The sequence below is a fragment of the Vanellus vanellus genome (genome assembly GCF_965231255.1).
Source record: "Vanellus vanellus genome assembly, chromosome: 11".
Classification (NCBI taxonomy): Eukaryota; Metazoa; Chordata; class Aves; order Charadriiformes; family Charadriidae; genus Vanellus; species Vanellus vanellus.
The window spans coordinates 16,109,995-16,178,910 of NC_138916.1; the positions used below are offsets into that span (position 1 = coordinate 16,109,995).

General features: G+C 51.5%; 5 protein-coding genes across 5 annotated transcripts; 3 read left to right on the top strand and 2 right to left on the bottom strand.

The window, feature by feature from the left end:
* Window positions 1-3,203: 3,203 nt before the first annotated feature.
* On the top strand, window positions 3,204-10,130 carry PLIN1 (perilipin 1). Its single transcript, XM_082488848.1, has 9 exons — window positions 3,204-3,286; window positions 4,053-4,111; window positions 5,472-5,670; window positions 5,796-5,878; window positions 6,245-6,497; window positions 6,687-6,895; window positions 7,433-7,585; window positions 8,289-8,522; window positions 9,041-10,130. The coding sequence occupies exons 2-9, from the start codon at window positions 4,067-4,069 to the stop codon at window positions 9,410-9,412; spliced, it is 1,548 nt and encodes a 515-aa protein (XP_082344974.1). The 5' UTR covers window positions 3,204-3,286; window positions 4,053-4,066; the 3' UTR covers window positions 9,413-10,130.
* Window positions 10,131-11,322: 1,192 nt separating this feature from the next.
* On the bottom strand, window positions 11,323-13,513 carry LOC309676490 (ras-related and estrogen-regulated growth inhibitor-like protein; the record flags this gene model as incomplete). Its single annotated transcript, XM_082489041.1, has 4 exons — window positions 11,323-11,748; window positions 12,320-12,396; window positions 12,863-12,916; window positions 13,360-13,513. 4 exons carry the CDS (start codon window positions 13,511-13,513, stop codon window positions 11,323-11,325), a joined length of 711 nt encoding a protein of 236 aa, XP_082345167.1.
* A 1,267-nt stretch (window positions 13,514-14,780) lies between these two features.
* KIF7 (kinesin family member 7) lies at window positions 14,781-25,754 on the top strand (the record flags this gene model as incomplete). The annotated part of the gene is made up of 18 exons (XM_082488962.1): window positions 14,781-15,084; window positions 16,397-16,597; window positions 16,856-17,267; window positions 18,052-18,583; window positions 18,899-19,036; window positions 19,182-19,409; window positions 19,811-20,001; window positions 20,267-20,367; window positions 20,684-20,839; window positions 21,177-21,379; window positions 21,496-21,693; window positions 21,935-22,060; window positions 22,454-22,630; window positions 22,930-23,145; window positions 23,673-23,879; window positions 24,260-24,458; window positions 24,559-24,708; window positions 24,921-25,754. The coding sequence occupies 18 exons, from the start codon at window positions 14,781-14,783 to the stop codon at window positions 25,295-25,297; spliced, it is 4,116 nt and encodes a 1,371-aa protein (XP_082345088.1). The 3' UTR covers window positions 25,298-25,754.
* A 1,666-nt stretch (window positions 25,755-27,420) lies between these two features.
* On the bottom strand, window positions 27,421-45,517 carry TICRR (TOPBP1 interacting checkpoint and replication regulator; the record flags this gene model as incomplete). The annotated part of the gene is made up of 22 exons (XM_082488522.1): window positions 27,421-27,882; window positions 28,232-28,345; window positions 30,012-32,304; window positions 32,522-32,679; window positions 33,437-33,592; window positions 34,391-34,452; window positions 34,925-35,015; window positions 35,501-35,641; window positions 36,340-36,412; window positions 36,668-36,764; window positions 37,364-37,606; window positions 37,927-38,006; window positions 38,174-38,267; window positions 38,629-38,723; window positions 39,478-39,626; window positions 40,186-40,398; window positions 41,147-41,289; window positions 42,037-42,172; window positions 42,695-42,938; window positions 43,186-43,424; window positions 44,019-44,304; window positions 44,861-45,517. The coding sequence occupies 22 exons, from the start codon at window positions 45,515-45,517 to the stop codon at window positions 27,764-27,766; spliced, it is 5,883 nt and encodes a 1,960-aa protein (XP_082344648.1). The 3' UTR covers window positions 27,421-27,763.
* Window positions 45,518-51,781: 6,264 nt separating this feature from the next.
* Window positions 51,782-60,202, top strand: RHCG (Rh family C glycoprotein; the record flags this gene model as incomplete). Its single annotated transcript, XM_082488626.1, has 10 exons — window positions 51,782-51,992; window positions 55,338-55,524; window positions 56,002-56,152; window positions 56,906-57,053; window positions 57,448-57,614; window positions 58,302-58,439; window positions 58,796-58,932; window positions 59,453-59,577; window positions 59,912-59,985; window positions 60,137-60,202. The coding sequence occupies 10 exons, from the start codon at window positions 51,782-51,784 to the stop codon at window positions 60,200-60,202; spliced, it is 1,404 nt and encodes a 467-aa protein (XP_082344752.1).
* Window positions 60,203-68,916: the final 8,714 nt, after the last annotated feature.

Here is a 68,916-nt window from a genome sequence, read left to right on the forward strand (position 1 = left end):
AGTACCAGGTAAAACTGCATATATGAAATGCCCTGAAACAAAATGACGTTTTGAGAATTGGCATCAGTTGCCCTTGAGTGCCAACAGTGAGAGCTGGAACCTTCTGCCGAGCATAGGCACAGCTACGGTGAAAGAAACAGGCACACCTGCATTTTACTATCTTATAAACAGCCTTTCATTTGGATGGGTCTTAGTATCATAGGGCAAATCGCTGCAGCTGTTTAACAGCAAATGCCTGTTCTGTGCAGGGAGCAAAGAGTAACAACTCCAGCTGAGATGGGGAGGGATGGAGCTGGGATTACTATTGAAATCAAGCTTACTGTTAGCTCCTATCCCTTGCAGGAGGAGCTTTGTGAATTTGGAAGCTCCAAAATGTCACTGGCTGAACAATGTATAAAGCATTGCTTTCAGCAGTGATGTAGCAAGAGTTTCCTTCTGAATTGCTGGTCTCATACGCATTTCGTAATGCAAACAGTTAACAGGAGAGCGGTCTGTGTGGGATGTGCAAAGTAATATTCTACTCTTCTTACAGACAAGGCCTTCCTAATGTTAGTACCATGCTTGGCATGATATTTCAAGAAATGCGTGAGTCATTTGGGATTCCCAGGTGAGCAGCAGGAACGATCAAAGGTCTGAAAACCAACATCTCCAGGGAGGGACCAAATGAACCGGTTCTGTAGAAGAAAGGTGACTGGGAGAGGGTGTGAGAAATCTTCCAAGTGTCTAAAAGGTTGACTGCCAAGAGGAAGGCAATAAATAGGTCTCTAAATCCATCCAGGAGGTAATACCTTTATATTGCAGCAAAGGAGAATGAAGTCACATTAAGGTGACTTAAACTGTAAGTAAAATGAAAAACTAAATGGATTGCCCAGGAAGGCAGTCCTTAAAAACAGACTGGACAGACATCTGCCAGCAGTGGTTTAGGGGGTGCTGACCCTGCCACAGGGCTTGGAAATAAGTTAGTTGCCTCTCCAGCCCCCTCCCAGACCGAAGTTAAAGATGTCTTGCAGGTCTTTGGGCTTTTGGCTCATCCCCTCACCGTGGTATATTAATCGCTACAGAGCAGACTGTTGAATCAAGGGTATCAAACTCTGCTTGCCTGCGCCCAGCTGATCTGGCGAGCCCTAAATGCTGCCTGCAGAAACACATAAAGTATTTCTGGTGTGGGGTGGAGTGGCTGGGGGCGGGGGGGGGAGGTGGTGGTACCTTTGCGCTGCAGAGCCAGGGGCTGGCACAGCCTTTGCCCCAGAGGAAGGGGAGGGGATGAGCGAAGGCATTAGTAGGTCAAAGGCTGTGTTTTCTTGTTGATCCCAACTCCAGCCAAGGCAGAGAGAAGGTTGGCGTGCCCCCTGCACTTTCAGCAAGGCCAGCGGGGCTGGAAAATGTCTCGGTGCCAAGAGAGCAAACTTTTGAGCAGGCTGCTGCCCTTTGTCCTGCTGTCTGGAGAGCAGTGATTCACCCCGCCGGCGATCTGGAGACAGCCCAGGACATCCATACGCCTCCGTACCTAGCCAGCAAGGCAGAGCCGCGAGCTCTGCAGAGTCCCACGCTGAAAGCTCTTTGGGTGAAAAGGCGGTATTTTCCTCCCGTGCATGGCTTTCCCACATCCCTGGGAAGTCTCCCGCCCCCACGTACGAGCAGGGAGCCATGGAGCTGTGTTGGGTTCACACCTCTGTGTAGGGCAGCTGTGGGTGTTCGAGCACTTGGCTCTGCTGCTTGGGCCTCCCCTGATGCTGAGCCTCACGCCGAGGGTCTCCCTGCCTCGTGCGGGGTGGTCCAGGACACTCAGCAGCCTTTTGTCAGCAGGCTGCCCGGATCGCCCATCCACACTGATCCCGTTGGTTATTGCTTTGCCCTCTGGCATTTGTCCTCTTTCCACCATGCTGTCCTCATCTCTTCAGTGTGGCTTGTCCTTGATGTCTCTAGTCAATGAACAAAACTTACCGCAGCCTCATACAGGTGGTGTCTTCTTTCTTTTCAGTCAATACCGCAGACGGATTTAATTGCGATGTGAGTTGGCAGGGTGCCTCCCACACGGCAAGGCAGGCTGGCCGCAAAAGGGCAGCAGAAGCGAGAGCGTCACTGGTGGGTCAAGGGGAGCAGTTGTTCTTCTCCATGCAGTACTTGTGAGGCTAAATTTGAGGAACCGTGCCCTGTTTTGGCATCACCAGCCCAGGAGAGACCTCGACAACCTGGAGACAGTCCATCAGAGGATCATTAGGAGGGTAAGATATTTAGGGTCACAGAGCACATGCCATACCAGTGCAGACTGGAGCACAAACTCTGCTCAGAGGTGCGCAGAGCAAGGATAAGAGGTGGCAGGCAGAAATTGCAACAGAGGAAGTTCCAGTTGGACATAAGGAAAAAATGGTTTATCATGAGTGTGGTCAGCACTGGAGCTGGGCCCCAGAGAGATGGGAATCTTATCCCTGTAGATTTTTGAGGCTTGACTGGATGAGACCTTTAGCAGCCTTATCTAGCTTTGAGGATAGCCCTGCTTTGAGTAAGAGTTGGATGGGGTGACTTCCAGAGATCACTTGAACCTGATTTTTTCCTCCATTTCTCTCTACCCTGAATGCCTAGAGCTTTCCTAACACAATGTCTGCCCTGACCCTCAGCTAAAAGCCTCCTTGCCAAAATCCTCGGTGCATTCTTTTAGAAATGGCAGATCTGGCCAAACTGGATGGGTTTGTGCAGGATATGTCCCTCATGTCTGTCTTCTGCTCCTTGTGCTTCGTAAAGTCCCCTGGGGAGAGAAACTATGTTCTTGGTCTGTGCTGCGTTTCCCAACAGGGTAGGATTGGGGTCCACTACAGGGGATAACAGGGGCTACAGAAATGCAGGAAGGTTTTAATCTCTTCCGTGTTTATCCTCCTCCCATTGTCCATAACAAACCCTGCCTGATTCTCCACCTTGTCCCTGGCTGCTCATGATCTGTTGCTTTTGAGGTGGTGAGGTCTAATGGTGACTTCTTTTCATCTTCTCTTGGTGGGGTGGCATTAAACCCTGGTGGATCCCAGCTGTGCTGCAGCTTCTGAGCTCTGCAGGGGAGACAACGAAGGGGATTTTCTGTCGTCATCTGTTCCAAATTACGGTGGCTTCAGGGAGCTGTTTGGCCAGTTTCCACTACAACCCATCAGCTCCCAAACCCGCGCAACTGGGAGGTGGGGCCTCGTGGTGGTGGTAGTGGCCAGGACACTGTGCATCACCCTCAGAGCACTCGGGTGAAGGGACAGTGCAGCCACCACCTTCTGCTCCTGCTCTGCTGGGGACGGGCTGCCCCTTGGTGAGTAGTCTGTCCCCACCAGGTGCTCCGGGGACCAGGGGGATGAGAGCAGGGATCACCCACTCTCCCTCGATCTCCTGAATTTCATCTGCTGCTGAGAAAAGGGGGTCTGTGCCAGGGGGTGGGAGCTGGAGATGTGCTTACGGGTGTCACCCAGCCGGGAGCAGTGGTGATGGGTGTTTTGCGGTGCTTTTGCCCCACAAATCGAGCTGGGGCTGTGCGGGGCCGGGTGCTGGCACGGCGAGCAGCAGAGCTGTGGGGCAGATGTGAGGGAGGGAGATGCTGACCACGGCTCAGCAGCTCACCCCGTCCCTACCCGCAACTCCTCTCTCTGCTCCTGTCCTGCCGTCTTACCCCTTCTTCAGCCCGCATCTCAGCCCGCATCTCTCACCCCGGCCCTCATGCACAGCTATTAGTGTCCTGGTTGCTCTGAGCTTCCTTTACAGCTCTGCCACCAGTGCCCTTTATGCTGCCTTGTACTGTAGCTCCTCCAAACTAGATGCCTCTCAACTAATTTTTCCATCTTTGGGTGTTAAGACACACTAGCAGGGGAGGGCTGTGTGCAGTCACTGTTGTTGCAGCTTAATTGGTAAAGAGTCAAGCGTTGGGCAATGCCGCATCCATGGCACCCATGGGAGGTGTGTGTCTCAGCCCAGCGCCCGGACCCGCCGTGCCCGGGGTGGGGGGGTGCAGGAGCGGGTGGGGGGCGCCTGAGCCCAGCCCTGCCTTTGCAGCGGGGTCTGCGGCTCCCAACTTGGCTTTGCAGGTGGACGTGTCACGATGACGGCGAAGAAGAACCAGTCTCTGCAGAATGGAAGTGCCAAGGTGGGTGTGGGAAGAGGGAGACCGGGAGGGCAGAGGTGTGCCAAGGGATGCCAGGTAGCTCGTATCGGATCTGCTGGATTAATACAAGTCACAACTGATGCTGTCCCATGTGTCCCCCTATTATCTTTATATGGATCTTTTCCTGCAATAATACAGAGCATCAAGAGAAAGCATAAAACCTTTTGCACGATTGAAATTAAATAGTTCAGGATCAAGAAAGTTAACCCTGGGCGATGCGAGCCCTCGGTGATACCTGCCGGCAGCACCTGTCCTTCATCTGTGTCCTCACTGCGGACCCCAAACCTCCAGCAGTCGTGCTGCTGTGGATGCAGCGCTGCTCTGAGCAGATGGAGCCCCGGGATTGCTGAACTGCAGGATTTGTGAGAGGGCTGGCTCCTCATCGAGCCAAAATTGGCACAACGCAGCACAAAACAATATAGTTTTTATGAGACATGCAGATTCACAGTCCAGTTGGGGTCACAAGTGGGACACGAAGCCAAACTCAGCCTCTCACCCACTGGTGATCGGGGAAAGCTCCGCTTTTTCTTCTGCTCTGTCCTGTGCAACCCAAAGAGCACTTGCCTCATGGCTGCTGTGATGAGCCAACGTTTGCCCTGTTCCTCCCTTGGGGCTGCAGCATCTCTCTCGGTTGTCTCACCTCTCCAGGTTGATGCCAGGCGAGGGCAGGAGCAGGGGGTTGGAGCTGCAGGTTTATCCTGCTCACCCAGCTTTGAGGGACCTACCTCCAGCTGTGCTCTGACACTGGCAGCACACGCAGTTGTTGGCTGTGCTGGTTTATACTGGCATCCCACGTCAGCCGTGCTAGCAGGGTGCGGGGGTGCGGTGCCTTGCTGCCTCGGAGAGCTCTGGTGTCCTCTCCTTACAGTGATGGCTCCTACCAAAGCCCTTTGTGCCATCGAGGACAGACCCGCTCCCCTTCCCTTCTCCTTTTCGAGGTCTGTATCCCTTGCTTGTCACAGTGGTGACAGGACAGAGGTTCCACATAGGCAAAATGGACTTTTCTGGCCCGAGGCCAGGAGCAAGGGCTGGGTCAGAGGGAAGCAGCAGAGCAGGGTGGAAAGACAGAGGGAGCACCTGGACAGTCGGGCTTGGGAGATGGGGGGAGTGGGGACTGTCACCTCTCCGACACTGCCTGTGGTGCCCCTGATCCTTCAGCATCGACAACCAGCCTGGTTGTCCACAGCTGTGTTGTACGCAACCTAGCTGGGAGACCCTCAACGAGACTTGAGAAATGCCCTCCTCCTCCAGCGTGAGCCGAGGTCCTCTGTGGTCACTGCAACACACCAAATGCCACCAGGGAAGGGCTGTTGGCTAACTAATGCCCATCTGCCATGCACAGGAGAATGTGCTCCAGAGGGTCCTGCAGCTGCCAGTGGTGAGCTCAACCTGCGAAAGCCTCCAGCGGACCTACGTCAGCACCAAGGAGGCCCACCCGCTCATGGCCTCAGTGTGTGAGGTCTATGAGCGGGGCGTGCAGGGTGCCGGCGCCTTGGCCATGTGGAGCGTGGAGCCTGTGGTGCGCAGGCTGGAGCCTCAGTGTGAGTCCATCCACCGGGGGTGACACAGCACGGGGCAGGCACCAGAGCTTCCCTTGGTGGGACAGCACTGGCACAGCCCGGGAGCTTTTCTCACCAACCCACCTTCATGCTTTTGCCCAAGGCAGTTGCCGTAGCTAACAACCTGGCTTGCCGGGGCTTGGACCACCTGGAGGAGAAGATCCCTGCCCTCCAGTACCCTGTTGACAAGGTAAGTTACAGGTGGGACAGTCTGGGATGCCCTGGCCCCTCTGCAGAACTCACAGCACATCTCCTCTAGGCTTGTTTCTGGACAGCGATGGGCTGCTCAGGGGGAAACAGTGCAACACCTCCAAACAAAAGCTCCTCCAGGTGCTCCTGAAGCCCAAGTGATGGTTGGGGTGCTCCCAAATATAGGTCAACAGCATCCTATGGCCCATCCCTGCCAGCTACCTCCAGCCCAGGCTAGAGAGAGCTCTTCGCCCCTCTTGGGGCTGTCTGCTAGCATGGCCATGGCTGGGGTCCCCATAGGCCCTCCAGCTGTCCCATGCCACCCCAAGCACACTGTCAGGACTATTCTCCATCTGTCCACCTGCAGCTCGCGTCTGAACTGAAGGGCACCATTTCCACCCCCCTCCAAAGTGCCAAAAGCACCATTGGCAACTCCATGGATAAGATCATGGAGCTGGCAGCGGAGGGCTACGAGGCCACCAAGAGCACCGTGGAAACAACAGCAAAGTACACGAGGAAGAACTCAGTGAGCCAGATGGCAGCTGCGGGGGTCGACACGGCCCTGGGAGGGCTGGAGAAGCTGATGGAGTACCTGCTGCCAGAGGAGGATGAAGAAGCAGGTAGTCCTGGTCCCCAACTCCCATCTGAAGGTGTCTGGGGAGGGCTGGCTGTATGTGGGGTGTCACCTCGCTCACAGGGTGCATGTGGCAGGAGGAAGCCCCTGGATTTTGGTGCAGGCTGCCTAGGAGGGTTGTCCCACCAGGACATAACTCCCTACTGCTCTTCTGCCTGTTCTTTTCTGCCTTTAGATCAGAAGCCCAAAGAGAAGCGTGTGTCAGTGGTAAAGGTGTCCCAGCAGCAGCCCAGTGCTCCCAGTACACCCAGTGCTCCCAGCACCCTGGGCCGGATTGGTGCCTTGGTTAGCACTGTCTCACACCGTGCTTACCAGCAAACCACCCAAAGCCTCCAGCGTGCCAAAGCCAAAGGGCAGGAGCTGGCCACCTGGATCCCCATCCTGGTGAGTGCCGGCCAGGTTCCTGCTCCCCCGTACCTTCTTTTGGGCTGATTCTGCTTTCAGATGAGATATTTTGGGCTCCTTGGAACACATCCAAGAGCAGAGCGGTGGGCGCTGTTGGTTTCCCCAGCTCAGCAAGACAAGCCTGGGGCCAGCAGTTCCCGCGGAACATTCACACACAACCTTGTACCGTGTTAATGGGACAAATTATTTTTAGCCAGCTCCCAAAGTATATTGTTGATTTATAGCCTTGCCATAACATCTTCACTAAAGCAAAAAGCCCCTCCAGAGGCCCAGAGAGGATGGGCAGAAGGAGGTGCCCCTCCTCTCCCACCCAGCGCTGTGTGGGAACCCCTTCCTTGGCCTGTGCCGAAATCCCAGAGCTCCCGACTGGCCATGGGATATCTTCCCATATATATAAACGAAACCCCCTTTTCCCGGCACACCCCAGGGCCCCCGTGAAATCCTCAGGCTAAGCAGGATGGGGCAGGTGGGATCTGTCAGCCCCCACCAAGCAGTGGCTTTTTGCTCCCCTTCCAGGGCAACCTGGCCAAGCCAAGCGTGCCCGAGGCGCCACAGGTCCATGGTGATGGGCAGAGCACCACGGGCGGCTGGCTGAGCCGGCGGCAGAGCAAGGTGCCGGAGCAGAAGCAGGAGAAGGCGGGGAAGAAAGAAAACAACCACACCAAGGAGGTATGGAGAAAAGGGGGTTGTGAGTTGGGGGCACCCCAAAGCATCCTCCTGCCCATGCACCACACCAGCATGAGGGATGTTTCCCCCTGCCCCATACCCTTGTGGATGGGGCCCCCATCCCTGCTGAATCATGGCCGGAGCTGTGGCTTGGAGGAGGTGAGGATGGGTTGGCAGGGGGGCAGACACAGCCCCAGCAGCCCCCTTCCCTGACCCTTCAAAGCTGGGGGCTGTGGGCAGCCTCTGTGCTGGGCAGGGTCATCCTGGCTTGTATTTTAAAGACCCTTTTGCTGCTGTGGGTTGTCAGCACTGAGTGCCTCACTAAGCCCCTAAACAACCCCAATAAATCCCCCCTCTCATGGTCCCAGCAGCGAGGGGTGGTGTGAGCCGGCGGGGCTGGGAACGGTCCCCAGCATTGGCTCCGCTGGGATGCGGGGACGGGAAGCGGCAGGTCGGGGTCACTGCCCTTCGCCTCTGCCGGCAGCGGAAGCGCAGCCCAGGGCAGGGGGTCCCTGGGGGCTGGGGACTGGGGGGAGCTGGAGGGAGCGACCCTGCTGCAAAGAGCTGCAGCAGCTTTTACAAAGCAACGAGCCAAAAGCACTCAGGCTTTGAGCTGCGGAGGGGATGGGGAGCCCAGGGCCACCCCTGTCCTGCCTGGAGGGGCTGGTGGGACAGGGCCAGTGGCTGAGCTGGTTTCTCTCGGCAGGCAGGGGACAGCCCCGGGCTGGTGGGCAGCGTGGCTCACAACCTGCAAACCGCCTGCGCCTCCGGCATCTCCAGCGTGAAGAAGGTCCCAGCCGTGGCCTGGGATGCGGCAGAGGGGTTGATCCTCTTCACCCCCCGCAGGCTGTCCAGGGCCATGGAGACAGTGGATGCTCTTGGGGGGACCCTCGTCAGTGCCCCTAAGCATCTGCTGGGCACTCTGTACAGCTACGTGCCGGTGAGTTTGTCCCCAGCCAGGTCCCATCCGTCTCCAGCAAACCATATTTTGCCCAACCTCCTCCCATGAGCACCCCCTAGCGCCGGGCAGTGTCAGGAGGTACCAGAGTGGAGAGATGGGGTGCTGTTAGGACACCTCAGTCCCACCTTCCTCCTAAGCATCCCCTAAGCCATGACAGCAAGTCCCTCCATAGACCCAGAAGGTCGGCCAGTGGTGGCAACCTTCTCACAGTTCATGCCCAAGCCAGGGTGTGACCACAGATTCCTGGGAAGGCGAAAGTCCAGGCTGAGACCATGTCTCCTCTCCTTTCCGCCGCCCCACTGCTCCCCTGGGACCATCTGTCTACTGCAGCTGCCTGGGGGCTGCAGCCACCCACTCCCCTCCTCTGCCCCCCCCCCACCCCGGGGGCAAATTGGCTTGTCCTGAGGTCCCCCTGGTTTTGGGGGGTCTGTGTAGCAGGGGAAGAGCAGGGCTGGCAGGTGGGTACAGCCTGGCCGGGTGCTCACCCCATCTCTCAGCTCCGCAGGCAGTCAGCGAAGGAAGAGGAGTCAGCCGGGGGCAGCAAGCCCAGCCCAGAGACGGAGCAGAAGGAGGAGGATGCCAAGCCTGCCGCCCCCTCTGCCGAGGAGAAATCCCAGCTGAGGGGCGACTGGCGGCTGTACCGTGGCCATCACCCCCTCTCTTTCCTGGGGCTCGAGGACCCCCTTTTCCTGCGGCATAACCTCTACCGCAGCCCTGCCTTTGAGCCCGAGTGCCCCCTCCCGCGGAAATCCGCCTTCGCTCCCTACAACAGGCGGGTGAGCGAAGGTTCCTACCGCTTCAGCCCCGAGGCCATGTACAGCCGAGCTTACTACACCAACCTCTACAGCCCTGCCTTCAAGAAGGACTGAGCTGGTGGGCAGAATGAGCACAACTCAGCCCCCTTCTAATCACCCCCCGCAGCACGCTTCGCCTGGGCCCCCACCAGCCACCTGCACACACCCCTGTACTGGGACAGGAGCTCAAAGCGGTAGACATGCCATGGGATGTCTTCTTCTGGAGTGCTTTAGGGCCAGGATGAGGGGAAAAAACGCAGCCAAAAGCCCTGTTGGTGGAAAAAGAAGGTAGGAGGAGATGGGACCAGAGAGGTGAAGGAGATGCAGAAAGAATGGTGAGACCAAAAAAGAGAAAAAAGGACCAGCCAGGCCTGGCACTGGGCTACCCTGGTCCCTGTTGCTTCAATAGAGTGGACTTAGGTGGGAAAAATGTTGAGAAGAGCAATAAATCAGAGCAGGGAGGAGAGCAAAGCCTTGATGGCTTGATGTTTGATACATCACCATAGCAAGCCTGTTTCCCCATCCTTCCTCCCTTCATCCCCCCTCACAGGGCCCATCCCTGGCCACAGATTGCTCCTCTGTGGAGGAGCTGAGGGTCCCAATGACCAGCAGGACTCATGAGTTGGAAAGCCCTGGGCACCCACCCCCAGCTGATGGTGGGATGGATGGCAGGGCCAGAAAGAAGACTGGTAACAGTGGGTGGAGCTCCTGAAGCCCCTCTCTCCTGCAGGACCGCCTGGCTTCCCGCAACACCATGTTGTATCTGCTGCAATAATAAACCTTCCCAACCTGCCACTCGCCCCGTCTGCTCGGCTGCTTTACAAAGGCAAGCCACCAAAACAAGGCAGCAGAGTGGGGCGAGACACCCAACCCAGGGCCAAGGGAGCGGGTATGGGAAACTCATTCTTGGGTTGCTGCCACAGGGACAGTGGGTGCTCGTGCCCAGCACAGTACGTGTCTCTTCCCATGCCTCGAGTACAAATTCACAGCCCCGAGGAGCCGGGGGCTTCCTGCCAAAGACAATTTATTGCATTTCCAGAAGAACGCAGCAGAGAAATCAGTGTCCGTACTGCACGCACAAACCTTCTTCCAACACACTGCTTTCCCAGGCACACCAGGGGAAGGGTTTGGGGAGAGGCAAGGAAAATCCTCCTGGCAGCAGAAGGGTTCAGTGATGAGACCGGCGTCCCCTTTCCCCACCTCCCTCCCTCCCCAGGGACAGGCAGCTTTACGGAAGGAGCAGCTTGAGAAGGCGCACGGTGCGATTCCCCATGCTGGGAACATGTCCCTTCCCAAGCACAGCCCGTACGGCGCTTGGACAAGGGAAACGGCTGTGATTGCTGGAAGACTGTGGGAGAGGGGACCATGGGCAGGATGGTTCAAAATCAAGGCAGGTGGGGTGAGAGGCGTCAGCCCTCACCGAGGTCTTCTGGGGTCAACAGGTTCTGTGGCCTCTGGGACACTTGGACACGGTGATGCTCCCGGGCAGAGAGACCCCCTACCTTGACAGCTCATGGGTACTCCAGGGTTACCAGAGAGGACCGTGATGAGCATTAAACAGGAATAAGGATCCCAGGATAGGAGCGGGGAGACAGGGAGCTGAGCAGCCGTGCAGAAGTGGCGTGTCCTATCTCCTCACCAACAGCACAGGCAGCTCCCAACTGAAGGAGTTGGGATAATGCTGCCTGGAGCAGTGGCAAAAATCACCTGGTGGTTTCCAGCGTTGGAGGATGGAAGCAGAAAGCAGGAGGCACCTAAAAAGCTGGTGGGGCAAAGAGTAGAGACTGTGCCCCATCACGGAGCCAAGAGAAAGGCACTACAGTCCTCAGCTGCACTGGCTGTGTATGGCAGAACACCCAGACCCCAACATTAGAAGGACAGTAAGGAATCCATCATACCTATGGAAACACACACACCACCTCCATGGGCACCCGAGGCTGGGTCCAGCCGGGCAGCGCAGAGAGAAGCAACACCCGTGCCATAGCTCAGAGGGAGTCCGTTCGCTTACGGGCAAACACAGCTGACATGGTCTTGACAATGCCACGAATCCCAGTACCCTTTTTCAGTGCCAGTTTGGTGTCAGGGATGCGCTCGGCCAGTCCATGGAAGACCATGAGGGCCCCGTGATAAGCCTCGGCTGCAGAAACCTCGTAGAAACCACAGTCTAAAGAGAGGGCCAGGAGCCGACCCTCCTCTCTGGACACCACCCGTTGGTGGTGCAGGTCCCGTTTGTTGCCAACGATGACAATGGGCACCTTCTCTTGATTCTGCGCCTCCTTGGCTGCTTTGATGAACTGGATTTTGAGGGGCAGGATGTTGAAGCTGGCACGGTCGCAGATGCTGTAGACCAGGACAAAGCTGTCTGCCCACTGGATTCGTTTCTCCTCCGAGGAGCCCTCCTCTGCCTGCTCCTAAGGAAAGGGAAAAGGGAGGTTTCTTTACCCAGTTCCTTCCCTCCACACCTCCTAGCATGGGGCATGGCGATCCTGAGCCCATCGAGAGAGGGAAGGATAGTGAGCAGCAGCAGAAGGTCAGAGAGAAAGAGGAGAACTGAGGAAGGCAGAGCAGGACCTGGCAGACCTCACCATGGGGTCATGATTTGGGATTCAGCATCACTGTCCTCACTTCACCACCCAGCTGGGAAACACTGCAGGCTGTAGCTGATAACAGTGTGGCAACCTCAGAGCAGCACTTCCACTTCATTAGCACAGTCCTGTGCTCAATCCGGGCTAATAACGTTAGTGCTTCAGCCCCAACGCCCTTAGAGGACCACGGGCTGCAGTGACTATTGCTACCCTTCCAGCAACGCTGCTGCCCTGTGCTCTGTAGGCAAGAAGGGTTTGGTCACCTACAAACCATCTGACGTGAGAGTTTTGCTCAGCTGGAGCTCCCAGCCTATGGTTCCCTCTACATAACTTTTAGTAAAGGGTTTTTTTTTCTCCCCAGGGTGAAAACGGGTTGATGGGAGCGGAGCCATCTCACCTGGGAATTGGGGACATCCCAGATGTGGAAGAGAATCTCTCGGCCATCCACGGTCAGGTTGTGGCTGTAGATGAATTCTACCAAAAAACGAGAACAAAGATCTTATTGGTCTTCATTGGACCCAAGAGATAGCTCCCTCAACTCAGGTCTTCTCCTCCTGGGGACAAGCCTGTCACATCCACCGTGGGAGATCGTGCTCTACAAGGCAAGGTCAGGGGGCTCTTTTTGTACAGTAACAACCACGCAGAGCATGGTGGCCTCCAGGACTGTGACTGCCCTAGCTTGCCTCCACCCCAGCATGCAGTCCAGGCACACTGGTGCCACCAGCTGCCACACAGGACCTTTTGGACCCAGAGAAGCAGTTCTAGAGCAAAGAGATGGGTGACTGAACAAATACAACCATTGAGCCCTCCGGGAGCAGGCGAAGGCTCTGGAGAAAGGCAGGAGAGGATAGGAAGCAATGAAATCCCACGGGCAGAAGCAGGATCTCCTCCTGACCCCAGTCCCTAAGGGGAACTGGCCTGACCCTGGCGCGCCACTCACCCATGTCTCCGTACTCCCCGATAAAGCGCCGAGTGAGGAAACGCACAGTCAGAGCTGCAGAAGGGAGAATGAGAATCATCAGAATAACCCTAAACATGAGGATTTTCCTCTTTAAATCCAGAGCAGAGTCAGACACCATCCCCCTATAAACTCCCAGTAGCAGGAAAAACCTCTGGTTTTCTCCCAGCCCTGGGCAGGTCTGCAAGCAGAGCAGAGGCACAGCATGAACCAGAGCGTCAGCAAACCACAGCTCAGTGGAAGATACCTTCCCTCTTCACTCGCCCGCTGCCTGCAAGGTTGCACTCAGCTTCCCCACCCAGAATCACCACCACACCTGAAAGCTCAGCCCCATCTCACCAGCTTGCTCTGCGGGGCTGCTCTCTGCCGCTTGTTCTCCAAACGCTGCTGCGGAGAGTTCAGCCCTTTTTTGTGAAGAGAAGCAGGTCTCCCTGCCTGGGGAACCCCCTGCTCCCAGCTCACGGTCAGTCGGTTCTTACCTGATTTCCCCACGTTTTCTGCTCCCATAATGAGGACGTTTGCTTCCATCTTCAGGGCGGTGGGGCCAGGCACCTCCATGAGGGCAGGGTGGTCAGGGGTGAAGCTGGCGCTCCGGCGCAGTGGGAGCCGGAGTCCCATGCTGAGCGCGGCCATGCCTCGTCAGCAGCCCCAGCAGCATCTGTGACTCCTTTCCGTGCAGCCAAGGAGCCAGCGCTTCCCACGGCACTCAGGGGACCCACGAGGTCCATACCCCTCCCCGCAGGGGCGGTGCGGCCAGAGCTGCAGGCGGCCAGATGAAAAACTTTGTTATCGCGCAGATCGTCCTGAACATTTGTCAGTGCCCAGAGCCAGCCCTGCCATCTCCTGGCACGGCAGGTGGCCAGGAAGCACCAGCTGTCTGCACCAGCTGCTCTGCAAACTGCATCCCATGCCTGCACCTCAAGCACGTTATCCCTTGGCAGGGCCACATATACCATTGTCCCTTCCCCACAGTGACTGTTAAGCTGCCCACGAGGAATGGTGGAGTGTCTCACGAGTGGTGGAGCGTCTCACAAGTGATGGAGCATCTCACAGTTGATGGAGCGTTGTTTCTCAAGTGGTGCAGTATCTCACAAGTGGTAGTGCATTGTCCGATGAGTGATGGAGCGCGTCACAACTGATGAAGCATTGTCTCACAAGTGGAGCATCTCACGAGAGATGGAGTCTCTTGTGAGTGAGGGAGCATCTCATGAGTTACAGAACATTGTTTCACAAGTGGTGCAGCATATCGTAAGTGACAGAGCATCTCATGAGTGATGGAGCATTGTCTCACTAGTGGTGGAGCATCTCACAAGTGGCAGAATGTTGTTTCACGAGAGGTAGAGCATCTCACAAGAGATGGAGTCTCTTGTGAGTGAGGGAGCATCTCACAAGTGAGGGAGCATTGTCTCATGAGCGATGGAGCGTTGTTTCACAAGTGGTGCAGCATCTCAGAAGTGGTGGAGCATTGTCTCACGAGAGATGGAGTGTGTCACGAGTGATGAAGCGTTGTCTCACAAGTCATGAAGCATCTCAGGAGAGATGGAGTGTCTTGTGAGTGATGGAGCATCTCACAAGTGATGGAGCGCTGTCTCACGAGTGGCGCAGCATCTCACCGGCGATGGAGCCCCTCGGGAGCACCCACCCCTTGCCCCCGCCCACCCGTGTCCCCGGCCCCCTCCCCACGCCACCCTCGCCCCGCCACCCCGCTCCGGCCGCTCCCTCCCGGGCTGTCGCCTTTCTGCCCGAGGGGCGGCGACCTCCCCCCGGCCGCTCCCGCCGCTCCCCGGGCCCGGTGCTGGCGGGGCCGAGCCGCCCCCCCTCCCCGGTCCCCCCCACCTCCGCGGGGCCGGGCGGAGCCGCCTGACGCCATCGCGGCGCGCCGGGGCGGTGCGGCCCCGCTATGGCGGCGGAGGGGGCGGCGGTGCGGGTAGCGGTGCGGGTGAGGCCGCTGCTGCCCCGGGAGGCGCTGCGGGGACACCGGCCCTGCCTGCGGGGCGACGCCGCCACCGGCGAGGTGGCGCTGGGCCGCCGCCGCCGCTTCCGCTTCGCCGCCGTGTTGCCCGAGGGCGCGGGGCAGGCGGCCGTGTACCGGGCCTGCGTGCAGCCGCTGCTGCGGGCCTTCTTCCGCGGCTTCAACGCCACCGTCTTCGCCTACGGGCAGACCGGCTCCGGCAAGACCTACACCATCGGGGAGGCAAGCGTCGGTGAGTCGCGGCACGGCCGGTGGCACCGTGCCCGCCGGCATCGCCGTCCCACCAGCATCGCCACCATCCTCTGCGCTCCCCACCAACCCCACCAGTGCCACATCGCCACCTCCCTCCATCCCAAGCCAAGCCACCATCCCAGCCATCCCTCCCAACCCACCAACCTCACCCATGCCGCCATCCCTACCCAGCTCATCAGCTTTGCTTTCTCCACCCAAACCCACCAACATCACCATCTCCATCACTTCTGACATCACCATCCCAATCAATCCATCCACCCTGCCCTCCCTCTTGACCCTGCCAGCCCCGCCCCCCCCCCAGCCCAAACCAACCACCACCCCTCCCCATCCTGCCCACCCCAACAGCCTTTCCTGACCCCCACTGCCTACGCTGCTGTAACCACCCCCCATGGACAACACCTTTGAGATCGCAGCGCGTAGGTTTTCTCCTCTATCACTGCAGGACAAACAAAATGACCATGTCTGGTCTGGAGGCGGTGATTTCCTTTGGGCACTGATACCTTCGCCTGGCTTGAGTCTATCAGCTTTGTCCTGAAATAAGCCCTAAGGAGAGGGAGGTTTGCAGGGGTTAATCCTGTTAGTTTATGTGGACGAGATGAGGAAAACTTTCCCTCCCATAAGTGCTGGTTTAATGGTATTATGGTATCTTAGAGAGGATGTACTGTAAATGTTTCAGTCAGCTTTAGTTAATTGCATAATTTGTAAACACTAAATTGTTTCCATACTTTCAGTCTACCTCTGTCTTCGGTTTTCCACTTCAGGCTATCATTGCACCAAATTTGGGGATTGCCCCTTTTACACAGCTGTTGGAGACAAAAGCAAAACCATTTAAAATCCAGGCAGCGGAGTGCTGTGGCCAGATACAAGCAGGCTGCCACACAAAAAAAAAAAAAAAAACAAAAAAAAAAAAACAACTTCTCGGAGATGGGAAAGGTTGTGGAGTCATGCTGGCTTCAAAGGACAGCGCGCTGTAGCTTCAGGCACGGTGTTTGCTACCTGCTGAAACGCTAACGTACCTTTTCCTTCTTGAGGAAGGACTGGAAATAAGCAGCGTTGCTGGAATGCAGCACAGCAATGGAATAGGATTTGCCCCAAGGTCCTGTGGCTTAGAAACATTCAGAGGGATGTTTAATCGGGGCTGTGAGGGCCGAGCTGCGCAAGGGTTGTGAGGCTGCTCCTTTCCAGATGACGCCTGTGCTGCAGGCAGGCTCCTGCCCGTGCCTCTGTCCCTGGCCAGCACGGGTTCCCCGGGCATTCGCTGCTCCCCGTGACCATGTGCCTCTCTCTGCCAGCTTCCATCAATGAAGACGAGCAGGGCATCATCCCGCGAGCCATGGCCGAGACCTTCAGGCTCATCGATGAGAATGACCTGATTGACTACACAGTCCGAGTGTCCTACCTGGAGGTGTACAAGGAGGAGTTTCGGGATCTGCTGCAGGTGGATACAGCCAGCAAAGACATCCAAATCCGGGAGGATGATAAGGGGAACGTTGGTATGTGTGGCTGCGCACGGTCTCCCTTTTCTCCTCATGCTCGAGGCGAGTGTTGGGTTATCTATCCCTGAAGGCAGAGCCAGGTCTTCTCCCTCCATCCCTCTCCTGCAGCAGATTGCTGTGCTTAGTCCTGTTTGGTGTGGAATAATGGTCTGTGCATGGCACGGTGCTGGCAGGGCAATGGCGGCAGGCTGTGCAGAAGAGCTTTGTCCTCGGGCAGCCTGTCCCTCCCAGCCACAGCTCCATTTGCCATTGCAGTGCTCTGCGGTGTGAAGGAGTCAGAAGTGGAAGGGCTGGATGAGGTGCTGAGCCTGCTGGAGATGGGGAACACAGCCAAGCACACAGGAGCTACCCATGTCAACAGGCAGTCAAGCCGCTCGCATACCATCTTCACGGTGACCATGGAACAGCGGCGTGGGGCCGGCCGCCTCCCCCTCCACCACCACCCACCCTCCGTCCCAGCCTCAGGCCAAGTCCTGGTTTCCAAATTTCACTTTGTGGACCTGGCGGGCTCAGAACGAATTGTGAAGACTGGAAACACAGGGGAGAGGCTGAAAGAGAGTATCCAGATCAACAGTGGCCTCCTGGCCTTGGGCAATGTCATCAGTGCCTTGGGAGACCCTCAGAGGAAAAGCAGCCACATTCCCTACAGGGACTCCAAAATCACCAGGTACAGCTGGGACTGGGACCCCCCATGTCTCACAGGCTCTTGGCCCAACAGGAGGGAGGTGATGCTTCTCCCTGCCTTTCCCATTCCCAGCCTGCCAGGTTTGGTGGCAGAGTCCCCAGGCTAGCCAAGAGGAGCTTACAGGGCCAGTTGTCCCTTCTGTTGTCACACCACGGCTCTCAGACCAACTGCTTGATGGTATGGGGCCAGTTCACCCGCTGTGCCTTACAGTAGTTTACAGGTCTACCCTCTATGCAGCTCTTCACGTAGGGAAGCTGGAGCAGCAATGAGACCAGGACAGAAATGACAAACTAGCTCAGTGCAGCGCTGCAGAAGATGAAGGTTGCATAAGTCATGCTGCTGAAGCCGAGATGGGGTGTCACCGTGGGTTGTCTTGCCCTTCTTGCCTGGCAGTGAATAAAAAGTGCTTCCAGTAGGCTTGTTCGATGGTGGGCAGTTAAGTTTTTAGCTTGAGCAGGTGGACTTAGCAATCTCCAACAGGTTCCTGTGCAGCATGTTCCTGGGAGTGATCACAGAGTCAGATTTCCATTGATTCTAGAATGGAGTCTGAGAACTCCTAGCCTCAGGAATTATTCAGATGGAAACTTGCCACAGTGTGAACTGTTACTCCTCTACTTAATGATCCTGCTCACTTCAATAGTGCCAAACCAGCCACAGAGCAAGAATATCATTTTACTTGGGCTTAACCTCTGAAGAGGGTTGGAAACCTTCTGGTTCCTGCGTTATTTTGTATTTCAGCTATTTTAATCACTGTGCTCTTCCCTAGGATCCTGAAAGACTCTCTCGGGGGGAATGCCCAGACCGTGATGATAGCCTGTGTCAGCCCATCCTCCTCCGACTTCGATGAGAGCCTCAACACGCTCAATTATGCCAGCCGGGCTCAAAACATCCAGAACAAGGCTGTGGTGAACTGCCGGAAGGAAACAGAGAACGTCGAAGAGCTTCACCTGCAGATAAAGAACCTGCAGAAGGCCCTGGAACAGCGGCACCGCTCCGAGACCCGTATCATCAACCGCTCAGCCACCGCCAAACGATGCGCACCAGACCCCACGGCTCGGCTGCTGGCAGAGTGCGCGCATTACCGGACCTGCACCGATGCCGCATACCGGCTGCTGATGGAGCTGCAGGAGGACAGTAACCTGACGGTGGAGCAGATCCTGCGGGTTAAGGAGTGGCTGTGCGCAGTAGAGAGTGAGAGGAGCGAGCTGACCTCAGCTGGGCTGGATAGCGGCATCGAGAGCACCTCTGCAGAAGACCAGAGCCCTGAGGCACAAGGCTCAAATCTGACAAAAGCCCAGGTAACCGTTGGGGTGTTGCAGCTCTGAGGTTGGGTTCTTCTGATGGTCACTGAAGGCAGCAGCCTCAGCAGGGCATGGTGGAAGGGTCAGGAGAGGGAGAGGAGGAGAAGCAACCCAGCCAAGAGACCGTACGGAGGCAGAAAGATGTGGTCCTTGGAGCAGGCAGGGAGAGGCTGGATTCAGCTATGGCAGAGAGGTTTATTTTGCAGGAAAAATCTTGGTCTATGGAGCTGCTGCGCCCTTGCAGAATCCAGCATGAGAAAGGAAGCACAAAGGTGGATGCTGATGCTGCCTGTCTTGTATTTTGAGGGGCAGGTGAACACCGAGAAGGGGTGTGAGTCCATCAAAGACGAGCAGGTGGCCAAACTGCAGAGGCAAGTGGAGCGCCTGGAGGAGGAGAACCGTGATTTCCTGGCTGCCCTGGAAGATGCTATGGAGCAGTATAAGCTGCAGGTATTTCTGGGTTCTGCTGTCTTTGCAGGGACCTGCCCCACTCCTCCCCTTCCTACCCAGAGGAGGACAGCCCAGCTTTCAGTTTTTTCTGCAGCAGGTCTGTAATCCATGTGTACAAACCCACATTTTTCTCATTGCCTTCTAGAGTGACAAGCTGCAGGAGCAGCAGGATAAGATCTCAGAGCTGCACGTGCGCTTGGAGATGGCAATGCCAAACTTGTGTGTGCCAGAGCTGCTGGAAAACCTTCACCTGGTGACTGCCAGCCAGAGACCTCACACGGCCCCACTGGATGCTGCCCCATCCCATGGCATCAGTGGAGTTCCCTCGAAGCTCCTTCTTGCTGAGCAGAGTGGCAGAGCCCTTTGCAGGAAGGTGAGGGTGCAGGTCTGTGCTGTTGAGGAGCTGCTGTGTTTTCACTTGGATGCTTTCCACTGAGTGAACTCCTTTTTCCCCATCATCGAACACGAACCTTGTCAGAGGCGTAGTCCAGAGGACTGCGCTCGGTGTTCACATCCAAATTGATTCACAACTCCATTAAAACCAGCCCAGCTTCAAAACTGAGGCTTTTACTTTGATGTTACAGGCGGGTCCCAGACTTGCTCAACTTCTGAGCAGTAGAAGGCAGGAGGGCAGGCAGCTGGGTCTAACAAACACGCTGAATTCCATTTTGTTGCTTTTTTTGTTTAGCAGTGACGCCCAGCTGAGAGCTGCTTTTTCTAACATTGGCCCTCACACAGCACGTTTCCTCTCTTCCCGATTCTCTGCCCCAGCAGCTTGACAGCAACAAGGAGGAGGACCTGGCAGGCTGGCACCTGAGTCACATGCAGTCCCCGACTGGTAGTCCAGAGATTAAAGCCACGGTGCTGAGGAGGGAGCTCAGCCAGGACTCAGAGAAGCCGGCAGAGCTGTCCTCGGGAGAGGAGGAGGAGGAGTGGGAACAGAAACGGTCCCTGTCCCAGCGCCGGTGAGTTGGGGTTGTCCCAGCACCATGCAGTGCCCTGGCAGGTGTGTAACCTGGCTGTCCTACCTCTGCATCTCAGCTCTCGTGTAAGATGTAACAGCAAACACTGCCTCCGGGGTCAGTAATTCTGCTGAGACAGCTATCTGCTATTTCCTGACCATAACTACTGTTTCTATCTCCTTCTGAAGCCTGTGGATCATGAGGGTCCTTACTGGGAACAGGTCTGGCAGTGCCCAGACGCAACTAATTAATTTGCTGCTCCTTCTAGAAATGGGATCCAAAGCTGGGGCAAGAAAGAGAAGTTGAGTGAGGAGTCAAACGGAGGCAATGCCCCCTTGATTCAGGAGGAGCAGCTGGAGCTGTTAAAACGTAAGTGGCAACCGTAGGTTGTTGAACAATCTTCCTGGGGCTGGTGGTGCTTCATGGGCACTGCCGATAAAAAGGCAATGTGTCCCACCTGGATGAGCCCAGAGGACAAAAATGGAGCAGATGACAGTATAGCTGCTTTTGTTAAGGAGAAACTTGAACTGCTGGGGTCTGGCAAGAGCTGGGTGTTTTGGTGGAAGCTGCAGCTGACTCTGGGTGATGCTGTGCCAGTTCTTGGCCCCAGACCTAAGATTGGATTGTCCTTCTGTCACCCAACTGCTAAGACAGGACCTTCCTTACCCAGGAATCTGTGTTGCAGAGGTCTGCAGGAAGCGGGAGCCGCTGCTCTGTCCCTGGGAGCGCTTGCCAGGGAAGGACTCTGAGTGGAGGCTGGTGCAAGCACAGCAGAAGATCCGAGAGCTGGCGATCAACATCCGCATGAAGGAGGAGCTGATCACGGAGCTCATTAAGACAGGTGCAGAACTGCTGGTGGGAACATGCATCCATTCCCTATGAAATCTCCTAGCTGGGATGCTTGGTCTCTACTCCCATCCTCACCTTCCCTCCTTGTGTTGTCTGTGCCCAGTCCCTTCCCCTGTCGGCAGCAGAGCACTGTTTCTCCATCCCTCCAGCTGTGAGACCCTTCCTCTTGATTTCTCCTCAAATCCCTTCCCCAGAGTAGCTGAGGGCAAAGAAGCATTGTCTCTGTAGCCAAAAATACCTGAGGAAGAGAGAGGAAAGGTCTGTCTCTTGGCAGGATCCTAGCTGTGAGGGAAGGGGGCCTGCAGGTCACGGAGGGGGGTGTGTTGCAGGCAAGGACGCCCAGGCTCTGAACAAGCAGTACTGCCAGAAGATCAGCGAGCTGGAGCAGGAGGCAGAGCAGGTGCGGGCAGAGCTGAGTGACAGCCAGAAGCAGCTCCAGGAGCTGGAGGGCAAAGAGCTGTGGGACCCTGGGGAGAAGCACAAGCTGCAAGAGTACCGCACACGCGTGGCAGCCGCACAGAGCAAGGCACGGGTGAGTGGGAAGGGCTCTACCTACCCAGGGAGGTGGGCAGGGACAGATTTTGTGCCATCCCTGCAAAGGGCATGGGGGAGACACCAAGCCGAAGGGCAGCTTTGGCCTTCCGGCAGGTTCTCTGCAAGAAGAAGCAGGCAACAGAGAGGCTGGTGTCACTCTCGGCCCAGAGCGAGAAGCGAGTGCAGGAGCTGGAGAGAAATATTCAGCTGATGCGGCGGCAGCAGGGCCAGCTGCAGCGCCGGCTGCGGGAGGAGAGCGAGCAGAAACGGCGGCTGGAGACAGAGGTGAATAAGCGGCAGCACCAAGTCAAGGTAGGAATGGGCAGGAGCAGCTGTGCTACTCCAGTATTCATCAGGAAGATGATGGGTGGGCTCTGCAAGCTGCTGGGCAGGTCAGGGTAGCTCTGATGGGGTCTGTGATTGTCTTGGAGAGAGGATTTTTTTTTTTTTTTAAGAGTATCCAAAGAGCTAGCAGAGAACCTAACCTGTCCCTCAGTCCCTGGCTCTAGGGCAAACAGCCTCTCGAGACTCACAGCTGCTCCTTCCCCTACAGGAACTGGAACTGAAGCACGAGCAGCACCAGAAAATCCTGCGCATCAAAACAGAGGAAATCGCAGCTTTCCAGAGGAAACGGCGGAGTGGCAGCAACGGCTCCGTGATCAGCCTGGAGCAGCAGCAGGTACAGGCAGAGCAAACCTGCTGCCTCTTTCCTGCTCCAAGGGGACTGCCACGGCATACTGCTGGTTGATGGGGGAGGCCAGGGGCTTCAGCTTCAGATGGGACATAGCCCATCCTGCCCTTGAGGAGAATAGTTCATAGTGTCACCTGTATCTAGTAGCAGAGGACTTGGATCTTGTCTTCCCCCAGGACCAGCATTCTCTTCTAAATCCTAGCATTTGTAAAGAAGCTGTGAAATTTTGTCTGTCAGCAGAAGGGTGATGGGAGAAGGGGTTAGCAGAGATGGACTCAAGACTCTCTGATCTCAACCCCATCGCTCTTTAGTCCAGCAGCCCTGGGCATTGCTGTTGCTGTCTGCATGCACGCACATGCCCTTTGCCTCTCCTTCTATCAGAAAATTGAGGAACAGAAGAAGTGGCTGGATATGGAGATGGATAAAGTTCTTGAGCAGCGCCGGGCCCTGGATGAGCTGGAAGATGAGCTGCGGAAGCGGGAAGCTATCGTAGCCAAAAAGGAAGCCCTGCTGCAGGAAAAGAATGGCCTGGAGAGTAAACGACTGCGCTCCAGCCAGGTAGGACAAGAGTGTGACACTTCAGCCCCTTGCTTGATTTCCAGCAGAGGTGGGAGGCTGGAAGACCTGGGTGCCATCCTGGGTCAGACAGAGGGCTGCAGATCAGCATGAGGTGGTGTTGGGAAGAGGGTAGCCAATCTGCCTCTACAGGAGACCCTGCTTGTGCTGTGCCTCTGAGCTAGTTGGTTTGATAGTCCTTGGCTTAAGTGTGCATGTGCTTGACCTATAGAGGGAGTAGAAAGGGGCTGGGGGTCTGCTTGGCCTTTAGAGCAGGTCCCCTTAAGCATCTTCTGCTGCAGGCACTGACAGATGACATAGTGCGTGTGTCCAGCCGCCTGGAGCACCTGGAGAAGGAGCTGACTGAGAAGAATGGGCAGCTGCGTCATGGCAGCGCCCACGACCAGCAGCAGATCCGCCAGGAGATCAACAGCCTGCGCCAGGAGAAGGACCAGCTGCTCAAACAGAGGTTGGAGCTCGACAACAAGCTGCGTCAGGGCACCCTGCTGTCCCCAGAGGTACCTCTTCATGGGCTGGGCTGCTCTGCTTGCAAGAGCATGAGGCAGTAACAGAGAAGTACCTGAAAGGAAGTTGTAGTGAGGTGGGGGTTGGTCTCTTCTCCCAAGTAACAAGTAATAGGACAAGAGGAAACAGCCTCAAGTTGCTCCAGAGGAGGTTTAGACTGGATATTAAGAAAAATTTCTTCACCAAAAGGGTTGTCAAGCATTGGAGCAGGCTGCCCAGGGAAGTGGTGGAGTCACCATCCCTGGAGATATTTAAAGGCAGGTAGATGTGGTGCTGAGGGACATGGTTTAGTGGTGGAGTTGGCAGTGTTAGGTTTACGGTTGGACTTAATGATCTTAAAGGTCTTTTCCAACCTAAATGATTCTATGATTTTAAGTAAAGACCTGAGCATGGGGTTGATAGCAAATGCTCCCCCACTGTGCATATGCCAACTTCTTGCCAGCGCTACTGAGGTGACAAGGGACATCAGGGGAGGGTGAGACAGAGATGCTCCCTAGTAACTGCAGCTCTGCCCTGGCAGGAAGAACGGATCTTGTTCCAGCTGGATGAGGCAATTGAGGCTCTGGATGCAGCCATCGAGTACAAGAATGAGTCTATCACGTGCAGGCAACGAGTTCTGCGGGCCTCGGCCAGCCTCCTGTCCCAGTGCGAGATGAACCTCATGGCCAAGCTCAGCTACCTTTCCTCCTCTGAGACCCGAGCTCTGCTCTGCAAGTACTTTGACAAGGTAGGAGACAACTGCCCTCTGTGCTGGTGGGAGCTGTACTATCAGACCAAACTCTTGTTTTCCTCAGCTTCAAGCTTTCTGCCTGCCTCCTACTGTACTTTTGCCCTGTAAAGTCAGGCCACAAAGCCACAGCACCATGATGCCTACCTGCCCCAAAACCTGGGCGAGGGGCTTAACTAGTCATAGGATCCCTGCGGCGGCTCTGCCACCTCAGTGCAACCGCACATTATGCTTCCCTTCGTGAGGCAGCTGTGACATCCCAGAACTACTAACCTTCATATGCTGTACCAAAATACTAACTTGATCAGGCTCAGCGGGGCAGGAAATCTTCCCAAGCTCTGAAGGAGCTGAGATGCTACTTGCTTTTGGGCCCTGGCCAGGTGGTGACACTACGAGAGGATCAGCACAGGCAGCACATTGCCTTCTCAGAGCTGGAGATGCAGCTGGAAGAGCAGCAGCAGCTGGTGTACTGGCTGGAGGCAGCCGTGGAGCGCCAGCGCTTGGAGATGGACCGTCAGCTTACCCTGCAGCAGAAGGAACACGAGCAGAACATGCAGTTACTGCTCCAGCAGAGCCGCGGTAACCACCCAGCTCCTGTAACGGGCAGAAGTGGCACTGCGTTCATCACTCACAGGGCTTGCAGCTTGAAACATCCTTTTTTTTTTTTTTTTCCTTGTAGAGCACATGGATGAGGGGCTGGCCAGCAGCAAGCTGCAGTATGAGTCAAGGATTCAGGTGCTGGAAAAGGAGCTGAGCCGTTATAGGTGGGCAAACCAGGAGCTGAACCAGAGGCTGAGTAACATGAACCTCCATCCTGGACAGACCAGAGGTGAGAGGAAACCCAAGCTGGAGCTTTGCTGTTCCTACCAAGTTAAAAAAGGAGTTTAAATTCCTTTCCCTAGTAGTAGTGATTGCTTGGCACAGAGTCAGGAGCAGTGTGGGTTGTTGCTGGCCTTACAGAAGTGCTGTACAGGCACTGATTTTGATGAGGAAAGTAGAGATCCTGATATTCATCTTGGTACCCCCAATCTTTCCCTGCAGGGATGGAGAGAAGCATTCATGGGGCTGGGGACAGAGCTCCCCCTACGCTTGGGACCTATGAAGAGTCCAATCTTGGGGAACAGTCTGTGGCCATCACTGAAGAAAGCCATTGGGTCAGGGATGAGAGCAGGGACCTCGTGCACGCCCCGTTGCCGTCGACGTGGCGGCGTTCATCCCTGCCCAATGACAGCCCCGGGGACCTTCGGCAGAGGGATGCTGAGCACTTGCTGAGAGTGGGGCAGCCCCACGAGGTACACCCACCACGGAGCCTCGCTCCCGCCTCCAAGCCCCGCCGGGAGCTGCGCAGAGCCAGCCTGAATGCAACCCCAGTGCCTTACCACCCAGCAATGATAGACGTGAGGAAAAACCCACTCTAGACATAGGCTTAACACTTACCCAGCATAGGGCAGGGAGGAGCAGATATTGCTGATGTGAGCTTAAGAGCCTTCCTGTCCCTGAAGCCAGTCTGGCGACAAACCTGTTACCTTTCAGAGGCCTGAGGGAAAAAAAGATTTGACTTTTCATCATAAGGGAAGCGTGTAAGGTGTGGGACCATCAGCCTACATTCTCCACGTTGCTGCCAGTCCAGACAGCACTGACTGGACACCTTTCCTCCCACACCCTCAGCAGCTTAAACACTGGGAAGTAGGAGATACATCCCACCCCGGCCTCCAACACTAAAAACTTGTTTACAGTTTGGCAACTTCTGCTGCAGGACTTGCTCAGCCCTAGCAGCCTCAGAGGGAGATGCTCTGCAGTCCTGCAGAACTTATACATAGATTTTTGTAGTAACTTTGGTTTTTTTTACATTTCTACTGTAACTTTTATAATAAAGCAGAGTGATTTTTTGTGAAGCGGTCATTTGTCAGAGGCTCCAGTCACTTACTCTCAGTATGTAGGAAAGGAGTTCTATTTAAACCTCACTGCATGGGAATTCAGCTGCTGTCACCGTGTTGCCTTAATGTTTAAGTACCTGCTTTATAAGTGCTCCCTGGTTCAGTGCCATTTTCTGCTCTAGCCCATAAGCTGCTTTATGCAGCATTTTCTTACTCTTGGGAAAACTTCCAGTCTGTATGTAAAGGGAGATTAAATACAAACCTGCAACTTAACGTTGACGCTATCCACCTAGGGAAAGGGGACACAAGTTTAACTGGCAGAGCAAGAAATGAAAGCCCAGGGTACCTGCTTTAAGGGCAAGGGGGGAAAAGAGCAGCTTGGCTGCCTGATCCTAAAGAGCAAGCCACTGCTTCAGCCTGAAATCACAAAGAGCACAACTACCACAACTACCATTTGAGGAGTAACATACACCAAGTCAAAAGCCAGCACCTGAAAAAGGAACCACCTTATGATCTTCCTCCTACATACTTGATCTTGCCTGCAGGAGTGTGGCTTTGAGGGGTGGACATTACTGAGGGGTGGACATTACTGAGGGCTCTACACATGGCTGAGCAGCAAAAATAAAAATTAAGTTCAGAGCCTTTATTTCCCACTGTTGAAAACGAAGATCTTTGGCAGAGGAAAGAAGAATCCATCCTACTTGGAAGTAGTCTTGTAGCTCCATGCTCATGTACCAATCCACGCACCCTTGAAGCGGGCACACCTCTCCACAAGCAAAACAAACACTGGTAAGCACACCATTCCTTCTCTCTTGCTAGAGGGAAACAGTCAGCTTTCCTGCAACAAACAGTGCTTCCAGGAAAGAAATTCCATTCAATACCATCTAGCCCCTCAAAGCCACATAACAAACTTCTGCATTGCCATGCCTGGTTTCAGGATGACCTCACACTATCTTCATAGCTCTCTGCTTCCTGTGCATTCACTAGACAGGGGGAAGTCACCCCACTGCTATCCTGCCATGCACAGATTGCTATCCTAGGGGGAAAAACAGCCCTTCTAACAGAATGCACAATTTTAGCCCCTTGTAGGCTACATCACAGGCACTGAATCACAGCTCCTGCTGTCTTCATGGGGCTAGAATGCAAGCATATCTCTCAAATAATTAGTCATTATTTAATCAGTGACTCAGTTTGGTAAAGAGTAGTCTTTGGACTGTCATCTCCAGTTATTCCATCCAAGTTGTACCTCTCAAGGAAGTTTCCCCAGCCAGTCCTCTCCGAGTCACTGTGAGTTTGCAGAAGAGGAGCAGATACACCAAATCATTCGTGATCTGCAAAAAGGGAGAATCAAACTCCTCTCCTTCCCTGTTCCCTGCTAAGTTATCTTTCCCCTCCTCTGTACTCTTTTAGCATTTGTCAAGTATTCTGAGTAATTGGCTCATTAATCCATCAGAGTTAATCTGCTGGTTATTTTCCCACTAAGCTGTTGGGCAAACTGGATGCAACTAACAGAGGGATCCAGTTAGTATCAGGACAAGATACACAGCAGGAATACACAGCTTGTTTTCCACCCATTCACCTCCAGCATCCTTTTTCTTGCAGCCCCAATCCCCCACCCCACGCTTGGGCTAAAGACAGAGTTCTGATTGACACAATGAAAATTCACATCAGTTTATTTTACAAGAGAGCTGTAGAAAAGTGACAATTCTCCCTCTTTGCCTAGCAGAATTGAACCTTCCTCTGCAGAACTCGGGTGCCACATGCAGAAGTGCCTGAAAGACCGAGCTAGGCTTTGAATGAATGGAGAGATGCTCCAATTGAGGTTTAAAAAAAAAGCCAACCACAACCTTGTAGAGTGGTCCTATTTCCATTGTCATATGCTTGCATCCAGTCTCCTACTAACACAAGACAGCTCCAGTCCATCACCAAATGCAAGGTCCATGTTAAAAAAGATGTTGTACAACTGGGATAACGTAGAGTTTCCCATACTGTTCTGGGCTCCAAGCTTCAGCTGAGCAGCTTTTTCCGTGAGTAAGTCCTGCTAAGGGAACGCCTCTTGGAAGCCATGATGTGGAATGGAGACAGCTCCTGGCTGGCAGTAATTTGGAAGGCATCGTATTCCTCTTCTACAAAATAGAAAGAATAAATTAAAGCCACAGTTTGCCAAAGTTTACTGCTGTCTCCAAGAAGCCAAATACCAACTGGAAACAACAAGAACAGCAAACTGCACTTCCTGAACAGAACGTTGCTCCTTCTTCATTGCTACCTCCCCCCCCTTCCAAACTTCCCAGTTCATGCCAATTTTCTTGGAAGCATGTGAGACGGAGACACTGAAGTGCCAGATATAGCCACAGACTTTCTACCCAAAGACCAATCCCCAGCACAGTATGCTTTTGTTCTCATTTAGTTGCAGGCAAGCAGAGAGCACACCGGGTCTGCTCGAGCCCAGCCTTTCCTTACAGCACAGGTGGTTACCTTGGACACATTTTCTCCGAGACGGTGGTGTCTGTCCCTGGCACAGCAGTGGAGACCGGGTCAGTGCTAGAAGACTGCTAGCAGAGAGCGTGCTCTTCAGTGGTGGAGTTGAGTCTGGAGAAGCACAGTAAGATGCTGCAGTAAACTGACAACTCAAGAGTGCTTTCAGGTAAGTCTCATACACAGCCTTTATTCTACCTTGAAGCTTCCGTCAGTACAAGTGATACTTTGAGTTTATTGACACAAAATCTAGGCTGGCACAGTGGGTTTCTGGCATCAAGAAAGGTAAATTCAACCGCTCTTATATGAAGAGTGGTTGAAGGAGCTGGGACTGTTTAGTTTGAGGAGGAGGCAGCTGAGGGGATACCTCATCACTCTCTACAACTATTTGAAAGGACACTGTAGAGAGGTTGGTGCTGGTCTCTTCTCACAGGTAATTAATGACAGAACAAGAGGGAATGGCTTCAAGCTCCAACAAGGTAGATTTAGACTGAACATTAGGAAAGAATTTTTCACAGAAAGAGTGGTCGGGCATTGGAATAGACTGCCCAGGAAGGTGGTTGAGTCACCATCCCTGGATGTGTTTAAGAGACATTTAGATGTGGTGTTGGGGGATGTGGTGTAGGGGAGAACTTTGTAGAGTAGGGTAGATGGTTGGACTCGATCCCAAGGGTCTCTTCCAACCTAGACAATTCTATGATTCTAAACAGCAGTCTGGAATTAGCTCTTAGCACATTTAACTTTCTTAGGTGGTTTAGTAGAAAAGCACTTCACTCTTATTAAAGGTAATTACTCTTCAGTTAACTCATGTGTCCTGGAAGAAAAGTTATAACCATGATGGTCTGTAAATACAAAAACGAGGTCTGTAGGTACAGTAAGTCTCTTACAGGACGAGCTTAAGGCTAAATACTGCTATTATTTCACGTCCCAAATACAAACTAACATTGCTTTAAAGTTTGCCCATTTTTCTCACTGATACCTGTTGAATGAGTAAGACACTGCCTCTGTATATAAACCTTTCCTTGCAAGAGGAAACAGACACTGAAAATGCTTCAGAGCACACAATGACTATAGAACAACACCTGCCATAGGTCCCTGTAATATGCAATTTCTAGAACAATACTGGATTAAGTATTTGAAATTCACAAGGCCTTGCTTACAGAGCTGAAACAGCCTGTTTCACCAAGGTCAGCTGAATCATCTGTACCCACAGCAAAAGCAAAGTGGTGGTTTAAACTTAAACACCTACTGATACAACATTACTGCTAGCAAAGCAATCATTTCTGATACCCACTTTCAATGGGCCCACCACCACAGGCAGATAGAAGAATTGGAGCACTGTTAAATACCTGCATCCACAGGACTAACGCACCCCAAGGCTCCAGTCTATACTGAAGCAGCCAAGCTTTAGACTTAAGACAGTTGGTGCTGGATGCTGGGCAGAAACAGCTAGCAGCATCAACACAAACCCAAATAAATTGCCAGTTGGATGCAATTGGGATCCTCTCTCCCCAAGTTCTCAAACTTTCCTTTTAATTCCTCCAGCCTCCCACACTTTCCTATTTCTCTGATCTCTCTCCCATCATTAATACTCCATTGATAAACTCCTCGCATCCAGTCTGGCTCTCGACATAATTAACTTCCAAGTGATTTACAACCCACTCTCCCCTTCTACCTCATTCTCCCTCAGACAGAAAACTATTGTGTTCTTGTTTTTGTCTACCCCACATTTTAACCATCTCTGAATTTCAATGGAGTGTCACTCATGCCACTTAATTACCTGACAAAAGGAAGACATTGTCATCTCCTACACAACTGGGCTGCTCAGGAGTTATGAGCGCACATGCTCCTGGTTTCTTAGGAAGTACAGAGTCCATCCTTGATTTGCTTCTGTTGCCCTCATCTGTGGAAAAACCAGCAAGATCCAAGTCGCACCTATCAGTGCGAGGTCTCTTGGCATCATGATTCGCCTCTTTTTCTGGCGATAGATATGTAAAGACCCGCTTCTGAGACTTCAAGCCAAAAGTTCCCATGGCAGAGTCCTCATCAGCCCTGGGTTCAGAGTCACTAGGAGATGCCTGATCCTGGAGCCTGTAAATCCCTTCCAGTTCAAATTCCCCAAAAGTATTTGTTACTTTGCTGCTGCAATGCTCAGAGATCTTCATGTCTCCTTCTCTGCCTGTTGACATTCTCTTCTGTTCATCAGCATTCTTCTCACCTTGACCACAGTTAGCATTAGCAGTGCTGCCTGCCGCTCTCTTTCTCCGAGGCCAATCATTGATAGCATCAGGGGTAGTCTTTCCCTTCTGCTTTGGAGAAGGCGTGCAGGGAACTCCTGCTTCTAAGGGGGATGGGGAGGTGGCATTAGAGGCACAACTTGTTGGGGTATATGACTGGCATATGTAGGTCTGTCCTCCACCTTTCCCAGGTGTACTGTGGAAAGAGCGAAAGCAGGACGGTGAAACACAGGCAGCTGCTAGTTTTCCCGGGTGCTTGCTACACCATGTCACAGCAAGATCACCAAAAGGGCTTTCTCCTCCCTTGGGTTTGCTGCCACTTGCTTCAGGTGGCACTTCCAACGATGAGCAAGAGCCAATTTTCTTAATGCGAAGTTTAGGCAGGCCTGAAGCTTGCATTTCAAGTTCAACTTCATAAGTTGGTGGGCTAGCAGAAGGCAGTTTACAAGGACTTTTAGGAGTAGAGAACTTGGCTGAAAGTTGAGGATTTCCCATCCGCGCTGCAGCCTCCCGCTGCCTCCTGTCTGCAGTGCAGCGTAAAGAATAGGCAGGAGCAGACTTTGGCATAGGAGGTGTAGCATTCAGGGCAAATCTGGAGTGTCTCTTAAGACTTGGAGCCTTCAGCCCTGTATTTTCTTCTCTTAGCAGCATTCTTGGTTCCAAGTCATCACAAACTGCTGGAGAACCACTTAGGAAGGATTCACAGGTGTTTGCACTGGAGTTTCCCTCCTTAACCAATTGCTCACATTCTATCTCAGCATTCTGTGGATGTACCTGTCCTCCAGCAGAAGGCTTTGGAGACAAATGCTTTTCCAAGTTTTCCAAGTCCTTTTGTGGAGGAGACTTTTGAGACACTACATTCATCTGTTTATTTTTCTCCAATACAGGGGTATTTTCAGTAACTTGGGACTGACAAAGCAGGAAGCTTTCTACAGAAGAGTTACCACCACTATCATGATGATTGTCCTGATTTTTAGGCGGTGTTGCACATGGAAATATGAGGTTCTCTCCTCCAGAATTTGGTTCGCATTGTTTGTATGTGTGAAGCAGGGACCTCGGTGAAGTGCCAGTAATACTTGGAGATTTTTGAAGAGATGGATTAGATGCTCCAAGTTCCCAGTCAGAGTCCCTAGCCTGCATGTCAGAAGGAGAACAGATTGCCACAGTGTTCATGGAACTTTCACGAAGAGGAGAACAGAAGGGAGGCTCTAGCCTCACAGCGAGGGGCGATACTTCTGCACTCAGTGGGCTGGTACATAGTTTTGAACCTGGATCTTCAGGTTTCCTGGAAGTACTTTTAATTGCTTGAGATAACAGATCTGACTGCACCCGAATTTGCTTGGGGAGGACTTGCCTCCCAGTACAAACTGGAGATGCTAATTTTGAGTGGTATCTCAAGGAACGTCTTGGAGTTTGCAGTTCTGTAAAACTTCTTTCCCGGATGGCAGAGGGCGAAGAAGCAGCTGGATTTGAATCTGTCAGAGGTAGTAATGAGCCATCGAGCACTGTGAACCCTTCGTGTTCTGGTATTTGTAAGCCAGCCTCTTTGCAAGGAGGGGAAAGTCTTTTTGTTGGAGAAGAATCCTTAGAAGTTACTTGCAGTAAGTGAACACTCTCACTTTCAGTTAACACAGATGATGACTTGACCTTTTGTACAGGATGAGAAAAGTACTTTCCCAAACACTTAGCTGCAGTCAGCTTAGCAGCTGGACTTTTGCCAGGAGTCTTCTCTAGCTTCTGTGGTGTCCTGTGGAGAATGCGAGGTGATCTCCTTGGTAGCTTATTGGCAGAATTCAGTGGCTTCCGGGCAAATTTATTAGGTGTTTTTCTAGGAGTCTGCAGAGGGGCGGGGGGGGGGAAAAAAACAAAAAAACACATGGTTGTGCTATTCCAGCAGTATTATCTGCCCCTATTGATATTTACTTCTCAAGATTTAGAACACAAAAAAAAATTGATTAGACTTAACAGAAACACTAAATGTAATATGTATAGGTCTCAAAACCTGAAGAGAAAAAGGGGATGAGAAGAAAGAGAAAGAGTTAAGTGTTTCTACCTGACAGGCAGTCAGCTCCTCTAAATGTAAGGAATCTTTTCTTGTTCTTCGCCTTCCAGGTGAATGCTTCACTGCAGGACTACACGTGTCAATGACTGCACCAAAGAAAAACCTCTTGGGAGTCTGGACAGTGGGGGTCTCTGAATGCCACTTAATGCCTGTAAAGTGGAACAGTACAATTCAACTAACACCAAGTAACCTGCCATGAACAATTGTCTCAATCACTTCAGATGCATGGACAAGTAGTGTACAAAGCCTATAGCCCTGGCATGTTCTTTTCTAGCCAAATGTTAAAGCTGCACCAGAATTATTGTTATTTCCCAATATAAAACTAATATCCATCTGTAGAAAGAACGCTCTAGCGGAAAAAAAAAAAAAAAAAAAAAGAGTACAAAATAGCTCAGCCTCTTACTCTATTTATAGCTCATAGCTTAAGAAAGTTCTGGTTCATGACTAAGGATTCTAGTAAGTACAATATAAAGAACTAAATGTCACCATTTATAGCTGATAATCCTACTGAAAAAGCTACCAAAGAAGATCCCATCAGTCATTGCTTTAAGCTGCCACAGAGTAGTCTGAAAGTAAGCTTTAGGATTTCTGTCCCATATTTTACAGGGATTTCGCTGCATTTAAGGAACGCAGACTGACAATCAGTGGTATTCTGTTAGATAGGCCTGACTAGTTTCTTAAGTTGGCAGTGTATTCATCGTAAAAATAGCTGCCTCACCACCCTCCAAATTCAGATTCCCAATTCAAAAATAATTACTGGGAATGAATTTCTGTCTACAAAAGATATTGCATGATAGCTCTTAGCTTCTTATAGTCTCTTGTAGAGCCAAATCATATCAAACTTAGAGCTATCCATGCCAGCTTTTCAGATCAGCAATATCAGCCTGCTCAAACCCCGTTCAGTACCTTCTACATTCTGCAGCATACAGCTCTCCTCTTCTTGTCCCTGATGGACTCGCTGTGAATTTTGTGAGCTGGGCTGTGTAGTGGAATAGAAAACACCAGAGCAGGTCCTATTCAAAGACAGCTGTTTGATGCGTGGGCTTCTTCTCAAACCTGCTTCTGAAAAGGTAAGGATATTGGAAATTGAGCCTTCTTTCTCCCTCAACAATGGGGACACCTTCAGGAACAGTTCATAACTGAAAAGAACACACTCTAAGAAGAAACTTCCATACAGCTAACTATGTCATGTAGGGAGGCAAGCGTGTGAAGAAGAAAGCTTCAACTTTCTTGGGGATTTTGAATATTAATGCATACAAATCTCCTTCCAAATTACGATGCCCCCTCCTCTCCTACCCCTCTCTAGCAGTTATACGGGATAGAATGCTAGAAAAGCCATGTTCAAGTTGCATCCAGGTTAAATGATTAGCTAATTCTCCTGTCTCTTTTTGCTAGTGATTTCATCTTCCCGCTTGCTGAACCATGGTGTTTTCTTCTTCCTTTCTCAGGATGAGAAACAGCAGTAGCCAACATAACAGAGACACTCCACAAAGTCAGGTAGCTATCTGTTACAGTAGACATCAGAGTAGCATTATGGTTACAGCACAACATGTTGAAGTTATATTGAAAGAAAAACCTGCACATGCCAGTTTGACGATAATTATAGCAGCTCAGAATCTTGTTCACCCTGCGTGTCCTTCATGTATTTTCATTTTAAAGAATTACTATCTTTCTTTCTTAACTTCTACTATATGGTGTTGTCAAAAGCAGCAAGCGGTTCTATCAGAGGAGGCTGTGCTCCACCAAAAGAATAGTACAGTACTTTTGAACTGACTGTTCACGAATTCCCTAAATTGAAGCATGCTCATCTTACAAGCTACAACACAGCAAAACCACCTTTAATCAAAAACCAGTGCTTACCATTTATGGCCTTCTCTGGAGATTCTTCTACAACACCAGTGTCACAACCTGGATCAGAAGACCTTGAGAAACAGCAGACATTTTGGACTTAGCATACTGTTCATGTTTACAAGAACACAACTTACCACACAGACTGAAAAGCAGTAGTCTACAACAATATATTGCTTTATGGGCTACTCTAAGTGAGCAATTAGTAAGCACTTTGCTACAGCACAGTTCTACATGGAAATAAATGCTAAATTTCAGCTTGGAGTCAATGAAATACAGCACAGACTTTTTCTTCAGAAGCCCTCAAAACAGCAACTGAACCTAAACAAAAAAGTCAGCTGCAGGAATTAAAGCAACCCCACTTACACAACGAAGCAAGCAGTATTTCTCCCCACTCAGACAACGGAATGTAGCCTCCACTTGTTCCCTTACTGCCTTAGGTGAAGATGATACTTTGACCACAAAGAAGATAGCCGGTTCTTGGTCTCGTAGGCATTAATTGGACATCCAATACTTATTGAAGAAATTCAGAAATAGCTTACTCACCGGCCTTTGATCTGCTTATGTAGTAGTCTCCTGGAGACCTGCTTATGCAGTGGTGTTTCTGCAACTCTCTTGGTCAGTAACTTGCGATGATCTAAAAATCAAGCAAGAGCTGTAACATCATACAATTATAAAGCATTTAAGACATAAATAAATACAATTTTGTATAGACCAGGTTAAGAATGACAGCCAGTATAGAATTACTGTGTAGTCTCCCAGCACTCAGAAGTTATCGTCGTTTTGGAGTCCAATGTCTACACTTCCTTCCCATTCCCTCAATATTATTAATAGTACTGTGTCAAACACAATCTACTGAGAACTTTCATTCTCCATCTTTCATTCACAGATCCTTTTTTAACCAAGCATTTATAACATTTTCTTTGAGATGTAGAGTTTAGTAAAAAATAGGTTTCAGTTTCAATACCATCCTATTCACCCTCCAAATACCACAGCAATGACCTAAAATATTTTCTCCTTCATTAAAAACATATAATTGTTTCATTGAACTGAGGATGCAAAAATAGAAATTTTAGCAAAAGATCCTCCACAACAATCCTACACATGCAAGTTGTGTCCTACCTTTAGTGCCTTCATCAGTGCGTTTGTATCTTAACCCTTCCACAGCAGATACTGACTGGCTTCTGGGCATCTTCTTCATAGATCTTTTCGATGGTGAAAGCATCTCTTCATTGAAGAGGTTCCTCCTTACCTTTGTAACCTCTGTGAGGTAAGACAAAGCAAGAAATTATCAGATTAAAAGGAAAAAAAGGTGGGGGGGAAGTCATCACAGGAAGATAATTTCGTCAGGCCACTAGAGATGGGAACATCACACACCAGTGTAGAAAAACAACTTTTTAGAGGCCACAAAGTATTGAAAAGTTGTTTTTCTGCTACTGGAACATGTCCTCCTCTAAATCCATCCTGGACTTCTCTTACAAGTTTGCATTATTCCAGCAATAAACTACAAGCAGTTGCCATAGCAAAAAAAGCAGCCAGTCAGTGTCCCAGATGGAGCAATATTAAGTGAGCTACAAAATTTCAACTGAAGGACATGCTGGTTCAGAGAACGCATGTGGGATTTAATTTTATTAATTACTTTGCAGAGAGATACTCTGTTTCCAGATATAGGAGTTCATTTGTGTCCTCGTTTTCTTTTCAGTACAGAGAAGATAGAAATAATTGCAAGACTGAAGAATGGAAAGGTTTTCTTTTCAGGACACATGATTTAAGTTTTCCGCATGTGAGCACACACAGAATACAGCAATTATTTTTTTTCCTCAGTTTTTGCAGAATTCAGCAAAACTTCCTTCAGATTTCCAGCATGCTTCAGCATAATTTCATCATGGCTCACTAAAATTCATAGGGAGAACATGTGCTGAAGACGCACCTTTCATTGGAAAAGCTAGAAGTCAATATACCTTGCACTGCTTCTTTCTGCAACAAAGGCATCTGTTGGGACTTCTCAGTAGCCAGGTAAGAACGCAAGTTCTCCTGAAACGAAAAAAAAAGTTAGCCTCACTGGCAGTTTAATGTTATGTTTACTTATTATGAATATTAACTGTAACCTCTGAACCACACATTATTTCAATTTCTACTTTAAAACAATTTTGATCTCTGTACAGCTGATACAGGGCATACTTACCAAGTGAATACAGAGCAAGAGTTTTTGCACTTAAGTGTCACTTCACAACATTGCTGCACCCCTGCAGAAGCAACCCACACACAATCCTTTTGTAAGAGTTTTACCTTTCTGATGGGATTCTTGGCTATCTTGGGAATCTCAATTTGACGCAAGTTCTGTGGTGCTTCTGTCATGCTCCTGTGTCTGGCTAACACATTATTCCTTTAGAAAGTATACAAAGATTAAGTTAAAATAAAGTGCAGAAACATAGGTATCAACCCAATGACAATTAAACTTAGCTTTGACTCTAAAGATGTGAAGTCTTTACCTAAATTCAGACTGCAAATTGCATTGGTACCTCACCTATGTTACAGTACTGAAAGATGATTTGCAATATAAATAGCTATACCTAACTTTAAGGTTGGTATTAAAACTCATTTCACAATTTGCTAAACTGTACACAGGATTCCCACCATAGAGGTCTACAGTAAATCATAGTTTCAACTTTAACAATATAAGGTCACCTACTGCACAGTAGAACATCCTCTTCCTCTCATGGAAGATGCTCATGAACTCTACTTGTGCACAGGACAAATGCATACAGAGCCAAGATCACACTTTCATAAAGTCAACAATGGCAAGTTAAAAATGAAAAATGGGAGCCCTTAGTATTTCTCTCTCAGGCTTGCAGAGCTATCAGCAAGCATTAGCTTGCCCAAACTAGCTATCCAGCAACAGAAACAAAGATAACTGAGCTGTAGTTTAAATAACTCAGCCACAGCCCAAGCTGCAACAATCTGTCTCCTGTTTGGAATTATTACCTTCTCTTTTTGGCAGATCTGGTGCGCAGCTCCTCCAGCTGATCACTCTCAGTGCGTAGGCAAACAGTGCTGGGAGTTAAGGCAGATGATAAAGATGGTGGAAGGCTTGGAGATTTGCTATCCAGAGTCACAGAATCATCACTGAAGAAGTCTGAAGGCAGAACAGATGCCAGCTTCGGGGGAATTTGTGTACCGAGACCGTAGTAAATATCTCCAAGGGTCTTCGGTATAGAATTCATATACCTAGAGCATCACAGAGAACCCACATCAAATACAATCCCCCCACAAAACTGTTGGTGTTTCAATCCCAAGGTTTGAACTACCTCTTTGTTCTTAAATGTCAATCAAAAAACTAACTGAAGATCAACTGTTTTTTCTTCATTAGTTTACTTATCAGCTACTTTTTCTTTAATCAAGATAAGCATAACAAACAGAATATGTCTAAGCTTATGAAAATTACAAAGATGCAGTAAATCAAAGCTGTAGATTGCTGTTTACTCAAAGAAGATATCCAACCAGAACCACAGTCCCCCATAACACTTAAGTCATCCTAAAAAACTTACAATTCTAATATTTCCTCTAGAAACTTTGTAAGATACCCCGGGTCTTCAGTCAGACATAAAATACGGAGTGTATCTGTCATCTGAAAGAGAAAGTCAGGTGGGAAAACGATTAAGTTGTGACAGTTGCAACACCAGATTTTTTTTTTTAGCAAGGAACATAGTGTGTAAAATCAGGGGAAAACTACAGGTTCCCGGTCTGCATTTCCAGTGCCTTCCAGAAACACAACCTGGTGTATAATCTACTTGCCTCTTCTAACAGCTGCTCCATTTCATCAGTGTTACTCTGCAGTGAAGGGCACTGAAGACATAACTCAAGGCGCAAAAATACCTGAAGTCGGCACCTAAGAAAACAAGTAATCATTCACTGCCTTTTTTCTGGTGGAAACAGCATATTTACTGCAAAAGGTATGCTCAAAAAAGCATGAGAGGGGAAGTGGCTCCTTTTGACAGCATAATTTGGTTAGCATTTCATTTTGGTGGCAGGGTAGATGCCTCATTTCAGATACAGGCTGCAATGCTTATCACATAGCATATGTATATTTGCATTTAATGAAATATTTTTACGGCAACCAGAGATTCGATTCTCCTTAGAATATTTACCCCATGTAAATACTTTTCCACTTGTACAAAAAAGCCACCATTAAAAATTGCTAGCCAACTGCACAGTATCTCAAAAGTTGAAGTAAACAGAGTGTCTCATACTCTCTGACTTTGGTGTCCTTCTGTAAACCATGCTGTTGTCTCAGCATTTTGCTGGTCTTCAGGAGATGGTTTCTGACTCTTTCCACACAGGCCACCTGCAGAGAAACATAATTACAGCAAAAACTTCAAGGCTGTTCCCTATCTGCAGGACAGTTTTTACCCCCTCTATGCTCTTCACCCATTCTTTTGGAAATAGCTTTTTTTTTTTTTCTTCTTCAAGGAAAACAATTCCATTTTTCTTTTAGCAGCAAGGTGACACAGTGACACAAGACAGAAGAACTTATAGCTTAAAATCACAGAGAAGGTCACTTGCTTGCAGCTTCAGAAGTTCTTCTATAGATTTGTCTTTCACAGTTATTTTTTCAGTTACTCACAAATTTACTAATTTTGGTTTCAATGAGTTACTCTAAGTCTATACATAGTGATAAAGATTGTAAGAAATACCTTGAACTGTTTCTCTGTCCTGGAGCACTAGTAGGCCTAGATTTGCCACATAAACCAAAACAAGAAGGTGCACCTTTTTTACAATACGGTTTGCAAGAATGTATTTTTTAAAATACTGACTTTGAATAAGTGAAATTAGAATTCAGAATGAGGTCAATGTAAAGGAAAAAGACACATCTTGCAATCTTCAGCACAGGTATAAACTGAAAACCAAACTGGATTTTCCTACGTTCTTTACAACTGCCTACAGTTTTTCATTATTGAGTCAGCACAGATAGAAGTGTCGTTTTGACTACCTGCAACTGCACATAAAAACTTCAGGTAAGTTCTAGGAAAGGTAGCCTGAAATACTAAAAGCTTTAATTTCCAGATCAGTAAAAACCCTGCCCACATGCTGTTACCTACTTCTTTCTCTTTGGCATCTTGTGCTTTCAAGAACCTTTTAATGGCCAGGATCATATTCTGGGCACACACAGATGAAAGAACTCCTTCAGCAACAGCCTTCTGGTAGCTTGCAATTAAATGGGACTGCAGTTCCTCCTCAGTTTTGAAGTCTGCAAAGGAAATGGTCTATGTTAACGAAATGCCTGTTCGCTACACCTTACTGATCGAACGCTAATTCCTGCTGAAGAGGGGAACAGAGGGGACCCATCGATTTTCTCCAGTAAAGATGCATCCAGACCACAGAACACTAACAGAAGCAGTCCCAGGTCCAGACTCATGACAAACCATAAGCTTAATTCAGAGTAGATCAGGAAGCTTTCAGGTTACTGTAGCAGTCAAGAAATTCCCTTTCTTTCTGCATAATTAGTAAATAGGGTGCTTCCCTCTACTTCTTTGGGTTAAAGAAAGTTAGTTCCTTATTTTTTTTTTTCAGATGGAGTCAAGGCAGAAAAATAACACTAGGAGTAGTTGTAACACTAGGTTAAAAACATTTATAGAAACTAACTGGGAGAAGGGTGGAAAAAAATAACCACTCTGTGCCAAGCTGAAGATACAGAAACTCAAACATTTGTCTGCTCCCTAGCACCTGACACTTATTATCCTTGCCTCTCCTTTACATAAAAATCCCCTATGACCTACAAATATCAGGACTGATAACTTAACACACACCTATTGATATTTTAAGTGCCTTTTCCTTTTCTTCCACCTTTTCATCCAATTTTTTTGCTGAAAGCTTCTGTGGAACCTTCTCATTCCCTGTTGGTGGTGCACCATCAGGTTGAAACTTCTGAGCTTTTATATTCAGTCTTGCTACGTTGAGCATTTGCAGGGATCTGGACATGGTCTTCATCTTCTGCCTGACTGGAGTTCGGGGAACCCCACCTGCAACAACACAAAAAGGGAGTTCTGCTTTCAGACACTGGGCCAGGAACTCCACCTAAAGTAGAGCATAATACTGAGTTCTGTTACTGTCAAGTGAGATTAGTAGTAACCTTCTAGTGGAAAACACAGCCTCAAATGTTTATATTTCTCCATGACATAAGTGTACAGGCAGCATAGCAGGCAGCTACTTCTCTAAGCAAATAGGTGAAAACTGTTGCTCTGCATAAGAACTTATATAGGTATAATCAGAAGTTACATATATAGGAAGCAGTCTTATGTCACAGAAATAGAAATAGCTGACAGAGCAAGACTTGGGGATAAATCAGGTAAGGGTATATGCAACTGTGGTTAGTGTACTGAAATGCAATGATTAAACTCTTCTAGAAGAAAGTGTTTTATTTCTCCAAATTAGAACAAAGTTGAGAGATTGAATATTTACTAGTAGTTGGAGTGGTCCCTGTTTCAACACCTTGTGAAACTGCAGAGCTCTGCATGTTGCTTTTTAATGGTTTTGTTAGTCACTGGGCAGCCTTGAATTAAAAAGTCATTTGGGTTGTACTAAAAGACAATCCTAATATTAATATGCAAATGATGCTGTCTCTAAACAAAACAAAAAAAAAAAATCTAAAGTGTGCCACTACTCAGGAGACTAGAGAGCTCTAGGGCTGATGCATTAAAAAAGGCCTGCTGAGAAGTCTTTATCATCTTTAATTGGTAACATGTACATATAATCCCAAAGTATACATACGTCTTTTTTTGTTATTTCCTGGTCCAGCTGCAGCAGATGTTTCACTGAATCTTCTCTGGTACAGCTCAGAAAGACTTTCTGAGAGTTCTACTTCAGATCGGTCTGCATCATCCTTCCCGTTCGTGCAAGAAACCTGCAGGAGCCTATATAGAGATATTCACTATAGTTATAAAAAGAGATGGGAGTGTGAGGCATACCCCTTGTGCCTGGTGGACAGGAACCATGTTTTTCTAGGTGCCAGTTCACAGCAATATAGTGCGAGTAACACATGCTAGTCCTCTTCCAATGCCTGCTCCCCAAAGCTCTTATTTAAAAGATACAAAAAACCCAAACTACCCTCTTAAAAGGGTCACACCAAGTTGGAAACAAGCATAACAAGTGTTGCCTGATGCACAATGGATATGGCACTGACCCACGCCACAAAACTACATGAGCAGTTTTGTGCTATCTAAGCTATCCTGCATTAGGCATTTTTTTTATGCTTCACTCAGCAAGCTCTTTGAAGAAAGCAGGCTTATTCATTCCACTAAATACCAACTGTGATAACACAACCACTATCTTCAGTATCTTGTAGTGGATCTTATCATACCATAAGAACTGAATTCTGACGTTTCTCCCAAATGGCTTAGGTCATTTTAAGTTACCTGTATCACTCCTGAAACTGTCAAGATCTTAATCCATGCAAACTACTACACAAACATCCTGTTCTCAGTTCCTTTTGTCTACACACCAAGACACAATGAAGCAGAAGCACATAGTAAACAGAGTACAGAAATAAAAGCACTAAGAGGAGCATTTAATTCTTAAACTGAGTAATGCTGCAGCCGTGCTCCCTTAACAGGAAGCAGAAATCCTTGATTATTACTCAGAGATATGTTTCAGAAAGATACCTGAATGACTCCATCAGATCTGAGCTTGCTCCACAAGCATTCGATGAAGGATACCATGCTTCAAGTACTGAAGGGTGCCAGCCCCCTGTATGGGACAGTTCCCGTTGGACCCACTCTGGCATTGGAGTTTCTTCTCCTATGAGCAGATATGTGGAAAAAAGAAAAAAAAAAAAAGAGAGAGAAGTAAACCAAATGAGATGGCAGATGCTCTAAAGCAGAAGTTTCCAAACCTTTGCTCCTGGAGGGGCAATTTAATAGCCAATACATCAGGCAGGGAAACTCATAAGATTCACTATAACATAAAACAGGTGAGCTAAAAGCAGCCTCCATGCAGCCACACTCAAAGACTTTACTTGCCAGGGATGGCCTATAGGACGCATTTTAGGAAACCACATTCTAAAAACTTGTCCCCAGGCACAAGTAGCTGCACTTTATCCACAAGCTAATATAAACTAATGCTCTGTCAATAAAACAGAAAGGTACACCAGTGCAGATTTCTGCACCACAAGACCTGAGCCACAGAAGACAAAACAAAATTAACAAGTCCCAAAAATGAGAGACTCCTCACTGAGGAAATCATTAGCTTTAGATTGTTCCACTCCAAATCAGATCTAGAGGTGATCAAAAGATGGCAAATTTTGCATTTCCTGACACCTACCCATACTGGCCAGAGAATCTTCCGCCAATGTGTTAATTTTACTCAACACACTATTAACAACATCTGGGAGGTGAAGAGCAGGGTCTTGGGAAGAGTTCTCCACTACAGCTCCTTTAAGGTTGCAGCGCTGAACTTCAGCGGTCCTCTCAGTACCAAGTATAGTCAGAACTGCAGTGCTCTCTGAAAGCGGGGACAGAACAGCAGTGCAGGGCCACCAAGTTTTAGATAAAGATACCTCAGCGACCTACGTTAAAAAAAAGAAAAAATTCTACATTATCTAGAAAGACAGAGACCTAAGGAGCACATACACTTTACAAACAGCTTATAGATTTACAGGATCTTCTAAGGAATGTTCTGAATTTAGCCCAAATGAGCTATTTGCAGTGCAACAAATACCACTGTTATTGTCTTCACAACATGATACACCGTCACCCCTTTTGTTACAGCTCATTTCAGAACAGATATTAGTTTAAGGCAAAGAAAAGACTTACCATGTGCAGTTCTTCAGCCACTAGATTCCGTAAAAGCTGATGAAACAGTGAACTGTTATGTTCTGCCGGCTCAGCCTGTGAGCTCTGCAGTATCCAGCTCTCTGTGAGAAAGCAGCCAGCCTGCATCAAGCTCCAACACGTCAGGGTACCTTTCAGGAAGATGTTGACTGGACAATGCAGTAGTCTTTGGCTCATGGCTAGGGGTTCCAGGATCACAGCACAGCTTTCCTGCTTCTTTTCTCCTGTACAATGATAAGATAAAGCAGAAGTCCTAAGGCTTATAAAAATGTTTTCTCATCTAGAGGAAGAGACAACTTCAATGCAAGAAAAATAAGTTCAGAGATTAAACTGGGAATAGTTCTACTGCACGTGTATTGCAGAACTGATCTCTCAAGCTCTCACAAAGGAGCTAAGTGCATGAAGGGACTGCTAAAGAGATAATGCTAACTCCATGTTGCTTTAAAGCTAATCTGCTTTCTTTAAGGGACTTTTTATTTGTGTTCTTAGTTTAGCCAAATTGAAGCATATAGAAGAAAAAGGTGTACACGTATATAAGGTGGGACCAGCAAAGAGCTCTTCAGGCATCCAAACTTCTGGAAACATGAAAAACTGAAGAGACTAAATCAGAAATATGGGCTAATAGTTCTTGTACCTGAGGAGTGAAAGCACATACAGGACTTATTTTTTTTTTAATTAGGCTCTTAAATATCTGAAATCATTTCTACAACTGTTCACAAGGGAAACTCATCAGGTACCCTGTATGAGAGATCACAGTTATTACTATGCACACCTATTTCTCTTTTTTTTTATTTATTTATTATTATTATTATTACCAGGCATGCTGAGAAACATCATTCCTTCTTGCTGGGGGAATACTGCTTGAAATACAGAGGGCTTCGAGAACAAGCAGTTCAAAGTAGCATCTAACGGCAGAAGCGTGGACCAAGGCACATTCTGTGGCACTGAAGAACTTAAGTCTCCAAGAAAGCCATGAGCAAGATCTGCCCTGTGGTGACTCAAATGTTGCACTAAGGTTTCAGACGGCAAAATGGTGCCTCCCATCTGACAGATCAGTTCAAACATTGTCCGGTATCCAACATGATCTGGGGATTCAATCAGCTGAAGTAAAGGAACAGAGAGGTCTCAAGTTAATGGTTAATGTTGGCAATGACGTAACTTCCACCTGAACAAATAGAGATTATATGCTTTTAGAAAAACTAGTATAAGAAACACATACAGAGCATCTTAACAGCGCTTTCCAAGTGTTTTTATGGAGTTTATTAACCTTATCAGGAACCCAATCAAGAAAATGCTATTCCCCTGCATTAAGACGTAGCCAATGTTTTCAAACGTGCATTTAGACACAGGATTTTCAGACTGCTTATTTGCAATTCTGAGTAGCTTTAACTCCCACCTAACTCAAAGCACAAGACAACCCATCAGTAAACACTGTACAGTTACTCAATTGCTGATTAATCCCCATCTCCATGTGGATGACTACTATTCTAGTTTTTGGTCTCTTGCTGAACAAGATTATGTGGCAGTAACTAAAGACCCTTCCCTACCACCGAAAAACTACAGCATAAAACTGCTCTCCCTTCTTATACAGGAGGGTAGCATAAAACATGGCCCGCTAGTACTCGCAGGCGAAGGCTGTGCGGTATAATCTCAGTACCTGAGACCACTCGGCAGTATCCACCCAGAACAGAGTGATTTTCTGGTCTGCAATCAACTCCTGGACACTCTTGGGCAGGAGTTTCTCCGCCAGCTCCTGAGCCGTGGGCGCCTCACGAGGGGAGGAAGGGGCGTCGCTCCCCGACACAAACTGCCGCAGCTCCCTCCGCGAGTGGGGGCAAGGGGAGAAGAGGAAGACGGCGTTCACAAAGCCCTCGGGGGGCGCCTGGCTCTCCGGGGGTTCTCCGGCGGCCAGCCCCGTCCTCCGGCTCCTACGGAGCGGCTTGGCGGGCGACGCGATCTCCGGGCGGTCCCACTGGAAGTCAAGGAGCGTCTCCTTCAGGCCGTTGTGGGTGAGGGCGGCGCGGGGCGCCGGCCCGGGCAGGACAGCGGCGGGTCCCCGCGCCCCGAACCGCTCCGCCAGCTCCTCCTCGAAGCAGGCCCAGGCGCGGGGACCCGGCGGGCGGAAGCCGCCGCCCCGCGAGGCCCTGCCGCGGCCCCCGAGCGAGTCGAAGAACCTGAAGGCCCAGCGGAGGCGGGGCAGGCCGAAGCGGCAGCCCAGGTGGTTGAGGAGCCGCAGGGCGCCACGCTGGAGCCGCGCCCGCCGGCCCGGGCTGGCTGTGTCCAGCAGGAACACCACGCTGTGGGAGCACGACATGGCGCCCGCCCTCCCGTCACCTCACGACGGCCCAACGGCCTCCCCCCGCCGCGCGCGCGCGACCAGCGGGACCCATCAAGGCGCCCCCGCCGCCATCACCCGGTACAACTACTGGCGCCTTCGCCTCGCGCGCCCTCATTGGCTGCCGCCGAGCGCCCGCCCCCTCCAGTTCTCGCTCCCCATTGGGCCGCGGCGTAGTGCGCCTGCGCAATACGGCGCCCGCGCTGGCGGCGGGCGGGGGACGGAAGGAAGCAGGGGTGTCTGCCGTTCGAGCGGTGCTCCCTTCTGATTGGCCGGGACACGGCGTGCGTGCGGGGGAGCGCCGCATTCCCATTGGCGAGGGCCCGTGACGAAAATAGAGGGCGAGGCCAGTGCCCGCAGCGAGCCCATTGGCCGCCGCCGCCGATTTAAAATTTAAAGCCGCCAGGGTGCGCGTAGCGCTGCTGTCATTGTCTTTCTCTCGCCTCTTATTGGGTGTAAGGGTGCATGATGTCACCTCCGTGGTGATGTCACCGCTGTGACGTCAGCAGGCAGAGCCGGCAGCCCTGGGGCTGAGCCGCAGGACCTCCTGTCACTGCCGATAGACACCAATGCTTGCCTGCAAACCGGGTCCTCTGCGTCACCGTCACCCATCGGTAGCCACTGGCAAGCCAAGCCCAGGGCAGGAGGGACAGGGACAGGGACAGGCAGGAGCCCTGCTGGCTGCCTGGAAGGTGCTGCAGACCCAGAGGAGATGTCACCCCAGGGCTTGTCCTCCTCCCTGAGCCTCCCCAGGGGACAGCAAGGGGTGCTCACAGGGGTGAAAAGGTGTAGGGTGGGAGCACCTGGCCAGGGGCTGACGTCTGGACAAGTGGAGGATGAAGATGCTGAGCATCATCTCCCCACAGGTCTTGGAGCACATCTTACCCTAGGGGTGTTGGCAGTCAGGGTGTGATCCAAGTGTGGGTAGACTGCACTTAAGAGGGAGGAGGAAAGCCTGCAGACCAGAGATGCCCAGATGTCCACACCACCCTTCTCTCCAGAGCTTGAATGCCCCAGCCTAAACCAGTGTCACCAGCAGCCAGTCGTATTTATAAAGCAACAAAGACAAGCAGGCAATAAACCATCCATTCAGCTTCACTGGTGACTATGAACACAAGTGGGTTTAATGAGCTGGAACAAGGGGCTGATCCACTTGAGTGCGCAGAAGAAACCTGCCACCAAGAGCAAGGGAAGGACACCAGGTCTCCCTGGCTGAACAGGCAGCGAGCAGCCTGCAGTCCTGGGGATGTGGGCTCCCTTGGGAGCCATGGGTCCCTCCTCCTGGCTGGGGGTTGCTCTTGACCCTGTGAGACATCTCATGCTGCTTGTCAATATATCGCTCCCTTGTATGAGCCCTGAAGAAGAGCAAACCCCACCATCCTCCCGCTGCCATTGCCCAGCCGCTGGCATCCGTCCCAGCAGCCCGCTGAGGACACTTAGCAGAGTGTGACCAAAACCTGCCTTATCACGGTCCACCTGGGACCAGAAACAAACTCGGGGCACAGGGGAGTTTCCCAGCAAAGCCTGGTGGCTCCCAACATGGGAATTGCCGCCGGCTGCTCAAGCTCCTGCTCCTTTCCTGCCCACTCCAGCATATTTGCTCTTGAAGACCATCCAGCTCTTGGGAAAGCTTTGGGAGATGTTGGCTGAGCCCCAGTGATCTGTGTGTTTCCCAGGATGACAGCCGCAGTCGCTCGTGCCTCTGCTTCTCACACTGTCCCACACTTGCGCTGCTCACGGAGACGTTCGCCCTCTCTGCCTGCACCCCAAGGACACTGACTTCTCCTCTCTCAAACAGAGCCCTTGCTTTCTCTCTGGACAATCATTTACTTGTCAACAAATGTGGTTTCTTGGGAGGAAGGACACAAGAAAAAAAATTTGTAAATTGGGCTCACGTTTCGTTGGCACTTTGATCAGATAGGGTTTTTTTTAACTTAAAAAGTCTTGCTTTATTTTGACCTTTTTCCAACATTTCTCTCTGAGTGATATTTAACAGCAAGGGCTGAAAAGAGAAAACCCAGACCTAAATGAACTGTTTGATCTCCCACCATAGCACCACTCTGTCCCACCCTGGTGGAAAGTTTGTTTGCCATTCTGCTGAGCCAGGCAAAAAAGTTTTGTTTTGGATTGACTCAGATGCTTTGCTTTCAGAACACTCCTCAAGGACCTGCACAAGCAACAGGTCACCTTTGATGCTGGGCAATGCCCAGAGACTCACTTGTGCTGTGTGAAGGCTTCTGAGTCTCCCCATATCATCATCCCCCAGTGCCCTCTCCACCACACATGCCCAAAGGCTACTGGTAGTGGCTGCTGCTCCTTTGGCCACTAATTCTAGAGATCAAGTCAATCTGGGCAAAGAGCTCCATGGTGGATCTCCAGGCTGTTGTCTGAGAAGGGAGTGAGCTGCAGGAGGGGAAGGGGGCACGATGGGAAAGTTGGCTGTGCTTCCTGGATGTCAGAGGTGGCTTTGGCCTGGGTGTAGCATGAAATGGGAGGTCACTGGTGCCTCCTGGGGAGGCAACATCTTCGGTTCTCTGTCTTAATGGAAAAAAATTTGATCTGCTTCCTTTCTGCTCACCAGCAAGCTAGGCAAGCCAGCATGTGCTCTGGGCTAAATCCAGCCAGGAGCAAAGATTGCTGCCTGCTGCATGTGGGCTAGCCCAGCCTCACATCCCTCCCCTGGAGAAGTTCTGGTATTGCCTGGTTTTACCTGGTTCTCCTCACTCCAGTGAATCCTTGGAGCTGCCAGGAGATAAAGGAGAGAAAGGCAGGCAGGGACTGTCAGGCGAGTGCCCGCAACGTTGCAGATGGTGGAGGTGGTGCTTCCAGCTCTGCCCTCCCCTGGGCACCTCCAGACCACCGGGGTCCTTGGCCCTGCGATAAGATCTTCCGAGACAGTTCGCAGTGACCCAAGGAACCCCCATTCTCTCCTCTCCAGGGTGAAGCTGTCCTGAGGCCTCCAAGCAAGAGCGAGGGATTTCTGTGTGCTTTAGATTTTGTTTTTACATCTGTCAAATATTTTTAGTGCTCATAAAAGTGAGAAACTGGGAGAGACCCAGCTGGGACCAGTATTGTACAACCTTCACCCAGAGCCTTCCCAAGGCAACTGAGACCTGACCACTGCCAACCCCAGTCCCATGTCTCCAGAGCAGAAGGGCAAATGTACCTGCCTCTCTTCCCCCAGCATCATCCTGCCGATGTTGGGGGGAAACCTTGCTGCTCTTATGAGTGCTGGACATGGTGGGCCAAATTCAGTGCTGGAGCAGGCAAGCGTTGCCTCCAGCAGGGGACTGCACTGGCTCACACCAGCGTGGAGTTTCCAACAGGGCTTTTAAGCAGCTTGATATTTGTGACTGGGGCATGGTGAAATCTGCCCCATGTGTCCTACCATGCAGTCCTACCTTGTAGGATGGATGCAAAAGACTTGGTCTAACCCACTGCGCTCTGCCAGCATTGTTGCAGGCACCTGTACTGGCACAGCCCTGTCAGCCGTTCCAGTGTTACCCTGGCCCTGCAAAGGAGCCTGGAGAGAAGCTGGTCCTTTAATGGGCTCTCACAGCATGGGCAGTCAGTGGAGCATGCCAGCTGTGATGGGACTGCAGTGGCAAAGTGCTGATCTGCAGGTTGATAAGGAGGGGCAGCGCAAGGCAGTGCAGCAAGGTGAGACTATCAGGCTGGCAGAAAAGCCATTAGCCTTTGTCCTCAGCCTCCAGACACAGGGGAGAGGGGCTGGGGACAGCGGGTGGGTGCTGCCTCCTGGGCTGTGCAAGGACTTCACAAGCCGCTTTTCTGGGGACACTGCCATTTTGGTGAGACCATAGGTTAAAAAAAGCTCTGCAGTTTGATTTCTTCTACTAAGGGGTAATCACAGAGAAAAATTGCTAGTGGCTATGCTACTAGGCCTTAGCAAGTTCCCTTGTGTTATAAAAAGCTCCTCTGTGCTTCTATGTTGCCTTTCTGAAGGTGTCTAAGAGCTGCTCTAGGCTGGGGTTGAAGACTGGTCCTACCATGTAGCTGGAAGGAGAACATGCAACTATCAACAGTGCTTCTAGAAATTAGGGCTCAGGTATTGTTTAGGGTTTTCAGTTCGTTCTAGCTGGAGATCTCTTCTTTTCTAGTGCATACAGCTGGGACCGCCTTGGAGAAACCATGTGTAACGGGAGACCCAAAACCATAGTGGGTGGGCCCTGAGCAGCATCGCTTGAGGGAGCACTCGTCCTCGGGACAATAACAACATCCACTTGTTTTAGGCATCTCCACCAAGTGATCCTGCTCCAGCCAAAGCCAGCTGAAGCTCTGTTTGTTCAGGGTAAAGGGCTGGGCAGATTAAGTTCCCTTTTCCTCAGCCCCAGCGTGGACGGGAGGGGAGAGGTGCTGGTCTGGACCCTTGCAGAGACAAGTGCAGCACTGGTTTGCACCCCCAACATCCCAGTGCTCCCCCAGGACAGAGGGAAGGAGCCTGCACCCTGATGCTCTCCCGTGGTCTGACCTTCACTTGCTGTCTTACCCCCAGCTGACCCTCCGCGGTGTGACTGGATGGCTACCTGATTCCTCTGCCACACAGAAGTGCTCCTGAGGTGCATCTCCCTGGCTCTTCCAAAGCTGCCTCTGCCCTGCTGCCCATGTGGGGACCAAATGAGGCTGGAGAATGATTTTGTGTGGCCGTCAGTCTCTTCAAGACCGTCCACAGCATTTTTCTGCCATCTGTCCTCTTTAGAAGAAAGCAAACAAGAAAAAATAATAAACTCAAATTATTGCCTAATCAACACAGAAATCAGTGCTGCTTGCTCAGCCTGCGGGCCACAATTAGATGCCATCAGCAAATTTGGGCAGCTTGCCTGGGCTGCAGTCTTTCCTCTCTTCAAGACTGACGGGCATCTGGGATCCGCAAGCAGAGGAAGGAACTGGGAGCCGCTTCAAGGACTTGCCTGGTTCTTTTGGGAAAGAGCACACGGTTCAAAACCATGGGAAAAAGGGAGCATTGTGTTTATGTTTCTTAAGTAAAGGAAGCCCCATACCAGAGGAGGGGATGTTTAGGCTGTAGCTCTGAGGTCTCCAGCCCCATCTCCAGCACCATCTCAGAGTATTGCCCTGGTTCATGCAGCTCCAGCCTGGCTTGTCTTGCTGGTAGGATGCGCTGGGTGAATCACTTGGGGAAATGATGGCATATATGTCACTTCTACATCCTTAAAGATATATGGTAGCCTTGGCAGGTCCGTTGCATGTCTGTGCATGCGTGCAGGATCATGGCATTTGGTTTGAGGCATGTATCTTCCTCTTCCTCCTGGGACTGCCCCACAGATTGCTTTTTCAAAAGCAAACAGTGGGACCTGTGCCCAGCCCAGTGACTCAGGCTGCCTTGGCAGGGATGCGGGGTGGCCCCACAGCTCTTCTTCTCCTGGTCATCAGAAGAGATCATGGCCCCTGGGGTCAGCCCCATTTGCTCTTGGTCAAAGAGAGCCAGCTGCTCTGGGGAGGGGGTGGGCAGCCCCGGGGAGCCCCCCACTGCAGCAGGGCTGCATTCCCCATCTCCGCACTCAGCACAGAGGCTCCCGAGAGAAAATGGGCCCCGGTGACAGTTTGGTGTTGCCCAAGAGGCTCTGGAACTTGCCCCGCACAGGGTGGCAAGTCTGTCCCTGCTCACCTCCACCCTGGCTTGCATGGTGCTGGATGGATGCACGCTCCAAAGCAAGAAGCAGGACGTTCTCACCCCAGAGCGAAGAGTCTCCTGGGGCTGCTGTTGCACCCAACAAGACAGGGAGGACAGCTGAGAGCTGCCTTCACCCTGGGTGCTGTCTGGGGAAGGGTGCTTGCAGAGCCCAGGGGGGCGGCGAGGGGAGCACCCAGTGCAGGGAGGGAGCACGCTCGGGGTGGCGGGGGGCAGGTGCTCCTGCAAGGGGAAGGGAAGGGGTGTGGGGCCGAGCAGAGCAGGGGGCAGGACGCCCAGGTTCCACTCCCCGCTCGCACTGGTCTCCAAGTCTAGGCGTCCCCGGGGAGGCAGGGCTCAGAGGTGCTCAGAGCAGCTCAGAGAAAAGGTGCTGAGACCCGTCCCTCCTCCCGGGGAGGAAGGAGGGTTGAGAGGAGCAAGGCTGCCGAAGGTCCCGCACTCTGAAATGTGATCCTGCCCCAGGCACCTCCCTGGGCCCCACCTCGCCCTCTCCAACCTATATATGTCACTGGTCTTGGCTGGGCACGGGGGACACAGGCTGACGCAGTCTGCCGTGCCCCCAGGGATCCCTGCGGATGGAGCGGCCGAGGCACCAGGGGATGGCGAAGAACACATACATGCGCTGGCGGCTCCCGCTAGTCTGCCTCCTCTGGGAAGTGGCCATGATCGTCCTCTTTGGGGTCTTTGTGCGTTTCAGCCCCGAAGCCGATGCACACTGGGAGGAAGAGAAACAAGAGATGAACCTGACCAGCGACATAGAGAACGATTTCTACTTCCGATACCCATGTGAGTATTTGGGAAGCCTAGTTCTGGTGCTGGCTGGTCCTGATCCCATCCCATCCCATCCTATCCCATCCTATCCCATGGCAGAGCCTGGCAGAAGCGACGTCTCCACCAATTGCTGGAAAGTCGGGCTCTTGCTTTGAGACTGGTTTGGGTCACACCAAGGAGCAAGAGAAAAGCCTCGTGGCCCTCCAGTGCTCTTGGGGCTCTGTCAGCAGGGTACTGTGACACCAGTACGTGACGTCTTTTTTTCCAGGAACAGGGCTGACGTGTTCCCAGCACCCTGCAAGTTTCGGCTTTCTGCCCCCTCTCTCAGCTCTGGATCAGAGCCAGGTTTTCTGTGCATACGGAGGAATGGCTGTCGAGATCCTGTGACATCTTCCTCCCCTACCTACGCCCTCCCCCTCACTAGTAAATTACCCTTTAGCTACTGGCATTTCAATGTCGGAGTCCTCCTAACCTTCCAGGTTCCCAGGGTTCTTGGGTCACTGCATCGTATTGCCACAGGGATTATTCAGGTGGTTAAAGGCGGTGCCTTTGGCCAGCTTTGATCTCCAGGGCTGGTCATCTTTGTGAGCCATTGGGAACAGGCTGCTTCTGTAGGCAATTGTTTCCAAGGAAGCAACAGGCCTGAGTCACGCATCTATTTAGAACATTTCCATTAAAAACACCTGCTAAATCAGAGGAGCTATAGAAACCTGTAGCTGCTGAGGATTAGCTAGTTCAGAAAAGGATTTGCTTACAGAAACCTGCTGCTCAGACAGCCTCCGGTTAGTGTATGGCCATGGCTGCCCTGGGGTCTGCCTTGAGATCTGCCCTTGGGACTAACCCCACGTGGGTTGACATGAAGCAGCAGCAGCGCCTGGGGGCTGCTCTTGACATGGATATGCTGGCAGGACATGAGGGGTTAAAGAAAGATCTTGTACGAGCTAAGGACATGACCTCTCTTCTGTCCTCATACCCTACCCCTGCTCTGCAGAGCCAAATATGCCCCCTCAAGTGGCTGCATGGATTCACACAACTAAATCAACCTACAAGAAACTGCTTAGCTCAGTTCAGCTTTGAATTACGTTTTTGTTTCAGACCTGAGGAAGGGCTCACGTGCCCAAAAGCACATTGTCTAATCATAAGTATTCTCTCTCTGCAAAGATGGACAAACATGGCAAGGCGGCCAAAGCCTGGCATTTTGATCCCTGTGTCCGTCCAGCACAGCTCAGAAGAGAGTGCAATGGTTGAACACCCGAGGATCATTTGTATTAATGTGTCTGTGACTGCTGCTGTCTATAGGACCTGTCCGCAATGGCAGTGGGATAGGAGTGACAAACTGAGAGGTCCTCTAAGCCCAGAGATGATTGGGAAGGCAGGCAGAGGGAAGCCTATGCACAGTTGTGTCAGTGGTGCCCATTGCCAGGTCCAGTCAATGTGACAATTCCTTCTCATTTTGAATCACACATTGATATTCCTTAATGGGTGACTCATCTGCTCTCTAGGGAAAAGGAATTAGATTCTTCAGCACAGGTGGCATTCCCAAAGTCCAAACACTTCTTCTCAATAGCAATGGCAATTGTCCTCCATCAAAAACAGGGTCACAAAACCTTTAGGGCATGGCAGCGCCTGGACTGCCTCTGAGTGATGCCAATGTTATTCTTACGAAGGGAAAACAAATGCAAGGGTTAGAAAAAGGCTTTAGACTAGGTGCAGTTTGAAGAAAGACCTATTTATCCGCCTGGGTTTGTACAGGGTCTAACACACAGTGAGCATCCTCTGTGTTTTTGGAGGGGACCCAGTCTGCAGCTTTAATTCTTGACCTGTGCATTTCTGCTTTTAGAGTAAAGGTGGGAATGTACAATGCAAACGGCAGCAGATAATTCTAGCAGTGTATTGTGCTTCTTACACTGGAAAAGAGAGGTAGGGAGAATAAATACAGCTGCAGAGAGAAAGTCTGTGGGATTGTATGGTAAAATGAGAATTAGGAAGACTGGTTCTTAGAACACGTGGAGAAGTGCATCTGAAGTGACCCCTACTGAACAGTGTCAGCTGCAGATCTTGTCTCCTTCCTTTTCTCACAACTCATTTCATAGGCATGGGGGGCATTTTTAAAAACAAGCAGATTAATCTGCCTCTGCAACATGGCGTTGCATTGCTGGAACCTATCCAAATGCTCATCCTTAAACAAGTTGCAAGATCTTGTAAAGCACCAAATGACAAAAGCCACGGCTTCTGCAGAACTACACCTCACCCAAATCCTCACCCAGCCCTTAGTGGAAGCAGCAGATACATTCCCACTGTCCTTGCAGGAGCAGATCTGGGGCTGCTGGATTTCAGCACAGGTTTGGGGTAGAGCAGGTCCTTAGTCACTGAATTTCCTTTGCCATGATTTTGTGCCCTCTGTGAGGTGCACAGACATTGCTCGCTATAGTGGTTGTAAAGGTTTGTGCACTGCATAATGCAGAAATTGCTGGCGTAGCTCTGTTGTGTTTACCTGTTCTACAGTGTGGGTTTGCTGGTAAGAGTCTCCTGTGGGGGATCCCAGCCTTGGGTCTCCTGCTCTTTTCATGGGCAAAGTGGCCTCTGGTGTGAGGGTTTGTATAGTTCAATTTCTAAGTATGTAGTATTTCAGCTCACTTAATTGCAAAGCGATGCTTATCTGATAGAAACGTGCAGCATTAAAAAGTACAGCAGGTTTACTGCACCAAGAAGTTCTTTCAAGAGGTTCACGCAGGTTTGGTTTCCCTCGGGGAAGGGCATCTGAGGGGCTCGAGTTCGCAGGTCTGAGAATGTGTGGGAAGAACTGGGTCTCTCTGGTTTAAGTATTCAAAATCTCACAAGGTGGGATCCTGCTCTCAAGGGTATTTTGCCACTGATTTCAGTGGCATTTTAAAAATGTATTTGTAAACTTCCCTTGTTCTTTAACTCTTCTTTCTCTGCGCCATCACCAGGACCCTGCATTGGATGGACCTACCCAAAATGACTGTTCATGTGTTTTTAACAAAACTTCACTGTTCATTTTACAGGACACTTTTTGAGTTTTTTATAAAAGGGGAAAAAAACAATCTGAATAGAAAAATGTTTTCCTTTGTATACTGCATTGATCTCCAGTGTTCTCTTGCATGCAGCTTTTAGTAAACATTTTTTACTTTCAAGGCTGAGCCTTTTAACTAAAAGCCAGTTTCTGAAAGCTGAGCCATTGTCAGACTTAGCAATGTGGGGACATGGGACAAACATATTTTCTCTTAAATTTCCCCCCTACTGCCACTGATGTGGTTAGTTTCCTTTCATTGCTGACTTCAAACAGCACTCACAGCCCTGATGTCCCCACAGAGCTGATGGTGCCTTCCCTCTGCACAGCTTTCCAGGACGTCCATGTGATGATCTTTGTGGGCTTTGGCTTCCTCATGACTTTCCTCAAGCGTTATGGATTCGGAGCCGTGGGTTTCAATTTCCTCCTTGCTGCCTTTGGGATCCAGTGGGCTCTCCTGATGCAAGGCTGGTTCCACTCTTTCAAGAGTGGGAAGATCCTCATTGGAGTTGAGAAGTAAGGAGGAGATGGGCTTTGGGATGCCACTTCTTGACTAGCCAGTGGAGGAGCGGGGATGGGAACCAAGCAGCTGGCAGTGCCTGTCCTTCTGTTATATGCAAATGAGTCTCTAAAATGTTGTCTTCCCTCCGCATACCTCCACTTGCTTTCCACTTTTGAGCCCAAATGTACTTGCCATTATGGTGGTACTGCTCAAAGGGAAATGTGAGACAAACGTCACCCCTTAGTCCCAAGCCAAGCACCATGGACACTAGTGCTGAGAACATACACAGTCCACATTATTTAAATAATTTGGAGGAAAGCACCTTTCTTGGACAGTATATCAGAATGGGAAGAAGGTCAGTGGGAAATCCAGGACTGGCTCCCAATCACCTATTCATCTTCGGGTGGGATCTCTAGAGCTGGGGGTGGGTAAGGGTGAGTTACAGAAGAGTATTTCCTCATTAAACCACAATTATCCTTCCCCTTTTCCAGCCTAATCAATGCTGATTTCTGTGTGGGCTCTGTGTGCATTGCCTTTGGGGCCATCCTGGGCAAAACCAGCCCCATACAGCTCCTCGTCATGACTTTATTTCAAGTCACACTTTTTGCGGTGAATGAGTACATCCTCCTCAACTTGCTTCACGTAAGGCTTTAGGCAGCACCCTCTTGGTTCTGCTCCTTCCTCTCCGTGTCTCTCCAAATTGTCTCCCTTTGCTATGGCTCCACCAAGCCACTGTCTTCATAAGCATTTGAAATGCAAGAATTCAGGCAGAAAAAGTAGACAGATTAGCAAAGAGGGGGCCAGTGGGGGGTACATCCCTGAGAAGGGAGATCTCCCAGAGTTTTACACACAAGTCTGGCAATTCAAGAGCACCGGGTCCCTTCACTGCAGATCCCAAGGCAGAGAGGGAGTCTTAGCACACAGGGCCAGTCATTCTCTTCATGCCTCAGATTTCCCTCGCATCTGTTTTCCCTGCTGGAATATGGGTGTTGTAGAAGGAAATCAAGTGACAAAGAGAACGAGATGTCTGCTGATGGAGGCAGGGTTCCTGCCCTTTGAGAGAGGGCTTGGAAGGCTAGAAGGCAAATAAGTTTCAAGAAGACCTGAGTGTGCACAGGAGCCAACCTGGCTATCACTGCAACCGCTTGCCACTGGGAAACTCCCCTCTGCTCCAATGCCTTCCAAGGGGGAGCTAAGAGGAATGCCATGGCCATGCATGGGACCAAATGAGCAGGATAAATAGCAGGACCAGAGCATTTTTGTCCTATTTTCCCATGACTCAGTGCAGTCTTGATGGATGGGTGGGCAGACAAGCTGTGCATGAAGCAAACCAGACCTCAGCTCCAAAACAAGTGGCAATTGCAGAAGCAAACCTCTGTTTTCCCATGGCTGCAGGTTAAGGACGCAGGTGGCTCCATGACCATTCACACCTTTGGAGCCTACTTTGGCCTCACAGTGACACGTATCCTGTACAGACCCAACCTGGAGCAGAGTAAGGACAAGCAGGGTTCTGTGTACCACTCCGACCTCTTTGCTATGATAGGTGAGTCAGCCCCCACCTCGGAGGTGCTGGTACATGCAGACCACTTGGCTGCAGAGGGCTGGTGCCTACCGTGTCTCTGGAAAAAACAAACTGAAACCAGGATCTGGGGCTGAGAAGCTTTGTACCCTGGTCTTCCACCTCTCAGGGCTACTCAGCTCCCTTCATCAGTGGCTGAGCTGAGATGGTGCCTGGGAAGACAAGGATGTGTTTTGGATCCTGCTCTCTGCCAGCCCCTCCTGATGCTGGTCCCATCATGGGGGGTGCAGCTCTGGGGCAGCTGGACTATGAGATTTAACTTCCCCTGTGCAGAAAGACCTTCTTTAGAATTTTTTTCAATCCCTGTATTCTCTCTTTTCCCTTTCTTTTCTCTGTCCCCTCCTCCCCATCCCACCAGGTACCCTGTATCTTTGGATGTACTGGCCCAGTTTTAACTCAGCAATTTCTGACCACGGGGATGCCCAGCACCGTGCTGCCATTAACACGTACTGCTCACTGGCGGCTTGTGTCCTCACCACAATGGCCTTCTCCAGCATGCTGCAGAAGAAAGGCAAGCTTGACATGGTAAGCTGGGAGCAGAGCACTCTGCAGTGCCCAGGGGACTTATAATGGGGTTATTTGAGAGTCCAGAAAATGACCGGCACTTGTCCTTTGCTGAACAGATAGGGTTTCAGGGCATGATGGTGCATCCAGCATCCAGGCAGAAACCCAGAGGCTGTATTGAATAAGTGAGTCCTGCAGTGTTTGAGGCGCAGGGTGATGCCCTGCATGTGGTGGACCTAAGTCACAGCAGGGACTGGACTTGCTCTGCCTGGAGAGCTACTGGTGGGCATGTTGCAGAGCCATGTTTGGCAGTGCTCTCCAGCAAGCTGAGCAGGGCCTGTGCGGCAGCTCATGAGCAATCGGGGGGCTGACTTGTACGTGTTATGTGTGTGGGTGACATGTCTCTGTGACAGCAGAGCTTGCATGACACATGGCTGAGACAATTTCCATCTCATCACAACTCCCCACCCAGATTTGTGGATGCAAAGAATGTGTGTGGTACGGGGAGTGGGAGTCTATGTGCGGCTGTGCTACCGACAGAGGCTGCCTGTTCTCCTCCTCTTGTTTTTTACCAACAAGCAGGAAAATGGGCCCTGATATTTCCTCTGGAAGAATTTTCAGAGCTTATTCTCCCACTTTACTATTTGCACCATCCCTACGCAATTGTAATCTCTCCAAGATGCCAAGACAGGGCGGTTACTTCTGCAGGTCCACATCCAGAATGCAACACTGGCCGGCGGCGTGGCTGTGGGCACCAGTGCAGAGATGATGCTGACTCCATACGGTTCCCTCATTGTCGGATTCATCTGTGGCATCGTGTCCACAGTGGGGTATGTCTACCTCACGGTGAGTGCTGCTGTGGGGGTCTGCAGCCCTGGTCCTGCTAAGTAGACCAGAAATGGATTCACTTCCCTTTGAGGGTCCCTGCTTTCCACCACCCCTTATGCAGATGCATTTCTGACTCTATTTACTGCCCCCAAAGGCTCAGGAAGGTTCAGTCTCCCACCAGGAGAGTGTTTGGAGCATATGTTGTTATTTTATCTTGAGCTTGGACCACATCTTTGTCTACAAGCCCTTAGCTCCTTAATGGGACACAATATCAGTGTTCCTTCTCTGCTTATCCCAGTCCTCCATGGAAGGAACTAATCCTTTCCAGGGCTGTGCTCATGTCCCCGATCTCTCTCTATCTCCCTTCCCCTCAGCCTTTTTTGGAGTCCAGGTTGCACATCCAGGACACATGCGGCATCCACAACCTCCATGCCATGCCAGGCCTTATTGGGGGCATTGTGGGGGCCATCACTGCAGCTGCTGCCACGGAGGATGTATATGGAAAGAAAGGGTAAGACAGCTTGAAACTCTTCCAGGAGAATAGATTTTACTTGGGGCTTCTTGGGCTGGGAGTCAGGAGCAATCCACAGCCCTTGTTAATTGTCCAGAATTGCCTCTTTCCCCCTCAAAAACATGCGATGCACTGGCTGTGTTGGGCTTACTGAAGTGTAAAAGACTCATCTCTTGCAGCTGACTTCTGGTGGCCTCAAAAAGTGAGCTATAAGGGGCACAGTGGGTGTGGAAGTGTTCCTCCCTCCATCCCTGTGTTGTTTGGGGGGTCAGGTAAGGCTGAAGGTCTGAGATACCAAAGAAATGTTTACATTTTGGGCTCATCCTAGGTAAAACTTTGCCAGGGGGCAGAGGAGAAGGAAGCAAGCGGTGTTCCGTGTTATTGCGACACTCTCCTGGTCCATTGCAGAAGAGGGATGGGGCTAGGGAGGAGTCCCCGTGGGAGCAGGGCAACACGGCTCCTCCAGAGCCGGCCAAGATCTACTGCCAGGAGCAAGCCGCACCATTTCTGCCCTCGGCAGGTTCATCAAGGCGTTTGACTTCACTGGCACGTACCAGACACGGACACCCAGCATCCAAGGAGGGTTCCAGGCGGCTGGCATTGTGGTGTCTCTGCTGATGGCCTTCGCTGGGGGGGGCCTTGTGGGTAAGCAGGAGGGGAGCATGGGGAGGGGAGGGTTGGCTGAAATGGAGGTGTCCACGTACTCCTGCCCGTGGCTGGATGCCTCCTTCCCACTTGTGTCACGAGGGTGGCAGCCTCGGGCTTGCTCATGTGTGGACGCTCTGCAGTAGGAGCAGGGGAAACCGGTCAGCCAAGGGGGGAGAGAGGTCAAATGGGGGGGACTTGCACCGAGCACCCCACCAGGGCCGTGTTTGCCCCCTTTGCTGGTGGGACGGGTGGACTCTGGCCACACGCACCCTGCCTGCGTCCCCCACGGCACTATGGCCCCCTGCCCACTGCCCTGCCTGCCTGCTTCCAGGGGCCATCCTGAAGCTGCCCGTCTGGGGCGACGCCGCCGCCGAGAACTGCTTTGAGGACGACATTTACTGGGAGGTGAGGTGAAGGGTGAACGGGCGGGAGTGGCCCGGCCGCCGGCCGAGGCGTTGCGGCGGGATTTGGGGTCACGGCCGGCGGCGGGAGCGGGGCGGGAGGCACAAGATGGCGCTGTCGCCCCGCGGCCTGAGGGGGGTTTGCCGCCCCGCAGGTGCCGGAGGACGAGGAGAGCGACGTGTACCACATGCACAACCCCGACAAGCCCGCCTCGCCCTGAGCCGCCCACGGCCCTCCGCCGCCCTCCGCCACGGGCGCTGCCTCCTCGGGGGGGGGGGGGGGCGGCGGGGCTGCCCGCCATCTTCCCTCCCGCCCCGCCGCCTCTCCCCCCAACCATAGGACCATGCGCCCCTCTCCTGGGGGGGCAAAGGCTCGTTTTCTCCCTGTCACGGTGAAGCACCCAGCCCAGCCTTTCTGTCCCGCTTTTGTAACATGCTGTTATGAATAAAATAAAGACGTGTTCTTCTTTCCAGGCCTGTGCTCTCTCGTGTGAGTGGTGGAGCAGGACGGGATGTCGCCCAGACCCCGTTTCTCCCGCCGGCAGCATGCAGGAGAGCTTTTGGCTGCTGGGGGTAAAGCGGAGGCGCTGGGATGCTCCCGGTGCCCCGGGGCTGAGGCGGATGCAGCAGGAATGGCCATGCGGGGATAGCGCAGGCTGTGGAGACGCTTGCCTTACAACCCGGTGCCTTAAAATACAGCAGCTGGAAGCAGCGGCCAGAGCTTCCATGGTGGGGGTTGAGCCCGTGTGGGGAGCACAGGCTGGGCTGGTGCTTTTTTGGGGGGATGCTGGGGTGCAGCAGCTGCCCCTGCACTCATGCTACCATCCAAGACCTGGGTGAGGGCCAGTCTGGCTACATTTTTACATCCCTCTGCCATGACCTTCCCTTGACCTGCTGTACGGAGGCCTCCATCAGCTCCTTGGGAGCCTTGGTGGCGCGTATAGCGCAGGCTGGCAGGACCCTTTCCTCTTCTTTGGTTTCATCCATGTCTTCCAGTGTCATCAAACCACTCCTTCCACTTACCAGTGCTATCCTGATGGGAAGAGCCCAAAGCCAGAGCACAACCCCACCGGCTCTGAAGTCCATCAGGCTTCAGCCAGAGTTGGAGGAGACAGGAATGAAAACCAGGCCTAAAACCTGCATGTTTTCCGGGGTGATGTGATGTGAGGAGCAGGAGAGGAAAAGTCGGGGGGGGGGGGGGGAAATGGGGGGGGAGGAGGTAGGAGGGCTGATAGGTCTCTTCACCGCGTCTAGCTGTAATTCTCACACCTGAGGGAGGGAGTCAAAAGTAGCTATTCACATCCCCTTGGGATATGACACCCTCATTTTCCATGCTGGGTAAAGACAAAAACCCTTTACAACATGTTTCTGGAATTTGTCAGCGGCTGCCAGCAGCAGCATGTTAATTAAATGTCGGCAAAGATGGAAGCAAGAGGCTCTGCTCTAATTGGACTTTGCTTGGTGGAGCTGAAAAACATTGTGACAGAGGAGGAGGCACCGAAACACTGTATTCCCCCGCCATGGGGACAGGGACAGCCAGGCTCAGGAGATGCTCTCCTCTGAACCAGCGTTGCCTCTGTTTGGCCTGAAACAACATTGCCATTGAACAAAGAAGAGTAACAAAATAACAAAAGACCTAAAATCCTCCACAGGAATGGTCTCAAGCAAGATGGTGGCCTGGGATGCAGGGAAAGGGCTTGTTGGCTAAGGGGAAATTTAGAAATATCATAGCTGGGCCATCAGGCACTCTATCCCTCTTGCTAGCTGGTGGTATATTGTATATTATTTTATGATGGCAAAGGCAGGTCTGACAGGGGTTAGAAATGGTCTCTGGAGAATGATCCCTGCAGAGGCTGAGCATACAATGAGCTGCACCATATCCCTGGGGCAGGGATTGGAAAATGAAGGACAATTCCTGATTTCCCTGTGCTGGGATCTGCTGAGGAAAGATCTCCTACCAGCCTCTTTGCACTGGAGAAAGGATGTAACAGCCATTGTCTGCTCACAGCTCCATCCAGAGAGCCCGTCACAAACCACCACAGGCGTGTTTACTGAGAGGCGCTGTAGACAATCTCATTTCAAAAAGGGAGTCCTAAACTTTTTGCCCCAAGTCTGCAAAACCTGAAAGTGGAAACAGACCTTTTGGGCACTGCATTTCCTGCCATATCACTGGACCAGTGCCTCTCTGTCCCACCCCATGTGCACTCTGGCCATGTCCCAGGTGAGCCAGCATCCAGCTGTGCATCTGGCCCCCATGGCCTCCAGCCTTTTCGCCCAGCAGCTTGCAAGGGGCTGTGGGAATCAGTAATGGCAGAGACCGAGTGACTTTCCTTGCTTTAGCGAGGTGGCCAGCCCACATCTCTGGTGGGGCAGGTCAGTGAGCACCGGGAGATGGTCCTGCCCCATGTGCACGTGCCAGCAGCAGGAGCCCCAACCCCTCTCCCCGTCCCTCCGGGCTCTGCCTCCTCCTCGTGGGAAGACACCTAAATTGTCCAGGCTGCTGGGCAGCGAAGCGTTTTATTGCCCATGCTCTTGAGGAGCTCAGTCTGGTCTCAGTACCTAAATCACTCGCTGGGGCTGGCCTTGCAGTTTTAATTCCCTGGCAAACAATGCTGGGGTCGGGCTGGCACGTTTGAAGTGCGGTCATGGCCCCAGCCGTGGACAGAGGGTTTCTCAACGGGGGAGCATGGGGAGTGGAGGATTGGGCTGCTCCAGGAGGCGGGAGGATGTGTGAGAAAGGGGCTGTCGATACCCGCGGGGATTAGGTGGTACAAATTGGCTGGGAAGCACCGGAGGCATTGACCAAAGTTGTCCTGGGGCAGGTTCCCATGGGGGGGCTGGCTGAAACAACCTGCTTTCAAGGAGGCTGGAAGGCCCAGCCTGGCTGCTAATCCCCTGGGATCTATGGGGCACAGAGCAGAAAAGAGGTTAAAAAAAATAAATAAAAGGAAAATCTCATGTAAAGGTGGTGGTTTCCCCAAGGGGGTGATGTTAGAGAGAGTGAGAAGGGGGGCGGGGAGGGGGGGGAGAACAACATTGTTTAATCCCGCTTTTAATAGGCAGGTGGTGGGCTTTGCTCACACTCCGGCTCCTGCAAGCTGCTGCAGAGATTTTGGGGGGAAGGCCTTTGCTTGCCTCTGCTGTCCCCCACTCCTGGTGGGGACCCCATGCCTCTGCAGAGGGTCCCCGCCTGTGGGCTTGCTGGGAGAAGGGATGTCGCATGCTTCCATCTGTGCTCATGTGTGTGTTGGTGTGCGTGGGTGCAGGTACATGGTGTGAGCCCCAGATTTTGGCTGAAATGGGCTTGTTGCATGCCCCAGCATGGCCACGGTGGATCTCCTGCTGGCAGTGTGCCCACACATGCAAAGCCCTGTATCCCCACGCATGTGCCTTCAGCCTTCTTGACCATACACAACCAGCACACTGAAAATCACGTTGTCCACATTGCCAGTGGTGTCAGCATGCCCTCGCACAGCCAGCCATGGTGCCACTGTGCATGTCCATCTGCCTTTGCCATGGATGTCCATCTACCTTTGCTGTCAGTGTCCATCTACCTTTGCCATGGTTGTCCACCTGCCTTTGCCATGGATGTCCATCTACCTTTGCTGTGCACGTCCATCTACCTTTGCACTGTGCAAGCGCGTGCGTGTCAGACCCGGCATGTCCATGCCTGCACGAGCACCGCTCCAGCCCCTTCTGAAGAAGTGCTGTAAATTGTAATCAGATTAGGGCAGCCGGTCGCTTAGGGCCCTTGAAAAGGGCATACGTCCCCTCATCAGTACCTAGCATTGAGTCGCACAAAGGGTCTAAGTAACTCGGCAGGGGTCGGGCCCTCTGGAGCGCAGGGGAGGGGGCTCGCCTTTCTTTTCTCTCTGTCCCTTGTAATTATGTCAATTTGCTAGCCAAATTGTTTGCTTGAGTGGACAGTGGGGGCTTGCCCCCCTTCCCGCCTCCCCCCCACCCCTAACCCCATTCATGTGCTAATGTGGGAAGGAGCATGGCCTCCTGACTTCGGGAGGTGGCCGTCAAGGAGCAAAGCACAGGGGGGCACGGGCCAGGAACCCCATATTTACGTGCCCATGGATGCCTTGGCCTTGCAGCCCAGATGAATGGGACACTCCTATTTGCTTTAGTCTACGGTGGGGTGTGTAATGCCCAGCCAGCCCCAGCCAGCCCTGGTTTTCTCTGGCCATCCCTCACCTGCACCACATTCCCACTTGGGCTACCACATCCCCAGGGCCGCGAGCCGTGCCCTGCCATGCGGCGGCTTTTTCAGCACACCTCCCTACCCACGCACCTCCTAGCATTTGCATATATTCTGCCCGCAAATCCTTGTCAAGGGGAGCCTCTTTATTGCCTGTATAGATCACAGGGTGTTAGTTAAGGGGTTTCTTTGTATTGCCTCAGACAGCTGGGGTCATCAAAAGTCCTGTGGTGGGAAGGAGAGACAGGAGGAGGGGGGAAACTCTGACAATACGGACTGAAGGATTAAAGGAGCATATAAAGTTCCTATTGAGTGAGACAAGAGGCTGTTCACTCCCAAGATTGACAGCAACCAGGAGGCGATTCCCAACACAATGTCCAATTAATTCTCTACCCTCTTCGCTGCCGTCTCCTCCCTCCCTCCTCTCCTGGGCTGGGGCATGAGCAGGGCTGAAGCTAAGATCCTCAAGAAGGTAATTAATTATTCCTAACTAAGAGAAGCCTGCCGGGGTGTGGGCCAGTCCCCAGGCTCACTGGGCATCCAACCCCCTCCCACAGTCTCCCATCAGCTTGGGCCACTTTGGAGTAGTTTTCCCTTCCATCACATGCAGAGCTGTCCTATCAAGGGTCCATCTCCACAGCAGGTCCTGCACAATAACCATGGTCAGTGCTGAGCCCAGAAGAGGTAGATGTAGGGTTAAATCCAGGCTGGCAGATGTATGCAGCAGGGCAGCGAGAGAGCTAGGGGAGAGCTAGGGGGCAGGATGAGGTGCATGGCCAAGATACACGGGCATGCAGAGCATTTGGGAAGAGACAGAGCAGCGTGTGCCAGGCCTGGGGATCAGGTCTTACCCGCATGTGCAGTGGCAACGGTTAAAGGAGCTCCATCTACCCTGATTTTGTGGGGAGAAGTGGGCCCCTGGCCATAAGGGTGCCTTGCCACTGTCCCCTGGGCTGGCCACCCACACTGGCCCCAGTGCTGGGCATAGCAGGACATGGTAGGAGATATTTGTGAGTGTGCTCCTACCTCTCCAGCTAACTGTATCTGTTTGATGTACCCCCATGTACAGGAGCAGACTCTGGGCCACTGTGTGAAATTCCTGCAAACCACTGAGTATGAGTTGTTTGATTTGTCTAGTCTATTTTTTCCCATGCAAACATTTCAGCCCAGAGGCAGGGACTACCTTTCTCTGAGCTGGACACCTTTTTGTTGATACTCTGCAGCACCAAGGCTCCCAGACACAGGTGGCAAATGTCCTTCCACAGCGACAAACATCTCCAAACCACCTGGTTTGGGAGAAAAAGCCATACAACCAGGAGGGCCCAGTTCTCACCGCAGGGGACACTGGCCAGCCCATCATCCCCGGTCCCACTGCTCAGCACCGACCCCTTCCCCTCCACTGCCCCTGCCCGTGGGGCAGAGGATGCCACCAGCCCCAGCTGGCATAGGGTTGGGTGACCAGTGCTGCTCACACTGCACATCTCATGAGTAAGAGATGCCCTCGGGATGCCGGCGTGAGGCTACCAGCAGCTCGGCATCTCCTGCCTGCTCCCTCCCGCCGCACACGCTCCCAGTGAAGTTGTTTGAAAGTCTTCCGGCAGTTTTCACGGCCAGGAATAACAGATTAGCCATGATCTGATCAGCCCAGTATCTAAGCTGTTATTCTCCCTGCTGACAAGTATTTGAAAGAGGGGAGGGGCCACTTTCAGCCCAACGATGAATCTTTCACCGACAAGAAAAGACCCTTTTTTCTCCCGCCAGCCGCAGGCTGCTCCGTGCCCTGTTGCTAAGCGAGACCCGGGGCCACTGTTTGCACGCGGCCGGCTCCAGCGGAGCCCTTGGGTTAGCAGGATCAGGAGATTCACACCAGACATCTTGTTTTTTAAGGGGGGGTGTTTCTTTCCTCACATGCCTTTGGCAGGGCTCATCGGTGAGGCCCCTGGGAGGAACAGGAAGATGCAGAAGCCTTTGGAGGGTGGGTTGGGGCATTGGGGTGGGGGGTTCAGCCTTAAATGTCTGGGGTTTGCTGCCACGCATGTGGGTGTCCCTAGCCAGGCTGTGGAAGAGCAGCCCCCCCACACCCACAGCCCCCTGCCCCAGTGGGTTGGTGCGCAGCAGGACCCTGGGGACATGGCCTTGGAGGATACTTGGTGCTGGTAGCTAAAGAAAAGCCTGGCTTCACTTTATGCAGGGGGAACTCTCGGCTTGGGCTTGCAGGGGGACATGTGGCAGAGGAAATGGGAGGGTGATCTTCAGGCTTGGGCCAGCTTTTTGGTCCCCGCAGTCTCACACTGCTCTGGAGCACCCTCTCTCCCTGCCAGCCCCAGCCGAGGCCAACCTTCCTGAGATAAAGAAGGAAAATCACTAAAACAAAGGCTTTCCAGGCTATTTCTGGAGCTGCCAGCATGAGGTGCCCTCGCCTAAGACATGGTGCTCACATCTCCCTCCTCTCCTGCAAGGCAGCGGTGCAGGCAGGCCTGCAGGCTGCCAGGCCCTGGGCTGGCACCTTCCCAGAGCCCTGCCTGCCCTGCCTGCCCTTCCTCGCAGGCAGGGTGCTGGGTGGGGGTAGGAAGGAGGCTCTCCTTCGTTCGTGTAACCCTCCGGTGGCTCTAGTGCTGCTGTCAAACTGCCCTCGCCAGCCCTGAGAGAAGGCACCCCTGGGTATTACAGATGCACGGCAGCTCAAGCTCTTTGTGCTCAGCCCTATGCGGGAAATCTTCCCTCTCCGCTGCTGCAGAAAGCCTGGAGAAACCCCCTGGTCCCTACCTTGGCCTGGGAAGACTTTCTTGACCTCAGACTCCTGCAAGCCCTTTATCTTGTGATAGACAGAGGTGACCAGTGCTTATTGCACTGATATGCAGGAGGACTGTGGAAGGGACCTGTGGGGAGGCTGCTTCCCTTTCCACGGGAAAGGGGAATCACTCTGGCACAGCAGCCCAGGCTGCTTTCTCCCCATGGCCATGCCCTGCGCCCAGTTGGTGCAAAAAGCCCCAGGAGAAGATGCCAGAGATGCTGCAAAAGTTACTGCTGCTTTGAGCAGCACAAAATGAAAAGAAACCTTTGGGTTAGAAACACAAAAGGCTGGATGCCTGGCTGTGATACAGCCCCTTTCTGTAGCTTTAGCAGCACAAAGCAGCTGAAAAACTGTTTTCTCTGGTGAGCTGTGCTTTTCTCTGATTTGGGGGTGTCCCTCAGTGGCTGAAGGGGCAGCACCGGTGTCAATGCCATGGACACTTCCAGTGTCATGAGCAGCAGGACAGGATTCCCAGTGCCCCCAGGGTTGTCCTAACTCGCATCGGAGGCATGATGACTTTCTCCAGTCTTCCTGGGAATAGGCATACCTACATTTGGTGTTCTGGGGGAAGGTGGTGTTATGGTGCAGGTGCTCTGTCAGTTTGTGCTTGCCGTGGACAGCAGTGGCTGCATGGACTTGGCAGTGGGCACCCACCCCAAATAAATACCCCCCAGCCAGCAGCTTCTCAAGGGCACGTTCAAGTCTTTCTAGGCTTTAGCCAGCAAAGCACAGGTGAGGTCTGCTGACCTCTGAGACATCTCTTGCAGTCCAACTAACTCTGTCACCCTTTTTTCCTGGCTGTTGGCCACCCTGGCAGGGGCAAACTCCTGGCTTTGGTACATTACCACTCTTCTGGTATTTCAGGCCAGATTTCTCACTCTTTTTGGGTGGCTCTACTAACCATGAAACATGTCCTCCGCTGTACAGACAGACCTCCTGCCTTGCTCTGCAGCTAGGAATCACCTGTGCGGAGGAGCAGTGGGAGAGCTGGGGGCCTGCAGCATACCCTTCATCCTCTCATGGGGAGGCCAAAGAGCTTTTGACATGCATCTTAAATCTTCCTGGCTCACTGCTTGGTTCCTCTTGAATGAAATGCCCGACTTATTCACTTCATCGTCTGCAATACGATGACCCAGTGCTCACGCCATGGACATGAAGACCCATGTTTCACTGTCCACAACCTTCACATCATCATGGAACTGACTAGGTTTCTAGGAGCATTGTGTGCTACAAACAGCAAGGCCTCAGCATCAAAACGAATTGCTCTTGACTATATTTCTTTTGCCTCAGTTATTTGTCCTGGCTTTGCCTCCAAGCCTTGGTTTCGCCTTGACATGCTTGGCAGGTGCTGGAAGTTGCTTTGTGGGTGAGAGCAGCAGCAGCTCCCTGTTCAACTTCACTTTTCTCTGGGGAATCCTGAACCACAAAAACCAATTTACCCTTTAACTCTGGGTAGTCTCTATGTTGAAAATGCTCTATAAAACCCTCCTCTGGGAAGGATGTGGTCTGCAGAGAGAAGCCTGACTGTCCTCCTGACAGTCTGATCATCTGTGGAAGAGCACAGGGGCTCTTCCCTGACCAGGGGCTGGGCAGTACCACATCTTCCTGAGGAAGACAGGAAAATTTGCCTTCAAGGACTAGTCGGTAAAATCTGATCTGAGAATTCATGTCCCAGTGCTGAAATAAACCATTGTGCAGCAAAGAATAGTACACAATGTAAGCACTCAGGAAAGAAGAAAATAATTTTATCCTGATTTCTAGTGTCTTCCTGACTTGTGAGCATCCTCCCATACTCACACATGTCAGCAGAACACAGTGGAGATATATTTATATGAAAATCTGGCTGTCTCCACAGCTATCTATAGCGTTTCTTTCCATGCCCTTAGTTCCATCCCATGGCTATGGGTTTGGTTTGCTTCAGTTTGGTTCCAGAGCCT

Excerpts from the sequence above, each read along its gene's own strand:
- PLIN1 (XM_082488848.1), top strand. The coding sequence starts at position 4,067 with ATGACGGCGAAGAAGAACCAGTCTCTGCAGAATGGAAGTGCCAAG. Across the intron at positions 5,671-5,795 it reads GCGCAGGCTGGAGCCTCAGT|TTGCCGTAGCTAACAACCTG; the intron begins GTGAGTCCATCC and ends TGCCCAAGGCAG. Across the intron at positions 5,879-6,244 it reads TCCAGTACCCTGTTGACAAG|CTCGCGTCTGAACTGAAGGG; the intron begins GTAAGTTACAGG and ends GTCCACCTGCAG.